The following is a 72,089-nucleotide window of genomic DNA, read 5'->3' as shown; positions in this document are numbered from 1 at the left end:
AGACTACAGCAAAGCCATTGCAATTCCACTTCGATTCGTAGAGTAACCACTATTTTTAGAGTATTACCAGTCCTAGTATGTTCGCTAGAACTAAGAAATTAGCTCAGTTAGCATCATTCCAGCAAACAGAGCACTTATAATACAAGCCGTCAACCAATTCCTGTTTTCATTAACCGTATTCCAGTCAACCAGCTTTTCCACCCACCTACTTCATTGGTAGCTATAATTTCTTCGAAAAAATACGGCTTAATGTATTTGTAATTATATCTATTTGTATTACTTCCATTGTCTTTTCAAACAAGGTTAGAGACCACTGTTTACACCTTGTGCAGCAGCAGTCATTTACTTGGAAACATTTCGGCTGAGTGCCACTTGTCTTTCACAGCTTTATACTCATCAGTTGTAATTAACAAGTTGTAAACAGACATGTATTTTCCTTTGCGAAAACACGCGCTAAAGTGGTCAAAGAGTACTTTTCCTCAACGTCAAAAAGCCAGCAGACGTCCTCGTGGTTTTACAATAATTGTAATCCTTACAACGTAAGTTGTTTGATGGTAACTATGCGAGTGGGAAAACACTGTTATTTTGTTCTTTTGAGAAAATACAGCATTTATAACTTATTTGCTAGTTAAAATAGGTAGCGTAAATAAATTGGTAGCAATTGTTAAGCACGATACCACTGAGTCTAAAAACTTTAAAGATCGAAATCAATGCATTTATAGCTATTTCTTATGCATTTTTTAACAAACTGGCCCACCAGATTTGCTTGCTCTTCCCGCTACTTTCTGAACTGGGTATTTAACAGAAAACGCAACACTCATGGTCCTTGCCCAACGAGCGGGATTAGCTCCTTCAACGTAGAACTGCTTAATATATATAACTTACTAGGAAGCGGACCAGATGCATGTGCTTTGTGCTATATGTGTTGCTATAAATACACGCATCAGTCACTGGAAAAGAATGCGCTTTCTAACCGATAGTCTCTTATGTCGTGGTAATTACGAACTAAGGGATGCATTTTTATACTTTGGACGGGCATCATTTTTTACTGAAAAGGGCATAACCAACCAGTCAAAGCAGCCTTATATCGCTTTATTTTCCCCTTATTCCCCACTATCTGTTAAGTTACAGTTAGCTAAAGATGAAACGTTCTCCTTCACTGCCCAGAACGCAAAGGCTATGTCGCTCTGCAAGTTCTTTAGAATACTGGAATTACCGCTTCTGTTTTAGCTAATATCCCTTTGCCCGGTTTCGATAAGAAAAACGCTGATTTCTTTTCTAACTGTTGAACGCTTTCTCGCGTTATCGCCCTTTAGATGAATACATGCAGCTATGTCAGGCATGTCCAACGACCAGCTTAAACTTGTAAACGAAGTCTGATTTGCATGCATAGCCTACGAGAATTGTAGTGTACCTTTCAACTTAAAACAAAGTTTTTTCTTACCTTTAATACAACACAGAAGTGCAAAATAGCACTTTGACCTAATCATTTTGTCAACTTGAAGTTTATGCTGAAACTGCAATTCCTGCTAAGCAACATACAGAACTAAATATGCTTACACTCAACCGGAACTCTATTTCGAATAACAAGTAGATATGAGGTAATCAGGCTGCAGAGAGCTTGGAATGAAATTTCTTTTATCTGAAGCTAAAGAATCTGCCAAAACACTATGCCACGATCTGCGACCGGAGTATTGCTTTTTCTTTAAAATAAATTATGGTTTTTGTATTAAATATGAACATTTCTGCATCGACGACATTGGAGCCTTGATTTTGTCTAGAGGGAGTTGTGGAATGAGCTTAGTCAGTGTACTTCACCTCGTATGCAAGAGCAAGTTTACATGGAAAAATTTATCGTGCAACCTTGTTTTCACAGCTACACATGCTTTTGTATCTTACCGGTTGTAAGCAGGCACACGTGGAAAATGGAAATCTGCTTTAGCGAAGACATTAGGCAGCAGCTTTCCTTTTCCTGTTAAACCAACTTTAGATGTATTAGGCTCTAGCACCACTCCTTAGGCAGTTCAAATTACGTCACGGAAACGTTGATTAATTGCGTCTGTGGACCAATAGTAAGCGACGAAGCCAAATAAATGAACTGGGTAAGAAAGGATAATAAGGGTAACTAAAGGTGGATTTACACTGACGTGTAATTTTTTACGTGCGTCTACGTGCGTGACAAAATTTAGAGACAATGTATGAACGACTTGCGAAAACGTGTGCGCAAGTCGTTAATACATTGTCTCTAAATTTTTTCACGCATGTAAGCGCACGTAAAATTTACGCGTCAGTGGAAATCCACCATAAGGGTAGCGATCACTCCTATGCACGTAAAAATATAAGCCATTGTCTACAAACAGAATTAAGAGTGACTTTTACGAACGGCCGAGCAAGAATTTGATTTCCTGGCAGAAATTGGAAAATCGATTTTTCTTCGTTTTTTGCTCATTATTAGCTGTAAGGTAGATAAGAAACCTGATGTAGTTTGTTTCCCCTAGAGGTCTTCTAATTTTAAGAAAACAAAGAAAATCGATTTCGGTGGTCGAAGTCACAAATTTCCTAACTTTTAAACCCGAAATAAGCTATTATGAACACTACTCGCGTTCGCTTACAAAACCGCGCAGAGAAATTTGGTCACTTCCTATCAACATAAAAGCTCTTTTTCTTTCGCTAGAATATAATTTCAGGGCTTTAGCGCAACTCTTCCAACTGAAAAAAATGAACTGACGAGGAATGCTTTTTACGATAACAAAAATTTGAATGAAATAGTAATTTTCAACGGCAGTATTTAGCATGTGGTATAACATTAATTTTTTTCAATTCTTGCTCAAACGTGCATACAGATATTCTTATTAAACATACCTGAGAATTGGCTCGGGTTATTGGAAAGATTCTCACTTAGAGGGCATCAAACTTCGGCAAATTTTCGCAGCATGACCGTAAACTGTGTATCGACTGTGTAAATACTTCTAATTGCCAAACGCCACGATAATGAATGTTTTAACCCTAAATGCTCGTCTTTCCTTCTTCTTGCCGAATGTTCCATTGCGAAATTCCCTTTTCAACGGAAGAGTGAGATAAAAAAGCCAACCGAGGTCCATTTTGATCGCAAAACCTCTTCGCCATTTTGCCACAAGATCCCACAAGATTACATTTTTGACTTACGTGACATAATACACGTGACATGAAACACGATATTGTGACGTAAGTGAGTCTGCGCAGTAAGAGCTCTGGGGTCGAGAATGTCACTGTTCCTCTTCTTGTGGGATCTTGTGGCATGGCTAGGTTTGCAGCGGGACCTCGGTTGGCTTTTTATCTCACTCTTCCGTTGAAAAGGAATTTCTGCTGGAGCATTCGGCGGAAGAAGGGGAAAGACGAGCGATTATCCCGTTCGTTATCGTGAGCATACATCGCTTTACGCAATCATACGCAGTTTACGGTCATGCTGCGAAAATTTGTCGAAAGTTTGAGGCCCTCTAGTGAGAATCTTTCAATTCCTGAAGCCGATTCTCAGGTATGTTTAATAAGAATATCTGTATGCACGTTTGAGCAAGGATTGAAAAAAATTAATGTTATACCACATGCTAAAAAATACTGCCGTTGAAAATTACTATTTCATTCAAATTTTTGTTATCGTAAAAAGCATTCCTCATCAGTTCATTTTTCAGTTGGAGGTGCCTTAACGGTAATTTTTTCAATTCTTGCTCAAACGTGCATACAGATATTCTTATTAAACATACCTGAGAATTGGCTCGGGTTATTGGAAAGATTCTCACTTAGAGGGCATCAAACTTCGGCAAATTTTCGCAGCATGACCGTAAACTGTGTATCGACTGTGTAAATACTTCTAATTGCCAAACGCCACGATAATGAATGTTTTAACCCTAAATGCTCGTCTTTCCTTCTTCTTGCCGAATGTTCCATTGCGAAATTCCCTTTTCAACGGAAGAGTGAGATAAAAAAGCCAACCGAGGTCCATTTTGATCGCAAAACCTCTTCGCCATTTTGCCACAAGATCCCACAAGATTACATTTTTGACTTACGTGACATAATACACGTGACATGAAACACGATATTGTGACGTAAGTGAGTCTGCGCAGTAAGAGCTCTGGGGTCGAGAATGTCACGGAGTTAAAATAACGCAAAACAATTCTCCAGCACCGCCAACGCAGTTTGAGGAAGCAAATTGATCGTTCTGGAGTTCTGTACACACTTTCGTCAAGAGAAAAGAACCACGATGAAGGAAAATTGCTAAGGATGAAGATGCAAAAGGAATTTCGCGCTTAACAGTTGCTTTGTCGTATTTTGGAGCCAAGAAATGTGTAGCTCTCAGTTAGGCTATTTTGATCGATATCACAACATTTTGTGGGACTACGATGCATTGGTAAATATGCTGCCTTCAACAACCCGAGCCAATCCTCAGGTATGTCTTAGATAAACATTTACATGTGTGTTTAAACGACAATTGAGAAAATTTGGAGTTATACCACATATTAAATAATTCCGTTGAAAACTGCCGTTTAATTCGACTTTCTAGTATCGTGAAAAGTATTCCCCACCTTTTTAATTATTTCAGTTCGAAGAAATTTGCTTAAGCCCTGAAATTATATTTTAGCGAATTGAAAAGAGTGTCTCTGTTGATAGAAAGCATCCAAAGTTCTCAATGTGGCTTTGTTTGTTAACGCGACGAGAGTTAACGATAGCGAATTTCGGGTTGAAAATTGTGTCACTTTTGAGGCTCCGATCACGAAAACTGACTTTGGGTTTTTTCTCGAAATTAGAAGACTTCTGGGGGGAACAAAATACATCAGGTTTCTTATCTACCTAAAAGCTATTAATGAGCAAAAAAATGAAGGAATTTGATTTTTCAATTTTCTGCCAGTGCAAGCGCGGTTTTTATTTAAAGTCCTTCTTAACATTTTTTAAAGGCATACGGAAAAATATTTTGTCTTTTAGATCAAAATATTTTACCATGCTGCTTATTCGTTACTTTTTCAGTTTCAGTGTTACAATTTTGGCCTTGACTGATTCGAAGTGTAATATAAATTAATATAATTAATTACGAGCAACTAATTTTCTAAAAACGAGATGTGAACTTTTATCTTAGCTTATTCAAATTCCGTGAATTAAGAAACAACAAACAATGAAGCCAATTGTAAAGTAGGATCTTGCCCGGAGCTTAGTAAAGTCATTTAATCATGATTTCACTACTTAACCCAAAACAAACCAGTAGTTGACTACGATTATGGATTAGAATCCATATGGGTTACTACGAAATCATATCACCCATTTCCAGTTAAAATTAGCCAAAGCGTTTTTTTATTCTTGTCGCTTGGCCGGGTAGCTTGCAATTTGTGTGTGAGTATTTCAAGATACAAGATATCTAGGGTGCCGTCTTTCTGGGCAAATAGTAATAAGCTGGACGAGATGTGAGTTTTCTGATGTTTTGATATGGAATGGGTTAAAAATGTAGCAGTATTCAACTGGCGAAGGCAACTTGTTGTTCCATGACTATTTTTTGTCTCCATTTTCAGTCACCAAAGCAAGTACCTCTGAGCCACTTGTTATTTCCTTGAGCGACATTCTAGTTTAAACTGGTTTCGTTTTTTGTTTAATTAGTTTTTCAGTAGTTTCACTAGAAACCTTTGTGGCTTCCTTTGGTGTTGATATATGGAATCCCAGGAATGTGGGTTCCCACTCCACTGATGAGAAATCTCGTGATCAGTGGGTAAAAAGGAAAGTAGTGTTTGCGAGGGTGGGAATGTGTATGGATATAAATAAAATAGACAAAAGATTAATGTTAAGGTTAGTGGTAAAATTAAGGGGCCGGGGCGACCTCTGCAACACAGCACACTCCAGCCCAAATATGGTTAAAGACAAGAACAAAAAAAAAAAAAAAAAAATATAAATAACTGCAAGGAGCAGTGATGAGAGTGATGTTGCGTGTGGAAAAACACTGGGCGGTTTTCTTTCAATTGCACGCTTGAGAAGGTAGGCAGGAAAATGAGCAAATGCTGGGCCGATACACAACGCATACACCACGCTGGAAGTTTATCTTATTCAGAGTTGTCCCATGACATCTGCCATTTAACGGTATTTTGGCATCATAGTTTTCACTGCCTGAGGATCTATTACAGTTGTTTTTCCACTGAAAGAAATTCATTGAATGTTACTACATATGGAATGGCTTCAAATGTGATGATATTAAACCTATGGTTTCGAACAGCGACGTGACTGATTACTTACTTGAGAAACTTTAACAGGTTCCAATAAAGAATAGTGAAAGTTGAAAGGAATCGCTGTCTCCAATGGGTTTTTTCCAAAACAAATTCTGTATACTAATGGGCCATGTCCTGATTGGGTAGAAGATATCTCCGTTAAGAAGGTGGAAGAGGTCAAGTCGCTCTCTAGATATTTGTTGTATGGTGAGGGGGCGGATCTGGGTATTGTAGTACTGTAATGTAGATTCTTCTGTTTCCATGCTGGGTAAACGAAAAGTTGTATCTATTAACATAAGATTATATGTATATCAGGCTACAGAAATGGGTGAAGGTGAGCTTAGGTTGTGGTGGAGGGGGAAGTAAAATGAAAGGAAACATCTATTTATAATTTTTCGTTCTTTAATGTCTATTAACTTTTTCTTTGCAAGGTCTTGCATCACACTAAAATTCGCGCATGTAAGCAGCCGAAAAATCTTATTTCGCTGAATTGGCCAACTGGCCCTGAAGAAGACTAGCTCTGCTAGTTGAAATATTGGCCAATAAATCTTGCCCTCCTGCCGTTGTACCAGCCTTGCAATCAATTTGATTGAAATCGCCGCTATAACCTCAGCTGAACCTCTACCTTAACAATAAACACAGTTTTTTACCAATAAGATGCTTAAGCGAGCGTTCAACGCTTTTGAATGGTATTGCACTTTAGACGAACGGTAATGATATCAAATATACACCTGTAAATCAATTCCCAACGTTCAACGAAAGTATTACTACGTGGAAGGCAACGAAACATGCCTAACATAGCCCGTTTTTTTGTAATCAATCTTTTCTGTCTCGTATTTCTGTCTGAAACAAAAGAGAAACAAAGTTAGTAACTTTTGAATCGAACCCATGGGCCATGGGTTCGATTCCCGTCGGGGACTCAGAATTTTTCTTTGTCCCATGCTCGAGTCATGTTGAACACTTCATTTTCAAAGTTAGTGTTTAGTTTTTAACCTCTGTATGCAGCTTCTGGAATTTTCTGAACATCCGAGAGAAACTAGCGACATAAAACTGCACCTTCAACAGTTGAAGGAGTTATTATACTTACACAGTTAAGGAATTTAAGACTTCGCACCCACAACTGGCGTTGTGAACCAATAAATAATGCGATTAAATGATCTGAGACGTCTAAGAGACGTGGGAGACGTAGTTAAAGCTCCACGTCACATAAAATTCCTAAAGAACTGTTCAATATTATAATCTCCATTTCAGACCGCACTGAGTTGAAGCTGTTAAAAGCATCACTGTTTTTCGTGGGTTTTTTCAAACATGTCAGCCAATGAAAGAACCACTGAACAACAATTTGCACGTGTAAATCACGTGACTGTTCTAACATCTTCATCCACCTATACACTTATGTCCAGGATTGAACGCAATTGCAAAATTAACTAAATTTAGTGATTTTAGTAATTTTAGTAATTTTAGTTAAATTCGCTGTTTCGTTGAGGACCCACCTTGAACTGTCTTGACATGTCATTTTGAAGTTTTTACTAAATTTAGTGATTTTCGTTGTTTTAGCTAAATTCGCTGTTTCGTCGAGAACCCCTTTGATATGTTAATTACAACACATCGGCTAAGCCGGGATGTGGATTTTTCGCAATTTTCGCAATTTTACTAAATGCGTTCAATCCTGGACATATCTCCACCTATAAGACTTAACTATAACCCGGATGTTCAAATCCTTATGGGGGATAATCCTAGATTAAGAGAGGGTCCATATGAAATCCATGCAATATTAAAATTTGAGTCTACATCGACCCTCTCAGATTTCCTTTATATTTTTCATGGGGCTACATATTGAGATAATAATGCTGTAGGTAGAATATTATCGCAAAATTCTTTAACGTGTGGAAGATATCGTGGTCAACGTGCCCATGGTCGGTTTTGAGCCAAAAAATACCTAAATTTTGACCCATCTTTCGACCAAAATATCTCTGCAAGAATTGAAGCTTTCCATATAAAAATACCACTGTAATTAGTATCACCTAGTACAATTTAAATGATATCATCAAGATTTTTCATCGCTCTCACGTTTAGTAGTAAACCTATTTTAAAAATAAGGTATTTCGGGCAATGCGTGACACTAGAGATTTTAGGGTAAAATTACGTTTGAATATCGCCGATGCGGCGTTATTCTGATGGTTCCATTACCCATTATTTTGTAAAACATTTACTAAATAATAAATTAAAGTCAAAAAAAGTATGTTAAGTTCAATCGGCACGTATGATTTTAGCGTACAAAAATGTGGTACATGTGAGCAAAACAAAAACAAAGTTCTGAAAGTTTTAGAACGAGTTTCATAACATGATGGATAGGTCGGCTGAGGACGTGAGAAATACCGCTTACATAAATCCAATAAACCTTTTAGCATCTAAAGTTGTTCGTGATGTTAATTATCCGGCTATTTAGTGCCCATAAATACAGACTTACAGCGTGAGAAAAGGTAAACAAGCCACTTGACATGTTCATCATCGATCGAATTCAAGCGTATCTTCACGTGCAGATTGGAAAGAGAAAACGTCGCTCACTCCTGTCTACCTGGTAGTTATAATGTTCACAAACAATTCTGCAAGGATTTAGTCTCCACTTTTCTCGTAAGCGATGGCCTCAGTGCTTCACATTTTCATAAGCCTGGTAAGTTACTTTTCACCCGGGCGCCATGTTGTTTTGGACTAGTACCCAGTCTCTCAAGACTTGCCTCAGTGCTCGATCGAAACGCTGGAATGGACCATTGTTTTACTCGAAGCGTAGTATAGTACAGTACAGACGATTTCTTTCCGTGGCGCTCTCTGTCCAAACAATTTTTCCAGCTGCATCTTTCTGCAGACAATGTTTTTTGATGTCTTCAAACAATTTATGTGGGCATTTTGCTATTGCAAACAATTTTTTTTTCAGGATTTTTGATCCCACTTGGCCACTCCTCCAAAAAAATAATGTTGCTTCCCTAACTGAATGTATGATTTATAGTGTGGATGTCAAAACCATTAATGCCAATTGAAAGGTCTTTCAAAGGCCAATGTGATATATGAAAAAGTTAAAGTAGCTTATATTAATTATTCACAATATTACTTTCAAATTAATGAAAACACTAATGAAGTACTAATAAACCTTAAGTGAGGTTCTCTGCGACAAATCGCTTCGTGTGTACTACTTCAAAAAGTCCCTGCAACAAGGCGTTTGTTCGGTGCACCTGCAGCGAATTTGGAAGAGGGAGAATGTAAACTAGTTTTTGAATTCAATACATGAAGCTCTCTCATTGGTTAGTTTATATTTTGTCGCAGAAGTGCACACACGCTGCGACAAGGCTGCTTTCACTCATTTTGTCACTGCGATCAGTCGCACGAATTTAAACTGGTTTGAGTTCGTGCCTGGTGCAGCTTTGCCCTCGTGGATCATGCCTTTCGTACGCTGTCGACATGTCGTCATGCTGACGCGTATATTTGCATTCTGCTCGCTTGCTGCAAGTAGTTTCTTTTTCGTTGCTCTAGCCTTCACTATATCCTTCTTTCTTTCATCCGTGCTCTCCACTGGCTTCGGGCAGTGCGACTTAGGGCTTTCCACAAGTTGCTCGAGATTTCACAAAAAGTTGCCCGTAATATCTCAAAAAGTTGCTCCAAAAATCCAAAAACGTTGCTTCATATAATAAAGGTTGATCGAAAGTTGCTCCAAAAAATCCAAAACGCTACTTCTAACCAAAAGAATTTTTTCTAAATATATGCTAATTTCCCTTTGAGAGTAAGATCTTCAAAGCAGTTTTAAGCAATTTTACAGCAAAAGTATCTAAATAACATATTAAAGGGAATATTATTTTGTTAAGTAACAAGGATTCCTTTAACTGGGAAAAATCGTGAAGATATTGATGACGTCATGTTTGCTGACGAGTTTTGTAATGTTTTATACAGAATGAGCCGAATGTTGAAACGTCTTCAGATGTCCCTCGAAAATCTTCGGCAAACGTCGTAAGTCTTCGGAAACGTTCGTTTTGCCTTAGAACAGCACTCGTATAATCTTCGGAAATCTTCGGTCTGGCAACTGCTCAAAATGCAACAAGTTGTTCGAGAGGAAAAAAGTTGCTCCAAGGGGGGAAAAAGTTGCTCGAAACATGAAAAAATGCCAAAAAGTTGCCGAGCAACTTGTGGAAAGCCCTAGTGTGACTTAAAGGGCCTCGATGTGGAGCCGTTTTCTATAGCAACCGTCCAAGCACTTACCTCTCAGTCGGGTTTCCGCTTTCGCCTCGGGGCCACTCCGCTGGTGCCTCATTCCTTTTCATTCCCAGCCAAACCCCGCCTTCAATTCGTTGCGTAGCTTAACAGACATTAACGGCAGAGGTCTCGATCCCTGGCGCAGAACAGAAGGACCGTAGACTCTGGGAGCGAGAACGGATCATTCCATCTCAAGTCTCCGGTGCATGCGCACAATTAAACCGGAATCATAAATAGCCCAGAGGGCAGAGGACGGCCCAGTTCGGTCAAGGCTGACGGAAAATGCGCAAGTTCTTGGAACGAAATTTAATATGTAAACTCGTTTATCAACCGCTGGTTTAGGGGAACGAAGACCCTGGGAACAAGGATCCAGAACAATTTCAACAAATTTGGAATCACCTGTATCTCTGATAGTGCTCCTACTGATTTCCTAATTTAAAGCTAGAATGACGGACCGACGTATCGACGGAATTAAATATTTGTATAAGTGTAGATCAGCGTGCCTTTTTACAACTCATGATTCGTCTTTGCCTTGACCAGGTTGTTGAAAGTTCGTTTTCAATGACACTCATAATCATACTCTTTTGTTCTATTTTATTTTTCCCGTAGGCAATCCTTAGAATAAATGTAAATGAGTGAAATACTGTAAATGATTTAATAAACGCCCCACTCTTAAATAAACGCCCCCCCCCTGAGGTGTAAAATTTGTATTAGAGGCCTCTACTAATAAACGTCCCGTGTCTAATAGACACCCCCTGCCTCCATCACCCCCCCCCTCCTCAATAAAAAAAAGAAAAAATATATTCGCCTCAAAATTCAAGTAAACGTTTCATGAAGTAAAAAACACGCAATTTTCTTTAGTTAGTTAATTGATTCACTCGGACATCGAAGGGACCAAAGGAGCTAGCTAGCCAACATGGTTAACCCCGATGTGATGACGATGAAGACATCGATATCGAACAATCTGTGAACGACATCTTTAGGCTTTGCATTAGAAAAGATTAGAGTAGTCTCCTACTCACAAAATCTGTTTCCTATCTTTATCCGGGAGCAAACTACGCGTCATATTTACATACTTTTTTGTCTATTTGTTTCGTTACAGTTAGAGTGAAATCATGGGCTCCTGGTGAAATGAATGCCCCTTTTCTACTAAACGCCTCATATTTATTTAAAACTCCCGCATGTACCCCTTAAATTAAAAAGCCCTGGCGTTTATAAGATTATTTACGGTAAAGTCGGTATTAAAGGCTAATTTTTCGATTTCAGATTTTCAAAATTAAAAAAGGTGGAAAATTAAAGCCATGGCGATTTGTGGCGTATTGGATCATTTATAAATGAGTCAATACATATTCCATGGCCCCTGAATGTCAGGTCCTTCTTGAAAGCACATAAACGAAGCCATGACGATCGCAATGTGATCTGAGTCAGAGTGAAATTTGAGACATGAAATTTGAGATAAAATTCACAAGTCGGTCTGTCACGCAACCAACTATTGTCGGTGTTCTTCGAAGAACGACAGCACCAAAAACCACTTGTGCCGCAGATTCTTACTGGATGAAAACGATGACTACATAATTTCTTTGCAGTGGAAACATGTTTTTTATACGTGAACAAAACACGCGACCGAATTCTAAAACAAGTCGGTTTTCATGATCGGTGGATATTATATTCGATGCCTCGCCGCCAACTTGTTTTGATAACATCTGTTCTTAAATTACTATGGTGCTGGCAAATACGGCAAAACGCAGCTTACACACCAAGAGGGCGATGCCAAAAACCCTTGAAGGAAATGACTTTTATGCAATGATGCTTGCTTGTGGGGATATCTTTCAAATTGGTGCAGTACGACCAGCAGGTCGGTATGACCTTTGTGTTCGTTTGAATTTGTTTAATTTGCTTATTACCAGCCAACGACTTCCAGTAGTTAAAACTACTAACGATTTAAAAGCATTTTTATGCAAAAAGCTTCATAACGATGTTTTACTTCTTATAGCAACATTCTATTTAGTTTATATTTTACAAACTCTGAACTTATCACGATTTCCGTGTTGAGCTCATTTGCATATTGTCATGAAGTTAAGACCATTTATTGATGCGAACCTGTAATTCCTCTTAAACTTAACAGAGATTTTATTTGATAAATAGGGACACCATTTCCTTGGCAATCTATTGATACTTTCAAATTCGATTGAAGAAACGCCGCATGTCTACAAACAACGACTTTTGAAACCCCACTTTTTTGATACGAATTGAATAAGGAGATTTGGAATATTGCTTTCAGCCAAACGCAGCAAATGACACAAGTTTACTGAACGTTTTTCTATTGTTCGGGACTTGATTTGTCTTATGTAAAAGTTTCGTATCATTTCTTGTTATATTTAGCATGTAGCAGGGGATCAAACATGGTGAATATTTTTAGGTCAAATTTAAGTACTTTCCACTGTCTGACAGTTTGATTGACATTTCTCCAAAACAATAAACAATTGAACCAAAATATTGCACATGGTTAATGTACTAGTGAAGTTACACAAGTGTGCCAAATTTGAGGGAAATCGGTGAGATGCGCTGTAGACTCGCCTGCATGGTTCTTGTGCGGACTCACTCTTAAAAGCAAACTAAGCTTCTTACTACAAATCCGTCTTCCAGGCCCAGCTATCATCAAGAAAACTTTATTTGTGTCAAATGGCGTAATTTGTAACAGCCAGTCTGTGTCACAGTGTTTCCTTTGCATTCTACAGATTTCTAGTAGCCCTAGCGGAACAATGGCTAACTTCAATAAACTGCTTAAGATACTACGAACGAGAAAATTTAATTATGAAAGTATAAGGGACCGGTCATTATTTATCAGGGGGGGAGGGCCACTAAATCTTCAAAAAAGTCGGTTATAAAATTGTGACCCTCCCTCAAGTTGGAGCCAAAATATTGTGACCCTCCCCTTTGAATGTACACATACAAAAACAATTTCTTGATGTTGTAAAAATTATTAGTTTGCAGTTCATTTCATTTTTGTGGTTGGCTTTTGTTTGTTCTAAATCGGTGTTAAGGGTGAACTTTGGAATGACCGTAGCGGCGTTCCTTCTACGGTAGCCTTGTATTCTCCCCCAAGAAATTTTGCGGAATATTCGATTCCTCTCGATCTGTTTTCCGCGATTCTGAGCAACAATGTGGCCCTTACAGAACGCCATTTGGATCACTGTTGTTCAGTGAACTATAAAAAGAAGTTAACGAAATAAATTATGAAACTAAAAAGTAGTGATATATTATGGTTTCGGACAATCACTGATAAGGTGTGCTTTAACGTCCTGGCTTCAATTGAAATCATTTCATGCTGGAAATAATTTTATCAGTGTAGAGTGCATCTGATTGCATGAGTCTCAGTCGTGAGGCCCAAGAAGTCATGACACAAGCATTAGTTTAAGGGGGTCCGGGGGCATGCTCCCCCGGGAAAATTTTTTTATTTTACGTCCTCTTAAATCGCAAGAAATTTACTCAAAACTGTCAAAAATAAAAAAAAGTTTAAATTTATACCAGTGAAAAACACCTGTTAACAAAGGTATAAACTATTAAGCATTCAATACCTATTGCAACTTACAAGTTAAATAGGCACTATTGAAAAAATGTTTGACTGTTCCCAAGGGCAAAAGACAATATGTAGTTAAGGCAAAGAAGTTAAGCAAAGTGTAAATACAGTCTTTGAAAAGATGAAAGCTCATTACTGGTCATACTTAAATATTGAATAGAATTTTTAGTCAACACCATTGTTCTGACATCACGAGATTGGAGAAAGGGCGAACATCAGTTTCAAAATTAAGAACTTGATATAAAAATCATTTAAGACACTTTGTAGAGTTCTACGTTTAAAAAAAAGTCATGGCCCTCCCCTCAATACAGTTTGCAAAGTAATGGCCCTCCCCAAACTGGCGCTCAAAAAGAAGTGACCCTCCCCCCAAATATAGTGGCCCTCCCCCCCCAATAAATAATGACAGGTCCCTAAAACGCTCTTCGACAGTTTCAAGACAGTTATGCCAGTTATAGTGCTAGTCTAGCCTAGCAGCATAACTTAACTTAACTACAATATTTTTTTATTAGACTTCCAATTAGTGGTGAATTCAGCGATGGATGTTACCAAACAAGACGTATTCATGCCACAAGAAACACAAGACAATCCTTTCGACATTACCTTGATGGTCGAGGACGCCACAGAATTTAAGGCTCACAGAAAAGTTCTTTCAGAGGCAAGTCCTTTCTTTGAAAAGTTGCTTACTACTGACATGATGGAGTCTAAGAAAGGAGTGATTCGATTGGAAATGCTCACCGAGGCTGGTTTACGAGCTGTGTTGGAGTTTATTTACACCGGTAACGTTCAAATATTGGATGAAGAACATGCTCGGGGCCTGATCGAGATGGCCGACTATTTGTTTATTCTGCCATTAAAAACACTGGCTCAGAGAGTTCTAGCACAGACGTTGAATACTTCAAACTGCATTTCAACGTACAATTTTGCAGAAAGATATCAATGCGAAGAGCTTGTTTTCGATGCCAAAAAAATTATCCATATAAATTTCACCAACGTAGCGAAAGCAGAAGAGTTTTTGAACATGTCGAGTGAGGAAGTTAACCAGTGGATTTCAAGTGAAGAAATTGTTGTTAGCGCAGAGGAAGATGTGTTTAAGATCATTCTATCTTGGATTAATCACAACAAAAGCGAGCGAAAGAAGTATTTCGCCGATTTATTTCGTCAGGTTCGGCTGATTTATGTGTCGCCTGACTATCTACACAATGATATCGTGACAAATGATCTTGTGAACGATAATGCATGTTGTCTGGAACTTGTCAAGGCCGCTATGAAGGCAATTGACACCACAAAATCTGAAATTGTGTCGTTTCCGCCTCCCAGGAAGTTACTTGAGACTCCTGTTATAGTAGTAGGTATACAGAGAGAGAGGACGAGAAATTCCTGTGTTACGCTCCCCGTACAAATGGGTGGTATATGTGGCGTGACACTTCACCGTGGGTGGACCAAATAGTATCTTGTCGCGGTACGTTGTATACTTTCTTTGCAAGCCCGACTCGGGAGCGCGACTATAAACTATTACGCTATGATTCATTCTTCGATCGATGGACGGACGTACCGTACGAAGGAAAAAGAGATTTACAGCAAATTTTTGTAACTGATAACAATGAAGATGGAATTTATGCTCTGGAATCAGAAAGTGAAATATCTTGCCCTGATTGTGTCTCTTTGCATTCTTGCAATGAGCCTGAGCGAGAATCAGAATTGTTTCCTTGTGGGAAACAACATCTTTTTTATATCACAAAGTACAAACCCGAATCGAACTCCTGGAAAGACATAACATCATTTGATTTCGGTCTGAGAAAAAGAATTTGCATTGTCGCAAAAGACAACTTTGTTTATTTCATTGGTGGCTACATTCAAGAAACGGACAGAAAGTTCCTGACCAATGTTGACAGGTACGATTTCAGCAAAAGAAAATGGGACAAACTGGCTAATCTTCAAGAAGCAAGAGCAAGAGCTTCCGGAACCGCCAGGCAAGGGAAAATATTCATTACTGGTGGATTGTCGACAGCCAATACTTCTCCTCCTTTTACAGGAAGATTTGTCAACTCTTGTGAAGTATACAACGAAACAACAAATGAATGGCAATTTATAGCAAGAGCAAAGAGGCATTTTGGCAGCATAACGTGTGTTGATGACAAAGTTTATGTAGTGGACAACTTGTGCTACAGTTCGAAATGGGGATACAGAGGAGGAATATTCATTGAATGCTACGACCCTGACAAGGATGAATGGAATTTCGTTACTAAAATGCTTGATCTATCTGCTCGATATAAGGAGATGAAAACATTAAATGTAAGATCATGTTCAATGCGACTTTTTATAGGAACTAAACTTCAGTGGACAATTATCCCGTTACCATGGACACCACATTTCTGGAGTCAGCGTGAGCTAGTGGATAGGGCGCTGGACTTGTAATCTGGAGGCCCTGCATTCAAGTCCACCTCCCTGCCACTGGATGGACTTGTGTTCGGTAGCTTCGAATTTAACTTCTCTATGCTTAGTAATTAATAGCCTGCCAGTTAGGGTTTTTAACAAGTTTTCTGTTTATTTATTGAAGGACCACGATGTAAACTACTGGGACACCAGGAATTATGTTTACCCTTCAAAGTTTAATTGTTTTTATTGCGTTTGACGGAAAATGACTCGCAACTAAGTCACATGACTTGAATCTGATTTGTGGGTGAAAAAAAAAATTGGAATTTAATCTGCACAATGACAAGCAATTTCAAAAGAGTTTGGTTAGCAAGCAACAGATAAATGAACGGACACTTAAGAAATCAAAAAAGCTCGGGAACGGATCAAAACTATGTACATAAACTCTTAATAAGATTATGATATGTCAACTCTGGTTACTTTTTCTCTTTTATTACCAGAGCCCGCTTTTATAAAGTTGAGCACCAAGAATGCAGGCTCTAGCCAAGTCCGATTTGAAAGTCTATGATTCACGGACCTCTAGTCATTGTGCATAGTTTCGAATTATTTCAATCAAATTGGCTGACAAAAATGAGCACTCTGTGTATGCTCAAAAAGACTTGGCCAGAGTCTGCATTCTTGGTGCTGACCAAAAGTTAAGCGGGTTCTTCAGTCCAGATTAATTGAGTCTTTCTTAGTGTTTAAACAAACGGCGCGCAATGCATGCAAAAGCAACGCCATCTGACAAGTGTATTGATATTTTATAGGAAATTTGTAAAAGTAAGCAAATAAAAGTATCCGACAACTTGCCTGTTTTCAATGTTTGTTATCCAACTGAGTGGTACAATGATTACTTAACGTGATGATTGGTAATTACCAGATAGATAACATTCCTTTAGCACCCCGCGCTAGTTCGTAATAGCTGCGTAGCTATAATTATTTCTCAGATTGTTCAACTCGCCAGGAAAATTGGCAACAGTAACAATGTATGGATAGTTTTGTAAAAGAATAGCAGGAAACGGGAGGAGGGGATTGGCGGATAAAAACGATCCACTTACAGTTTACGGACTCTTTCTTGGCGTTTTTGTCAATGTCGCAAGCGAGTCGTTTGATAACACCGAACCACCATGTAGTCTGGAGAGGTTCGCAATTTCCAGTGTTTGTTGTAGGCTAAACAATCTGCGATCTCCAATGCAAGCGAATAAATAGTATCCTTTGATCCCAACGCAGGAACTGCCTGCCTGGATGTATCACTGAGCTCTTTGTGCCCCCTCTTCTTTAGCGCTCTTTGCCTTCGGCTTCCTCAGTTTTTTTTCCTCAGTTTAGGGGCGTGTCTCTCAATCAGCTGCTTCGCTTGGCCTGGTACAAGCTTGCTGTCTTCTATCGTAGTTGGAACCAGGTTGCTATCGAGTGATATGCATTTAAAATTCAGTCCATCTTCAGGTTGACTTATAACAAAAGACTTGAAATTGTTGCATTGTTTGCCATTATGTATGCGCCAAAATCAAGTAAACAGATCCACCCTTTAGTTGCCAAATAGCTACACTTTGACGACTATCTGCAGACTTGTGAATTTTAATTGCTGTCACTTCTCTGAATGAAAACCAATGAACTCCAACTTCTAAAATTAACAACCAATTATAACTGCTTCCAAATTATCAGTACTAAACTCTAGTGACCTTGAACGGGCTTATAACTTCCTGGTTGCGGCTTTGTGTTGCCTTCAGTGGTCTAACTTGAGAAAAATCGATAGTGGAGGCAAGATATTGACTGCTTCAATGCAATTGCTTTATGCTAGCCATGTGTTTAGTTATGAAGTAATTCAAACAATGACTTCTTGAAGTCAAAATTCCACTGATGAAACACGATTTACTTTTTGTTACCCCGGCACAAAATAACACAGGTCGTGAGGTGATCGACTGTTTCCTTTAAAGGATTGGGAGTGGGTTGAACTCAAGGTAGTTTACCTTTGAGGAAAGCGAATATTACACGCATGAGATAACTTCGGTAACTTTTATTTACCGCATCAGATGCAGGTATCATTAAAAATATAAAATAAATGCGCTTCTACATTACCTTTTGTATAAATTGCTTGATCAGACAACTACCGTTCGCGCAAGTGTTGTTTAGTTGAAACATTGAAAATTACGAGTAGGATCTCGACTGTTCTCGGATTAAATTTTTTTAAAAAAACTACTGCGATTTGAAACAGAGATCAATCCCACTTCAAATGTTGTGGGTATAACTAAGGCTTATAAGCAAGCATGCTCTCTACATTAACTGTGCTGAGCGGATAACTAAGGAGGACATGAACCGAGTGCACATTCACTACGACGATGGATGCACATTTATGTGATCAGTGGCTAAAATAATTACACATCTGTGGCTAGATTAATTACACATCAGTCGTTTGAGTATTTCAAGGGAGCTGAGTTATCTGGTAATTTTCTTAGCAAAATAGCTGCGACTCTTATATACGAGCTGAGCTTGCAAGCTATCTTTGACATTAAAATGCTCTGGCTAATCGTCATACTAAAGAATGCGGTAAATAAAAAAATGTCTAAACACTGACAAGTTTCATTTTGTAAAACAATGTTTCCACTTCCTGCTTCGAGCTTTTTAATAACGTGTATCGAAACGAATTTGTTAAGGAAGTTCGTAACTATTTTGCTTCCTTTAAACGATGAAATCAGTTCGTTTCGAAAGGCTCCGAGATTTATAGATTCGTTTAAATGATAAGACGAATATCAATGAAAATTATCTTACATGATACTTTTACACAATATCTGTACTTCAATGGTGATGCACATTTACATGGAAACTAATATATGCAATAAATGTAGTGTCAAGAACACTATCAGAAAATTACAATTCTCTCGATTAAAGCTACTGACTATGCGTAAATCAAACAAATGAATTGTCATGTCCAGACTAGTTTTTAATCTGAAAGTCTCCCGTCAGCTTCACCCAGGAATCAAGTATTGGCGAAAAGGTGAGTCTCCATACAACAGAAGGCACCAACCTTGGAATGGTTGTACAGACACCTCTTCACTGTCGTCAGTGTGGACTGTGAAACCCAGCATACCAGCTACAACTGCGGCAGTGTCCTCTACTCCCGATGGGTGTTTGAGGTTGATTGGAACACTAACCAGGCCACTCGTCATTCTCTCGATATCCATGGCACCTTTTGAACCCTCCAGAAACTCGGTGATCCATCCTCTGTAACGGTACTCACCAGGGACAAAGTAGATGCCTGACGCGTACACATTCACGTAGCTCATGATATGGCTCCACCATTCGCTAACTGCGCTACCCTGGTAAGTAGCCAATAAGTTGCTAAACACGTTTTCCACGACATCCCACCACTCTGACGGCAAATCAAGATCGCTCTCTATGGGTTCAAGCAGTGTTCGAAGCACCTTCAGTTTGGAATTTAGTTTCTTCCAGTCGTCTTCAGTGCCAAGCATCTCCACTGCAGGTATCCCACATCCGCACTTTATGCCAAAGCGGAAATACTCTTGAACTGAATTCATCAAAGTAATCTGCGAAACGATCTTTTGCACTGCAGTTGTGGTACCAAAGTCGGCCGTCATTCCATCCACGAATTCGGGTACTTTGATGTTGTCTTTGACTCCTGTCGATATTTGATCAAAGAACCAGCTGTAGTCGACGGTGTAGATGTTGTCATCGGGCACCTCCACCTCAATGGTTTTCTTTCCCTCATGATCAACAAACATCTTGCGAACGGACTCTTTCTTTGCGTTTTTGTCGATGGCGCAAGCGACTCGTTTGATAACACAGAACCACCAGTCGTCTGGAGAGGTTCGCAGTTTCCAGTGGTTGTTGTAGGCTGTCAGAACAGCGGCGAATAATCCGCAATCTCCAAGCGAATAAATGGTATCCATGGACCCCAACGCAGCAACTATTTGTTTGGATGTTTCAGGTTTTTGAGCCCTCTCTACTTTGGCGCTCCTTGCTTTCGCCTCTCTCAGTTTATCGATTGAAAACTTGGTGAGAGGGGCGTATCTCTCAATCAACTGGTTTGCTTGGCCTGGTACAAGCTTTCTGTCCTCGATCTTAGTTGGAACCAGGCTGCTATCGAGTGATATGCATTTGACATTCAATCCACCTTCAGGTTGACTACTTATGGCAGACGACTTGAAATTGCTGTTTGCCATCCTGTATGCGCCAAAATCAAGGACAGAAATCAACTCTTTAGTGGGTAACACACTTTGACGACTCTGTATAGATGTGTGAATATTAATTGAACTCCCTTGTTTGAATGAAAACCAATTAACTTCAACTACTAAAATTATCAACCAATCTCATCTGTTTTCGAACTATTAGAACTGAACTCTTATGACCTTGGACAGGGCTTAAAACTTCATGTTTACATTTTTATGCAGCTTCCACTGCAGACAGTGTTTTGACGTGTCCAGAATTGAGTTATAAAACAAGATAATTCCTACTTCAAGTGAATTGCTTTACGTTACTCCAACAATGTTCTAAAATCTTGTTCTTTGACATAAAAAAAAAATAAAAAAATAGGGTCGGACAAAACAAGGAACATGAAATCAGCTCACTAAAATTTAAGGCAGCCAGTTTAGACCATAATATGTTTATTGAAGCATAACTGTGAGCCGTCATTTTGTTATGCAAGTTATCGAGAGGTAGCTAAATCAGCTAACTTGCAAAGGAAAAAAGGAGGATGAATAGATACATTACGATGCAGTCATGCAGACACTGCTCGCAAGCTAGCTCAAGCTCTATCTTCTGGTTATTTAAATGAGACCAAAAGGTTCGCTTTGCCAATACCCTTAGGGCTTTTGCATTGAAACGTTGTCCTTTAAGATGTGAACTGAATTGAATGTCGACAGAGCGAATGTAACCACTTGGGAAATGTTTCTTTAGACACCAACTGGATATCCACACGAAACGAAAATCCTAGCCAGGTGAACAGTATCAGTTCGGAGCAATTGTAAACTGAAAGCATATACGAAGTCAAAACAAAGCTTCCCTGAAGAACAGACTAAAATTGAGTTATGTCAAGCGGACCAAGACGAAAAATAACAGGACTGCTGCATTACGAGTTGCATTAAGACAGGAAGAAGATTTCACCAATTTGGGCCTATCTGACCGAATTTCAATGGGATACATGCAATGATTAGCTTGGTGAACTTCGAGAACGGGGCATGGGCACGTATATGTTGGCGGAACACCGAATGGATGTCGTCATTTCGAACTGTTCACTGACAGAACAGCAGAGGTCTAATGGTAACCTAAGGAAAAATATGCTACCGCACGAGCTGCCCGAACGTCCTGGCAAAATTTAAGCCCCAATCAACTTGTTCGAGCTGAGGGTGAACATTATCGTTGTCTTCAACCACAAAAGATGTTTTTTAAATAAGAAAAGAAGTCGAAAACTATGTTCACAAATTAAAGCATTCCTGAAACATTTGCATTTTCAACGAAGTCTGTTCCAAGCGCTCATCAATCCAAGAACGCAAAACGAAAACGCAAAAATAAACACTTGGTTGTGGACACAAAACGGGAAAGAAGCATTCTGATGAGTAGATCAAAGACTATGTTCTATATATTTCCAACTACAAAAGATCACCTCAAGTCAAATGTCGCGAATTCAATGTTACTTGAAGCCAGAAAAAGTTTGAAGATAAATGGATTGGACCACCCAAAAGTATTACTTATTCTCCACAAGGAGCTAAGAAGTGAAACGGAGATTGATAAGCAGTCTCTTCGGTATCTTGAAAATAATATAAAATGCGTGAAAATATATTTCTATGATATACTTACTGTCGTCTTGTTTTAGTGAATTTGTTTTAACAGGTGTTCTTTGAACTTAGTTCTTCTCCCTTGAATCAAGCGGAAGCTCCAGGATTTTTCCGATGGATGAAATGAACACTCATTGATAGTACCGACATTATACCAGTTGACTTTGTGACAATGAAAACAAAACGATTTCCCAGAAGTTAGTGCTTTGTTTGTTTAAAATAGTAAAACTCGGTTTTCGTGTATGCCACCTGACTAAAAAGTGGAATTTATACTCAAGTTTCCAAATATTTCCAGAACAGTGCTGTTATGATAGTTATCTGGATAAATGAGACACGTACCATATTTAAATCTGCCGTTGATGCTAATAACATTGTTCCGTTGCAAAACATTATGCAGGACAAGATTATAACTGTTTTGTCAAGGAGGTTCCTTCTGTTAGTCTTCCCCGAGTAATTTTTACTGAAAGTAAAATGGTCAAAAGAACGAAAATTAATTTAAATATATTCGAAATATTGTTGTTTTGTTTTAACGGTTTATCTTTCAAGGCATGTTTTCGCTGTTTCTTGAAAATTAATTTTTTCTTAACTAAACTTCATTCACGATTAACTTGGTCAATCGTAGTAAGCCCTGTTCGTGAACTGTAGGATACAGCTCTGTTGGTAAGGTAATTGAATGCACAAAATAGCGAGCCTAGACAGGCTGGAATGGTGAAATTTGCATAAGAGATGTGAACACCCATTGTGAGGGACAGGAACATAACGAATGACCGCCGGCTTTGTAGGACATAAGTCAATCATAGAAAAAGAAAGCACCCCCCTAGGTAATGAAAATGAAACCTATTCTGATGTAAAGTTGTTCATTTTTATTTTGTCTTTCTTATAAAAGCGTAAAACAAGGTGATAATTTAATTCTGTGCCTGAAAGCGATGTTAAAATCCTAAATCAGGCGCCTTGTTTCAGATCGTAACAATCATTGCCGGGATCAAATATATCACAATACCCTTATTATATCCTTACCTGTGGGTGCTTTTGTAACATTTTAAAAACCATCTGGAGGTAGAAAAAGCAATTACGTAAAGATTAACTTCTTAATCGTTAAAAGTGTAAAAAAATATTCTTTCTGAAAAGAAGATCATTTCGGTTAAACCATATTTCGCCCGCAAAAAAAGATAGACCTGCCGTGAATAGAAATCCAAGGTAAGAACCTCGAATGATGGGAATAATCAAGTTTCTAGGTGTCGTGATCAGGCTTTAAACAAAATTAAAAAAGTTTGAAAACATGCATCTAGTATTCTCTCTTCCGTTTTAGTATATTTTGTGTGGTACTCCCTTCTGTGCCACTAGTTGACGAAGTTCAGACAGTCTTTTGATTACAAGAAAAATTGATTCGGCTGTAAGTCATTTAACTAAGCTCATCAACAGAGATTTGAAAACACATGTCATGGTCTCAGGCTGAAAACCCACGTCGGCAGATGGCTTTCAAAACTCCTGATAATACGTCAATGAGAGTATACGAACAGTGAACTTGTTTCGTTCTTCGTCAAGAATTATGAAAACAAAATTGCAACTGTAAAATCGCAAAGTCGGCTGTAAACTAAACTCCTCGTTCCCTATTTATCTTAACTGGGATAAGTCCTTAAAACTTACTTCCAAAACGATACCTCTTCGAGGTATCACCTAGGCGATTTTGTAGAATGTGCTAGTGTTAATTTACAGGAACATGGAGATATGCCATGACTGTTACTGGAAGGCGAGCGTGGCCTAGTGATAAAAGCGCTGAAATAGAAATCCGGAACGGTCCATGCAGGTTCAAATCTTACTTCCCCTGCCACGAGGTTTTGTGTTCAGTGGTACCGAACACCTGATATTGCAGTTCTTAGTGGTTTGACACACAAACGAGGCGAAAGGGGTAGTTCCGTATTCTGTTTACTGATGTGTTGACCATTTTGCTTCTTTTGCATAGCTTCTTAAAAATGAATATATTATCGCAGGCTCAACTGGAATAACAACTATTCAATACTTCCACGCTTTGTAAATAGGCAACTGGCCAGCCACCATCCCGTTTGCGACTTGAAACAAGATTCTGTTCTATTTACAATATTTGTTTGTTTATTTGTAGTATCCTCAATTAGCTCCAGTGCTAAATACTCGGAGACTCAAATAAAGTGATTTATTTTTTATCTTTTTATTTATTTTATCAGTGGAACGAACGATAAGCATTTCACAAATTCTTGGGGAGTAACGCACCCGTTGAAAGTCAAAGTTTTATGCACTTTGTTGTGGACGTCTGCACTATAAGTTTAAGTTTAAGGTTAAATAATTAACTAATAGCGCCGTTGAAAGTCTAAATGTAAGAAAAATATCAACAATAATAGGTAATGGTGATATTCTTTGAAAAGCTCAGCAGAGCTTGCTGAGATCTCCTACTTGACTATCCCGATGAAGGGCAGCGAGGAAGAAGAATTTGTCAAAATTGCCCATAATTTTGAACACCGGTCTCTATCTACATGCAGGAATGACGGTTCTAAAGTAAACGGGAAGCACTTTTCTCAGTTATGGAGAATACATACATCTTCACCAAGGGGTTGCTTTTCTTACTGCACTTGATGATTTGGAATGACGGGAACTGTACTCTCGCTACACAAGGTTAGCATATTTTTTGTTTTTGTCTTCTTTTATTTATACTCAACAATTAATAAGTTTTGTTCGTCCTGCAGTCTTGATGTTCACGAAACATTTTACGAAGTCAAACATTGCAAAAAAATATAAGGAATAAAAAAATGAGTAAAAACCGGCATTCTTTTTGAATGCATTCAATTTGCTCATAAGCCGATCGATTATTCAGTTTTTCTCAAGAAATGCCTCAAGAAAAATGTCTCTGAAAGAGATTCAGAGCTTCTAAAGTTTAAAATTTTCCGGTGGGCCTGCCCTGATAACATGATCTTGCCTCGCCTATGGCAAAGGTCTGGTTACGGCCCTGTGATGTGTGGATAAATTCAGGGTTCTACTGGATTTACAATTACTTAATTCTATGGGATTTAGAAACATAATTAGTGCCGTCGACATTATTGTCATTTGACTGTTGTTTATGTAAGTAGGGGGGCATTTTAAAAGACTGTTTAGTTACGATGTCTGACCCATAAGACGCAAGTAAGCAGCCAATTTTGGTGATTACAAGCATTAGTTCTTTGTTACTCACAATTGAAAGTGCAGCGTTATTTCGATTTAAATTGTGCTTTATATTTATACAGTGTCACCGAGAGTAAATCATCTGTAAACCACTGTTAGGTTATGTTGGTATCCTCAATAAAGATTACTCTCGTCAGAGCTAGTTTTAAAATTTTGTTTTTGTTTAAACAGAGTGCGGTTTGATGGTAAACAACTCATTGAAGAGCCCTGGATATCCTACCAACTATCCAAATAATATGGACTGTATTTACCGGGTTCCTATTCCACATGGCATGGCAATGAATATTTCTTTTAACTTTTTTGACGTGGAGACCCATTCGTCATGTGGGTAAGTAACGAAATGACTACTCCAAACACCTTGACTCGCTACAAGCACACCTCAGGCTACCCTACGAAGTTTTCAAAATTATCCGAAGAATGCGTTTACCCGATCTCAACATCGGGTGAAGAAGTGGCACCCTGGAAAATTCATCGATAACAAACAAATAAACAAATGACAAACAAACAAACAAACAACAACAACAGCAAAAGCAAACCAAACTAAACCAAACCAAGTGAAGTCAAACAAGCCGTGTCGCATCATACCAAACTAAACCACGCCACACCACGCCACGCCACTTCACGCCACGCTACGCCACGCCACGCCACATCATACCAAACTAAACCACGCCACACCACGCAACGCCACGCCACGTCACGCCACGCCACGCCACGCCACGCCACGCCACGCCACGCCACGCCACGCCACGCCACGCCACGCCACGCCACGCCACGCCACGCCACGCCACGCCACGCCACGCCACGCCACGCCACGCCACGCCACGCCACGCCACGCCACATCATACCAAACTAAACCACGCCACGTCACGCCACGCCACGCCACATCACGCCACGCTACGCTACGCCATGCCGACACTTCCTGTTTCAACGCGGAACTCACTTGCATGTGCTTTATCAGCAGTAATGACTTGTTCCTACAACTTATTACGGTGAATTTCATCTTATTTATTTGTTTGTGCCACAAATGTATCACCGTATGGAAGGCCAAAATATACGCTACATATCACGTGATTCTTGGCAGGTGGGACTATTTGAGCATTTCCAGTGCGTACAACCATACATTTGCTGTGTACTGTGGCCAGAGGACTGGGCGGACAGTTCTTATAACTGGAGAATACGCAGTGATAGCATTCCACTCCGATTCCGTTTTTGCGAAAACAGGATTTTTGCTATTTTTCACTGCTGTTCCAGTCGGTAAGTAAATTACCTGTATGTACCTACCTGTGTGTTATAAGCCAAACGCAAGGGCCTTACCGGGAGAATATCTGCCTAACCCTTGACAGAACGGGTTAACAACAACAACCATTTTATTACGCATCGAGGTCTGTACAGGAAAGTCCGAAGGCCCAAATTCTCCTAGTACGGTCCAAACTGATGTATACGAATTTGTAATTGAAAAAGAAAGCTGCAGAAACTTTTCCCGGTCTGATACCTTCAAATATTGGACTGGCACTGAAGCTCTCTGATTGGTTGATTTTAGCGGCAGAGCAGAGCCCCGTACGCATAGAAAATTAACAGACCCATGCTTTTGGTTTTTCATGGTCATCATGGCTAGCGGAGCGCCTCGCGGGCGCGTCCGTCCGTACGTACATACATACATATCGTGTCGCGCAACATCCGGGATCTTAGAAGGTCTTGACAACTCGCGCAGTACTGGCGCGAAATAATTTTGCAGTGTGAAGTGTCTCGGCAAGGAGATTTTCAAAACTACTTCGCGCAGACTACGTATTTTTGAATCCTTTTCTGAAAGTTAGAACTTGAGACAAACATATTTATTTTGGCTCGTTGTTATGCCGATGACTACAAACGAGAGCAGGGTAAACTTAACTTCGAGGAAATAGGGTTGAAGCGATCTACGACGGGAAAGAGTTCGCGAGAGATCAGGAGAACCCGGAAAATGAACAGGCGAGCAAGCTTAAGTTACAGCAAGAGAGGTGCCGATAGCACAGGCAAAGAAATAGCAGAGAACAAGGGAACGGATACAAAACGAGCAGTGTACTGGTGAAGGTGAGTACAAAACCTCAGTGTTTTCATCATTACAGTACGTATTTTCTTACTTTATACGCAAAGTAAGCTTATTTACGGCAAATTTTACTTGCTTTCGCCACTTAACTAAGCATTTGCTTGTGACATGACAAATGTTGAAAAATACCATTCGTTAAAATTCCGTTTTACTGTTCAACGAGGAGAACTTGATAGCTGATGTCAACAAATAATTATTAGGCCTTCGAGGAACGAATTCACAAAGAATATTGATCAACACATTTCAAAGAAAATTTAGCTTACGATTTTTAAATGCTTGTGATGTGATTGTTTTGTTATTTTGCATTTGATTGTGACATGGCTAATGTTATAATGTTATAATTCAGTTTTACTGTTCAAATAGGAAAATTTGATTACTGATGTCAACAAAGTAAGCTTATACATTGTGTATTTTCGGCAAATTTTACTTGCTTTCGCCACTTAAGCTTAACTCAGCATTTGCTTGTGTCATGACTAATGTTGAAAAATACCATTCGTTAAAATTCCGTTTTACTGTTCAAAGAGAAGAATTTGATTACTGATGTCAACAAATAATTATTAGGCCTTCGACGAACGAATTCACAAAGAATATTGATCAACACATTTCAAAGGAAATTAAGCTTACGATTTTTGAATGCTTGTGATGTAATTATTTTGTTTTACAGTGCTGGAAGGCTAGAGCAGCTGCTGGAATTTGTCTGCTGACTTGTCAGTTTGCACGAAGCACCTGGAATTTCATTAACTCCGAGTGAAAAAGATCGATTCAGTGCATGCAGTTTATTGATATTCGTGATTGAGGTAAAATTTCTGTTCATTTCTAATCAGAGTAAATAAACACCGGCTTCATTGCTTAGCCCTTTCATTTTCAAATATATTAAAGAGTGACTTGTCATGTAGTTCTGTTCACTATTGAGTGTTCATGTGGATGACATATCTGAGTCCTGAATGATTAACTTATAAGTTCAACAATTTTGAGGTTTGAGAAACCCCCAACCCTTTGGTTCTGTTTTGCTGGTTTCATTCAGAATGTCAACAGTAAATAATATATTTGTACATGTCATGAAACTTCCTAATCTTGTTGTGGAACTTGGAAAATGCACACAAGTAAGGTTAACCTGGAATTTTTTTGAGTAAAGTCATGCCATTTTAGACACTGTATGCAGCTGTGTATGCAAACTTTAATACGTTGACTATTATTATTGTAGTGTTGAATGTGTATCTTTGAAAATCCTAGTATTACTGTTAGGAGAAAAGCTTTTAGGATGTGGCAATATTTTTCCAATGCATGCACATGTATATATAGGGCTCAGTAGGGGGAGGTGGGTGGGGTGTTTTAAGGCCAAACCTTTTAACTAAGAGGGGGTGTAAGGGTTTGCAATGATGCTTTGAGTTTATTAAAATATTTAGTTAACTTCGCAGTTATCAGTGTGATACATCTCTGTTAAATATCTAATGGATCCTTTCGCATCCAGTGGTTTTCCTTTAGTTAAATAAGCTTGAGTTAAGTGTTTAATTTGTTTTATAAATTATTGACATTGATGACAATTAATTAATTTTAATTTAAACTGTGGCACTTGACTTTTTTCAGGGTTAACATGAGTTGCAGAGTTTGCAGAGCCACTGACACAAAAACAGAATGTGGACAAGAACTTAAAAAAAATCCAACTCGATGTTTGGGTGTCGTCATGATGCTATTTTCAAGAGACTAGTAAATTACATGTAAAATAAAATCAAGAGAGCTGCATGTCCCAGACTTGTGTCATGTAAAATTATTTCTTCACTATTTATCACCGAGCTTAAAATCTACCATCTTTATTATTATGTACTGCAAACTTGATGAATTCGACATTGCAGATCCTAGCAGTATGCAGGATGCGTGTCACTTATCAACCTATAGTAAAATGCCCCAGCTCACAGCGAGTCTCACGTAGCTCAGTTGGTTAGAGCGCCCAACCGGTATCTGGGCGACCATGGGTTCGATTCCCGTCGCGGACTCAGATTTTTTCTCTTTCCCACGCTCGTGTCATGTAGAATAAATTTCTTCACTAAGAAAAAAAATATATTTTAAATGTAAACATATTTACAGTGTACTTCAGAAAACGACTTCTTGATTGAGCTGTCGCTTTCAAATCTTGTTAGATATTTCAAGGGCATTATGAAGTGATCTTTTCAAGAATATGCAGCCAAAACAGTAACAGCAGAAATGAGTGGTAGTTTAAAATTGATATTTTAAATGCTTTGACTGGTAAGAAACCACATGTGACCAAGCTAAAATCTGTTTGGCTGGTTATCATGACCTGCAAGCTGTGTCCAAATATTTTGAGCCCTCAACTACACAGGACTAACATGTAGTTGTCTAATTATATCATAAGATCTTTGGTTGACCTTGAGGGAGATAGTGGAGTTAAAGAGCAATGTAATAATTTTTAATTGGATTGGTAATACTGAAACTGATGGTACTGTAATTCTAAAGTATAGAAGTTTAAATCGTGATTGTGAGCAATATGCAGTACCAATTTCATTCTTATGTACTGTATGCTGTGTACAGTTAAATAATGTTAATAAGAACAGTTACAGCTATAATTTTAATTTTCTAAAGCTAGATTGTGTTCTATAAATATTCTAAAGGTACCATGCAGCAACCAAATTGTGACTCGTTTGCTTACTTTGTGAACTCAATGAAAAATGGGCAAGCAAGCAAACATGATTCTATGTTTCGAACGACACTAAGATTGAGACTCGCAAACAATATTCTAGCTTCCCAGAATTTTTTTTTTCTGTAAGCGAAGCGAAACCCCCTTAAGAGGAAGGAGAGTCAAAAAGACATGTAAAAGTGTAAAAGGTGCTATCATATTTTTTTCTTCTTTTTATTTTTTTTATTGTCTGGAACAGAGTACCCATTTTTCAATGTTTGTCTGGAACAGGGTCGCAAATTCAGCCTTTTTAGTCTCAGCGACACCCCCGTAGAAAATTTTGGGGATTACCCCCGCCCCTCACCCCCGGACACGGTAAAAAAGAATAAGGAACTATATTTATATTTATAAAAAATGATACATTTTTTTCTGCGTAATCAAATAATCAGATTGAGACTCAAACAATATTCTAGCTTCCAAGAATTTTTTTTCTGTTAGTGAAGTGAAACCCCTTAATAGCAAGGGGAGTCGAAAAGACATGTAAAAGTGAAAAAGGTGCTATCATCTTTTTTCTTCTTTTTTTTTTGGGGGGGGGGGGGTGGGGGTTCGAGATGGGGTCACCCTGTTCGGTGGAAAGACAGAATGTCACTTCTTTGCTTCCGGTTAGTTTCACTCCGGTTTGCTTGTAGTTAGGTTCACCCCTGTTTGCTCTAAGTTAGCTTTATTCATCTGGTTTGCTTGTGGTTAGCTCTTACTCTCAGTTGCTTGTGGTTAGCCTTTCACTTCAGTTTGGTTGGAGTTAGCTCGGTTTGGGCAATATGCTGTAAACTCTCAGCTATAACCTCTGCCATTTCCATTCAAAATTAAAATATAGGCAAATAGTGAAAATGAAAATAAATAAATTAATGAATGAAAATCAACCTTATTCTAAATGTAGATGTTTATTATTTCCTTTATACTTTAAAAGTTAAGACAAGTGATTTTCTTTCTTTTAAAGCTGGTAAAGCAAGAACAAAAATGCCTAATTTACCACATGATATGTCTATCTACCCTGACATGCAGCCCCCCCCCCCCCCCCTCCTTTTTTCTACATTAACGATACATAACTGCCCGTTTTGCAGCATAAATTTCCATCCAGACTTCTGGATGATAATGCTGTCGGTGGAATTATGTTTTGATTGATTTGGTTTGTTCTATTTAGTTTGGTGTTGCTGTACACTGTACCCGGGAAGGGGGGGGGGGGGTATGTGCTGCTCAACAGGGTATGCTTTTTGGCTCTCTGACTCTGAAATAGAAACAGGGTATACAAATCACCCTTTTGACTCTGGAACAGGGTTGATTTTTCTCCCAGAATCCTGATTAAACACGTTAAGCTATGAAACTCCGCTCCTTTCATCACTTAATATCGAAGCCACAGACGAAGTCAATTGAGCTTTTTGTGATATATGCTAGTGTTTTTATTCTAACTTCATATATTTCCATTGTGGATATTGTCTGGAACGGGGTACCCATTTTGCAATGTTTGTCTGAAACAGGGTCGCAAATTCAGCCTTTTTAGTCTCAGCGACATCCCCGTAGTAAATTTTAGGGAGTACCCCCCCCCCTACCAGACACGGTAAAAAGAATAAAACACAATATTTTTTATTTATAAAAATAAATAAATAAAACGAATAAACAATTCTTAGCCGTAAAATGCTACAATGGCTCAGACTCAGCGGCACGTCCCCTGTAGTAAATTTTGGGGAGTCCCCCTCCCCCCTCCCCCTCGGACATGGTAAAAAAGAATAACCTGGAACAATATTAATATTTATAAAAAAAGAAACTAAAAATTCTTAACCGTTAAATTGTACAATGGTCAGAATTCAAAGTTAAAATGCAAAATGATTAACTGGGGAGCGCCGCTTTTAGGCTTGCCTAAATCTATATATTAGTAAGGGGCCTTTTTACAGCGGGTTAATTGGGGAAAATGAAAAATGCAGCGTTTAGCTCTCTGTGACTAAAATCAAGTCTTTCAGTGGAACGACGAATGGAACCATCCGCCGGAAATGCATTTAACTAAATTAAAATCATATCATAAAAATTAGATATGTTTAAGGAAATTAAACATCCATTAGGGAGAGCGCAATTATAATATAAAGGTAAAAGGAAGGTAAGGAATAGATATAGTTTAGCGGTTAGAAGACTGGAAAACACGACAGCCTAAAATCAAGTAACGAATCGGTAATGATGATGTAAAATAAAAGATTAATGTAAAGTCCTGTACAGTTGTCCGAGTATAATTGTAGTCGCAGATAACAAAGATATATCTTTCTATCAATAGGACGCAGTTTACTGTCGAACAACTCACTTAAAAGTCCTGGATATCCAAACACCTACCCAAACAATTTGGATCTTTTTCATTCTGTTCCTATCCCACCTGACATGGTGATGAACATTTACTTTGAAAATTTTGACGTGCAGGATGGAGGCCAATTTTGCAGGTATACGTACTACAAAGCATCTCTCTTTATAGTAGTTTAGTAGCCCATCACGTGTTTTATTAGATATCCGCAAATCTGATTGGTTCCTCTTCTTTTCTTTTTCCTTTCGTCTTCCTTTCCTCTTCCTTTCTTCCCTTCCTTTTTGTGATATGACGAATGCAATTCGAGATAGAGAGAAAAAAAAAGGCACAGTTATTACTTTTTTGCAGATTGGACTATTTAAGTGTTTGGAATGAAAATTACCAGATATTTGGTAAATACTGTGGTCAGGAAACTGGACGGACAGTTACTGTAACTGGAGAATACGCTGTAATCAAATTCCACTCTGACGACAGCGGGCAAACTCGAGGATTCCTGTTATCGTTCAGTGCTTCTTTACCCGGTAAGTTTAGTATGAGCATAGTCTGATACTAAAAGATGAAGACAAATGGCGGCTCCTATTCTTCTTTGTCACGAAACCGCTTAACCCCTAGAGATAAAAACAGAAAATTCATTATCCAACCAACGGTCTCCCATCCGTGAGCTGCTGCAAATTGGGCTCACGCTCCTCTCTGCTAAATAAGATCCAACTTTCTCGAACCTAAACGTATAGGCATGGCTTCAGTTATTTCCGGACGCAAGCAAAGTTAATTAACGACGTATTCGAGCTACCTCATTGATGTCAAATATGGCTTAACAATCTCTAAGGCCTATTCTATGACCATTACTTCGTTAATGCAAAAAAAAAAAACAAAACAAAAAACATTTGAAACGTTTTCACAAAATTTAGTTTCTTTAAATTTTAAAACGATATTTCTATAAAATCGCGAAATAGAAGTCTCGCGGCGAAATTTGTCCCTTCCAATGTCGCAAAATTAAGTTCCCTCGGAAATAAGTAACAATCACGTAATGATATGTGTGCCCTTAAGGAGCAAATATGTTCCTAATTAAGCCTATGAAAGCTATTATATCTGAAACTTGCAATTGCTATTCCCAATAGTTCCACCCAAAGTTATAATACCAGCGGCTGTTGTGCGGACCGTACCAGGCTACAAACTTACGTTACCAGTTACAGGAAGTTCTCCCATATACACAGCAATAATAAGAAACTGTACAGTATTGGTGAATACAACAAACACTGCAAGCATCTTAGTAGACCATGAAGGAAACTACACCTGTGTTGCCAGCAGCAGTTATGGATCTGACTTAAAGAAGTTCTCAGTAATTTTTAATGGTGAGTCTCGCCTAAAATTTTTTCAACAAAAAGCGACTTACGATGTGCAATGAACGAGGCACCTTGACTAAATGTTACATAACTGTAATTTTCTGTTCTCTTTAAAAAGGCAAGGAATGTATTATTCTATATTTATTAAACCGATTATTTTATTGAAAAGAAGACGGAAGAATTGTTGAGATGAGGAACGTAGCTACATGACACTGGCATACACTTTGCCCTAAACTTGTTTAACTTTTTTAGTTATACGGAATCATTAACTCTGTTGTCAAATTTGTTGAACTTTGATGCCCAATTATTTACGTTGTACGAATAATTGTATGTTGAGCCACTCTTAAGGGATTTTAATTTGTAGTTTCGCTGACTTTTAGACTGTGGACCTCAATGCTCCCATAGATGGAACAAATATTTTGGAAATACTCTTACCTGCAAGAACGCGTCTTCAGCAAAAGACATTTTGAATTGCTTTCCAATGATGACTGACGAGATGTAAGATTGGGGAGCCTTCTTTTTTGCTTTTTCTTTTTTGTTTATTATTTATTTATTTTCTTCTTTGTTTCGTTTATTTCCTTACTTGGGTGCTTTTTTTACGTTTTAATAAAAATGAGGTTCTTTGGAATTACAGCAAAATAACAAACATACTAGGTTTTAAGGACTTAGGTGATTAAGAGTTTAGTTAAGGTGGCCCGCGGGTATTTATGAGGCTGACAGTTCCCTTTTTTAGGCGCGTTTTAAGACGGGAAAACGTAAAGCGATTGCTTAGATTTTTAAGAATCTGAACGAATCATGCTAAAATTATATAAAATGATAAGTTTTATAGCGATCAAACGTGATTTGTTTAAGTTATGAGCGATTTTCGGAAGCCTTCGTTTTTAATAAAATGCGATTATTTTTAAAATGCCACGGTGAATTTTTTTGTAATTACCCCAAAACGCTGCCCAACAGTTGAAGTTTACTCACAACAACTTACAGGAAAATCCACTCCGTAGATTTCCTTAACGAGCGACATCTTTATTTTGCGTTTAAAAACTGTTGTGTTATGCGTCTGACTTGACCGTCGCATAAATGTGATACTTATAATAACCCAGTACCAGCCAGTTTTGAGGCTGAAGTCACCTTAATCTTGTGTGTAAAAGTTAAAAAGATCGTGTATATACATCAAATGTTAGCAGTCAATAAAGATGGATGGTTTTCATCCGAATTTTTGAAAATATCAAACAAATGACGTTATTTTAAATTGCGAAAAATTTGTCGATTTGTTTTGCTTTTTTTTTAAAGCTGCAGCTAGAACAGGATATTGCAAAGGTTTGTGCCGAGTTTCAGCGTGTTCCTTTCATACGGTTTGAAGAATTTCGGTCGCAAAGTCAGGTACATTTGCTTTCCAAGTTCTGGTCGCTCGATAGAAAACTGATGTAAAACTGATATTTGTCCTTGCTGATTAACGTATTCCCAAAGAAATCCTAATATTTTGTCGGTATATTGTCTATTTAGTATACAGGAATGAGAAGATTTCCATTGCTACTGTAGCAACCTTGAAAATGCACTGAATTTCATTTCCTGCAATGAACTTTAAATTTGCACTGGTTTATTAAAAATTGGGCTGCTCTCAGAGAATCCGATTCAAATTTCTTTTTCAGTCAAATAATTACATCATGAACATAAAGCATGTGTAATATTTCTCGTTTTGTTATCATGTTTTTTTCGTTTTGACATCTCGTTTTAAAGTACATTTCTTACAGGTACTTGTCTGAAAACGGCATAACATTTCTTCAGGACGGAGTGTTTGCTCACTTAAAAACATTAAAATACCTGTAGGTACTCTCCAAGTATTCAGTCACTTCTTTTCGCGTCTTCCTTTTGGCTATTTCCGTGACTGGAGAAAATTGTGATAATTAACACTTGGAACAAGAGCTTCCGGGGAAAATTAGAAACACAAAACACCTTTTTTCTATCAATGCGCCCTTGCCCTGATGTACCCTACTGCACAAACTTAACCAAGTCATTTGTTGTTGCTTTTCATAATGAATACTTTAAAGATCAGTCCAGGTTTTTATGGCGATTAAACGATTACGATATTTTCGTTAACTTTAATTCCATTTGAGTCCATTTTTCCCTGATAACGCGAAAAGTTAACTTGCAAAATACGTCTCTGTCATTTTTGCGAAGTTAATTACCTAAAAACATTAGTGAGAATAAGGTATGAAAGAATGTCCTGGTCATATTGTTCGTACAAGATTAATGAAGAGACAAAAAAAATGTAATGGAACTTCTATGGCTTGTAGCGTCCTAGCTTGTTCATTTTTAAAAATTGCTCATTTTTTAGTTCTCATTCTAGTTATTATCACCATTTTTAGCTATTGTCACTTGCGAAGTATATTATCATTTTGCAATATAATGAAGTCATTAATTCAAAATCATCTTCTTAGATCCGCCATCTTGAAATTCAACATAATGTGATAATGCTTTTATTGTAAAGAAATGAGAAACTTATTATTAAAATCAAAATTGTTAATTGTAATCTCCAGATTACTAGGTCGAATAGCTTACTGATATATGGCATCCATGGAAAATTCCAATTAAAGTGATCAAATATTGACAATTGAAAATGTTCTTCCAGTATTTAACCCTATTCAGACCGGGGTGGGGGGGGGGGGGAGCTTTTGAGGCCCGCACTGACTTTGAACGCTCACAACTTTTTCAAGATTAAACAAAACGCTGCCAAACTTTGTGATTTTATCTAAACTTTATCTGGAAATAATTTGGTAGGATAGGATGTTGTGACAGGACCATGTTGACAGGCATGTTTTCCCACATTTGAGATTTTCGTGTTTCTATTGACGAAAATTAACTTTGCAATTATTTTTACCTTCTTTATTGTTTTTAAGCACAGTTTTATTCATTTCGATTACTTTACAGTAATTTTGGGTGGTTTTCTGACGTTTTTGAAAAATTTTGAAATCCAAGACGGCGGATCCAAGATGAAATGTCACGTGATTAATTGTCACGTGATGTGACGTCATCATCTCACTTGACATATACCATAAGATAGATGTTTGGGCATACTATACATCCTATAAGTTTCATTTTTATTGCTTAAATATTCTGGAAGTTACATAGGGGAGCCTTCTGAAGCCCCCCCCCCCCCCGGTCCCAGAAGGTCCAAAAAGCCCGGTCAGAATAGGGTTAAGGGGAAATAACGATAGTTTATTGTTAAAAAACTGAATGAGGTTAAAACCAGGGTAACACTTCCCTCCAAGCGAAATAAGGTTACGTGATCGATGATACTTTTCACAGGGATTTGTCTAACAACGCTATTACAAATTTAACGGATGAAGTGTTTAACGGCCTGAGAAATCTAGAGACACTGTAAGTAAGAATGAGCGTTCTAACAACAATGGAGGGGATTAATGTATTAAGTTGATTCAAAGTGTTTCAACCTTTTCTGCGCAACAAAAATCTTAAGGTGCCTCCTTACTGTTATTTGCTATTGAAAAAGACAATGATTTGCATTCAAATTGTAACTCTACTGCGTTTCTAACTAACGGAATGTTTGCCGACCTGATAGGGCTAAGCAACTGTAAGTAAAAACAACCAATTGCCAAGCATAACTGTAAGATGATAATTGTATTGTACTGTTTTTACTTTATGCTTTATACATTCCACTGTTTTTACTTTATAAAATATTGAAAGTAAATTTACAAGAGATTGTTTCTCTTTGCCTTGGAAAGTGAAAGTGGAAACCAGTCCTGTAATGTGTTCTATAAAACCAAACATTATGTCTAGACATAATGTTGTTTATGTCGAGGCATGTTCATTTGATAACCCGTTGGGAGGTTCCGTACCAGGTACAAAGTTGAACCAATAAGATTTAAGGGCGGAGTTAGCTATGTAAAAGCAGAAACAATCGCTTAATTCGTCCTTTTATTCCTCGCCATTGAAGTGTCGAGAGCTCAAGAAAATATTCACTGTTTATATTTGTGCCATAACGTTCTTTTCAGCGATTTGTCTTCAAACGCAATTTCATTTCTCCCTGGCAAAGTGTTTTCCGATTTGACAAATCTACAAGCACTGTAAGTAACAACAAGTAAACTATATGTACAACTTTCGACTAACCTTGATGCTATGATTATAAAAAAGCCAAGGAATATAAATTTGAGGAAAAAAGTGAGAAAGTAAACGATTATTAATTTATCAAAGTATTATTTAACTTTTTGACGAACTGTTTGTATTTTTTTGCAGGTTGTTGTTTAAAAACAATATTTCATTACTACCTGCCGGAGTGTTTACCAACCTGAGAAATATAAAACTATTGTAAGAAAAAGAAACGTATCTAACTTACAGTCACCATTTACTCAATCCCTCTTAACCTCTTAAAAAAAAACTAAAAAACATTTCTGATGCAATATTTAGCCCTGTGAAATTTTTGACGTTACGGTAAAGTTTATCCTCAATGGTCTATAGTTTATTTAATAATAACAAAACATTGTTGGTACGATTGGGTTGAATGTATAATAAATTAATAATAAATAATTTTAATGAATTTATTAATGTTATAGATGTATTAAGTTTTCGGGTTTCTTTCCCTTGATTCCTTGCCATCTCATCTCGTTATATATTTTCTATGTGTTTCATCATTGTGATTATCTTTGTAGTTGTGTGTAGTTATTTATTTGAATACATCAAAGGCATACAAACGAGGAAGGAGGAACGACGGTGTGAATCAGTAATGCATAAAAAATAAACGTTAATTACTCACTCTGCGAAAAAATTAGTTTACTGTTTCATTGATCATCTGTTGTTTTCATAGGCATTTAGCTTTTAACGCTATTACGTATCTCCCTGATGGAGTGTTTGCGAACTTGACAGAAATGGGAACACTGTAAGTTAGAAGACACATACAATTCCAAGAAAAACAACAACAGTATGGCGGCCATGACTTATTTATACAGCTTTACAGACGCATTAGGCAATTATGAAAAGAACGGTTGCTAAGGGCATAGTGAATAGCTTGACAAAGTCATTGTCTAGTTCGCTTGTCTTGGTCTTGACCGTGCACAAAACACAATAGCTATTTGCATTTTGTTTGTTCTTTTGAAGTTTACCGGACATCACAACAACAAACCGTGATAACGGTGTCCAGTCTGGCAAAAGTAGGGCTTGCGAATTATACCAATTAAAAATAACTCCAATGATTCTAAAATGATTTACCATTTTTTGGTTGTTCAATGTCAACCGTGGCCAATTTTTCGCTTGGTATTCCACGCCGCCAAAACATTCTCAGTGATGTGAAACATCAGGTGAGAAATCAGTGGCGTGAAACATCAAACGCAAACACCGCCACTATTCGTATTTCACACGCATGCAGTCATTGATATTTAAATCTTTCTGCGAGAACAAAACTTTGGGTGACGTCTTTCTTAGCAACGGCTTGATTGATATAGACTCGCACCGTTTCCAGGCACTGCTATGTCTCCAAAGAAAAGTGCCGACTTTCTTCCCCCCCCCCTGGTTTACAAGCGTGAAAAGTTTTTACTGCTGATGAAAATTTAGAGTGAAACTTGGTCATATCTTGTAAATTCAGCGAAAGAAAAAAAAAATAGTTGTTTCACAAAATTTTCAGGAAGTTCTCGCATCAAATGTAAAATAATTCAGTGTTTCCTGAGTGACCATTTATCAGACACGGAGCGAGCCTGTTTATCGAGGCTGAATTATAGAGCACATTTCAATGGCTAATTGCCTAGGGAGACATTTTAGCGCGCTGGTTTTCAAGCAAAAGAATGAATTTTTACAATCTTTGAGCTAGATGAATGCCTGTTAATTATAAGCTTGAACTTGTTATGGGCGTATAACTTATCAATTGTCATTGAACTCTACTGTTGCGAGAGCGTCACAGCATCCGCCAAAAATAATAGTATACTTAATTGACCACGCGAGTGGGGCGCTTCAGGGACTATGCAGAAAAACACTATATTAACATAAGATGGTTAAAAATCCCAACTGGCAAAAGGGAAACCAAGTGGATATTTACAAACGTTGGGGCTGTCGAGAACAACAACAGCTAGTGTTCAGAACGGGTTTTGAACCCGCGACCTCCTGATTTCAAATGCAGCGCTCGAACCATTTAGCAACGCTGCCGCCAATATTTGATACTAAAATGTCTGCTTATTGGCTCGCTTCGCATGTTAGTTTTCTATAGCAAATCGTAAGGCATGCAGGAATGGATCATTATAAATTTTGCGGCTATGTGAATTATGACGGGGGAATACAGGGCATAGATTAGACTAACTTCTTTTTTGTCATGAATCAGCATAGCAACAAGGTCTAAAAAAATTCCAAAACAATTACTAAAATAAGCCAAAACTATGCCGTGAAGCAGCAGTTTTTCGTAATAAATTATTATGAAGTTGCCAATGTTTAAAGAAGTTGACGAAAAGTTGCTCTTGATCTAATAAAAGAGTTGGTCGAGAACGTCCCACAAATGCCCATGGCTCATTCTTCTGCACTATTGCCGAGGTGTTATTTTCTAAAATGTTGCTTTTCTGTAGCATATTTTGCGAGTAAATCAGAAAGGTTTTCAGACTTGGAATCGAAACCCTTGCAGTTAACATTCGCCATTTTGCCTTTGGATTTGTTTGCTAGTCACAACATAATGAAATCAAGGATCAAATATACGAATTACCAAATATTGTTGTTTCCTGTATCACATTTTAATAAAGGATTTAAACTGAAATATGGCTACTGTTGGTAGTCATAAAAAGCTGAAGCCAAACTCATGTCAGATAACTTAAAACTCATTAACAACTTCTCACAGATTTTTGATTTCAAACGCCATTACAACTCTTCCTAACGGAGTTTTTGCCAATCTGAGAAATCTGAGATTACTGTAAGTGATGAAAGGAAATCTAACTTACTTCAAGATAATATAGCATTATAGCTCGAGAAATGCATTTAAAAGGAGAAATCAAACGATGGCATAGCTCTATCTTGAATATAGAAACTGACTGTAGTGACTTAATCTACAAAAGAGCCATTTAACTCTCTAATGGTGCTTTTTATAGGCATTTGTCTGCAAACGCTATCACTTTTCTACCTGAAGGAGTGTTTTCGAACCTCACAAATTTGAACGCGCTGTAAGTAAAGAGTGTCCTGTGCTAATAATTGAAAGCTTAACTAAGCTGATTATCATAAGTATCAGGGGGCTATTTGACTTTTTTGTGGCGTGATAGTGAAAACCAGCCAGTAATTAAAGCCACAAACAGACAAGCACGATTTGACAGTGGTTTGTTCCATGAAAACTAAATCCCAGTCTCTGTTTTCCTCATTATTAGGTGATACATTTTCATAGTAATTTGAATTTATTTTCGCAGATATTTGTCCGCAAACGGTATTAAATCTTTACCTGACGAAGTATTTAAAGACCTTGTTTATCTACAACTACTGTGAGTGGAAAGAACCATACCTATGATATTGAAAGTAAAATGTATTTTATTGTTTAAACAAAGTGTTTTTCGTTCTGTTGCAATACAATATTTAAAAGAAAAACAAATGGAATGTAGTTATCAAGAAAGAAAATGGGCCAAGTTTTAATTTATTCTACGAACGCTTTATTTTACTCTTTCATCTGTTTGATGATATTTTTTTCAGCGACTTGTCTTCAAACGACATTTCATTTCTATCTGACAGAGTGTTTGCACGCCTGACAAATTTGGAAGACCTGTAAGTAAAGACGAAAAACGAGTGTTCCTGGTGACACAAACCGTAAAGCAAACAGAGTTTACTAGTGGCACTCAAAATTTGCTGTAAAGGCGAGGTTTACATAGCTAACAATCCCCTTCTGTCACACGGGTTTACAGTAGGCGCAACACATTGACAAATCAAATCTGGATTGTTCCCCTAACAGCGCGCGCCCTCATTGGCTGTTTCCCGCCAAAAGTCTCTGAGCAGTCACATGACATCTAACAATAGAACTGTTTCCCGCCAAAGGTCTCTGAGTTAGCAAAATTGCAAAATCGATGAAGTCAGAGGGTGTAACAGAGCACTACTGCCCGCGAATGTTGACAAACGACCGCCGTTTTTTTAAGTCTTCGTTGTGCTATATAACAAATTACTCAATGACCGGTCCCTCGGGAAACCAGTTAATTCTATTTCCATCGAATCTCAAAGTTTCTCCTTTATGCCTGACTGAAGTCTACGAGAAAATTTGAGAAGAGATTTACGTCTTTCTAGAAAATTCCAGCGAAACGATTCAAATCTTTCAAAACAATAAAAACGGAGTGCTAAAATAGTACATTAAATGTCACGAATTAACAAGTAAATATAATTAGAAAGAAATTCATTTTAATACCGTCTCAATCCGCATTGGCCATTAACACTTTTTGGTTTGTTGGTGATACATTATTGAATTCTGGCGTGGGCTCGCAAGTAACGCGTGTCGCAAGAACACAACCTCTTTTTTTAAGTACTGTCCGCCCCAGTCCTTTTCTTCAAACGGCCTTATTGCTGTATTTTACCGTTCGAAGTCAACATGACGTGTTTTTTTTTTTTCAAGCAGCTTGATTTATCTACAATACTGTATGTTATTGGTTTACTATGGAAACTATCGATTAATACTTTTCACAGGTATCTGTATAACAACGCCATCTCAAATTTGACTAATGGAGTGTTAGCGAACCTAAAAAATCTGAGAGAACTGTGAGTCAAATAAGGATACCGAGAATAGAGATAGGGCACATGCGTTTTATTGTATTTTATCCAAGCAAGAAATAGAATGGTTACAAGAGTGACAAGTCCTGACTTAAAACATTAAGCTAATGTAGTTAACAGATGAGATTGGTTGATCGTTTGGCCGATCTTAACATTAAGTCAACTATTTAAACCGTATAACCTTACCACCTTAGGGCCAGGTGATACTTTTCACAGGTGTTTGTTTTTCAATGCTGTGGCTGGTTTTCACTGGCACGCCGAGAAAACGTAAAATCAAAACCATTAAATAAGTCAAAAATTTCAAATTTTATAGAAGATTAATACATAATGTTTGTGTCCGAGTCTCAGGTATCCGTGGTATTCTGAACTTGAGATATACATCAAAATGTTCCACACGAATTTATAGAGCTCAGTTTTAAACAATATAGTTGTGTCCCGCGGAGGGGCACAAATGTGGCGGCCTGAAATGAATTAAAACATCTGGAATTTTCCTTTGATATTAAAGCAATCACTCAACCCTAATGAACTAGTTAACAACTGTTCAGAACTAAAGGGTAATAAGTATCGATGAATATTTTTGACAGGTATTTGTCTTCCAACGCCATCGCATTTTTATCTGGTGAAGTGTTTGCTAGCCTGAGAAATCTGGTATATCTGTAAGTAAATATGAGCCACAAATGCCTGTAGGGAATGTTGCATTCGAGAAGTGCAGTGTAGTGTGTTTTATTAATTTTATCGCATACAAGATAAGTAAAGGTGTCATGAACAATGAAATGAAAAACTCTATCATAAAAATTGTTAATTACCAGAATTTCCTCATTTCAGTCCTAAGGTTAGTCGAGTGGGCTAAATCGCGAGCGCGCAAGAGGTGATTTTCGCGCACGCTCGTGTGCTCGCCCACTCGAGTATCCCTGTTTTTGCAATAACTGAGTGAATTCTCGCGCGCTGATTGGCTGATGTTTATCATCAATAAGAGTAAAGACACATAAATTTGAATTTATGCAAAGCATCGGCATGATAAGTGTGCAGTCAAACTGTCAGTTTTTTAGCCAATGAAATCATATCCTATTAAATGTGGCCGGGAGCAAACGAGAAGGCGAGAAAAGTTATTGACAATAGTTGCGCCCTGATTACGTCAGTTTGAATAAAATTTAGAAATTTTAAAGTTTACTTGTGTTTGCTCTTCATTTGCATTTTATGCGTCTGTCCTCTTATTGATGATAAATTGCGCATTAACGTTGTCAAAGTTCGTTGTGGATCCACCCGCCACCAGCTCTTGAATCCACAACACTTCGACAATGTTATGACCCAATTTATCATCAAAAAGAGGTCAGACGTATAAAAAACTGACATCAATATTAATTTTTTAAATGCGCCCAGTGAAAAATAGGTATTACTTTTCACAGGGTCTTGTCTTTCAATGCTATCAAATACCCACCTGATGGAGTGTTTGCGAACTTGACAAAACTAAGAGCGCTGTAAGTAAAAAGACGCATACTAAACATTCTGTAAGATCATTCAATACCTTTTTTTTAAGGGCCAGATAGTTGAAAGACCTTTCTTGTTCTTCACATTACGATTATTTTATCGTCGAAAAGTAATCGTATTGGGTAATATCTTTTCACAGAGTATTGCCTTACAACGCTATCACATTTCTACCTGACGGAATGTTCTTGAACAAAGAAAACATGTACAGAGTGTAAGTTAAAAGAAATATCTGTATCCGGACGGAGTTTATCCTGAAAGCAACGTTTTAAAATCAAAAACCAAATACCTTATGACCCAATGACTCAAGCTACTTGGAATAAAGTTCACAATTACTTCGAAAAGGAGTAGAGCCCGTGACCTTAAAATCCGCTAGACCTTGGTTCTGCCACATAGTCAGATGAGACTAATAGGAAGTAGTGTTTCAAAGTTTAATTTGCAAAAGTTTTAGATTACTTTTTGAAATTGTGAAGTAATCTTTTCACAGAGTCTTGTCCTACAACTCTCTCACCTCTTTACCTGACAAGGCGTTTGCCAATCTGAGAAATGTGGAAAACCTGTTAGTAAAAAAAGGGAAAACTAACATTTATGTTAAGGTGGCTCTTTATAGTGTCAGCAATATACACACGTATATTTGGATGAAGAACTAAAGACGTGCTCTTTGTTTTACTATAGGGCTTTTGTTCCAAGCATCATGCTTGGAACAAAAGCCGTATAAGCCCTATAAAGATAACCGATAATCATTTTCCGTATTCGTCACCGGTTAGCAGCCATTTCTTTGAGCTGCCTCAAGCGAAAAACCTTCAAACTTGGCCGTTCTGTAAAAACTATACCAAAAAAATATATTAAAAAAGAACATTCTATTTGGTAGTTTTGTCGAAATAATAAAAATTATTATCCACAATAGTTAAAAAAAGAAATCCTTAGATCGATTTTTTTTAAAAAACGTAATATCGAACTAAAGCATCGGAAGAAATGGTAAAGAAACGATGAGAAACCACCATAGGTGTATTTGAGTAGTCCGTTGAAGACAAGGAAGACGAATAACATTCGAGAAACAACAAAAAAGAAACATAAACAGCAGCAACAAAAAAGATTGCATAGCTGTGTTAAAAAAGGCATTCTAGCTAATAATTAAGTGTTATAAAATGTTACAGTCAAATGCAAAATCCATGAGATGTTCCTCTTGAGACAACAATATATTCGAGCTATTCCCCTCCCCAATGCAAAAGTTGAGTTCATATTGGCAAAAGAGTACTACTGACTACGGGCATAGGAGGTGATAAGATATATTTGCAAGAGCTTCCAAGTTGGGTAAAGGAGGGCTGCCTCAAGTCTCCAAGCCTTTATTGCTTGTATCTAATGGTGTAGTTTACCACTTTAACTTACAGGTATTTATCTTCCAACGCTATTACAAATTTAACTGATGGTGTGTTTGCTAACCTTAAAAACCTGGGAATACTGTGAGTTAATTCAACTGGTTTTGGTGGTAATTATTTATTCTATTGTATTCATTAAATGAAAAAATAGAGCTACAAACGGTTTTGTAAGATATGAGTCAATTTTGTTGTTTAATATACAAACATATTAATTCGTTTAACCTATGATAGGAACTTATTTCACAGGGATTTGTCTTTCAATGCAATCACATTTTTACCTGCTGGCGTGTTTGCTTATCAGGAAAGACTAGATTTCCTGTAAGTGATATTGAAGGGCTGCAGAGCGGAGTTCCATAACCATAGAAATAATGCAATCGAGCATAGAAAGAGGAGAACCATGCATTTTACTTTTCATGGTCATCAAGCCTAGCGGTATGGCTCATTGTCGCGTACGTAAATATGTTCGTCGCGCAACATGGTGGCCATACTTCAGTTATAGATATACTGGAAAACAAAAGGCTAACGCTGATATTGGACATCCATGTTATGGTCAATTGACAGCTTTCATAGCAAGGTGACGATGTCACACATGATGTTTTCTCATCAATTTGTTCTTCGCTTGGTTTTTCAACCCTATAATAATACCAAAAGTGAGGCAAGAAATTTTGGTGCACTGTAAAGGCACAAAACTGATGCTAATGGCAGAAGAAAAAGGGGGAAAAATGTCGTTGACCAATTTTATGTAAATTAGGGGACCTTTTCAAATTTTCACCTGTCTGTCGCAAAGCGGGCTCGAACGCACTCCGCTAATCTATGATTATTACAAGTTGTTTACTATTAGATTAAACTGCGATAATTGCCATGTCTCAGGGTGAAATGCAAACTTTATTCCCGGAGAAATAAAAAAAAAAACTTTTAGCATAAATTAACTTGGTAGTCAATAAACGAAAAACCCTTAGACGCGTGACCTAAGACTTAATTATTTCACTTGTTAAGTAATAAGTGCTTTTTTTCTTTTTACAGAGATTTGTCTTCGAACCGAATTGTACTTTTACCAGATGGTGTGTTTTCTAACCTGAAAATGATAAAATATCTGTAAGTGTGATACAGTAAAATCCCCCCTATGAGAACCTAGATTTTTCCAACTTAGCCTAAAAAGGTTCAAATGGTATTGAGTGGGATTTTAGGCTACTTATGTTTTTAAATAGGCTCTTAATTTGATAGGGGCACTAGCGATCAGCACAGATAACAACTACAGGGCATATGTGATATGGAATATATTACTATATTAAGTGATTATCAAGAATACAGTTTAGATGACACCCATACAGTACATTTATCTTTTCAAAGTACTAGCATGCATGTCTGGACTAATTTTTTTTCTGTTTTTTTTTTTTTTTTCATCTGTGCCTTCATTTTTGTAATGTGCCTTGGCTTAATAAGTTTGTATGTTAAAATGGAAATTTTAGCTAAACAGGTCCTTAAATTTTGGTTCTTGTACGTTGGTTTTTACTGTGGTCTCCTTTATTCAATCGGTTTTATCCAAATATGGAATTTAAAAAAAATCAAATCAAAACAAAATAAAGATGATAAGGCACGTTGTTTAACAACCGTTATAAGTTAAGACATAATAAAAAGGAGTCAAAGAGAATAACAAATAAAGCCTAAAATGCTTGACAATGTCTGCCATAGTTGTACTGCAACAAAAAAAGTTGTCGAAGAGAGATTTGTGAGCAAATGATGAGAATTTTAACATCTATATGTCGGCCAAATTTGTTTTTCCAGCTTACGGTAGATTAAACCCGCGGTTTCAATCTGACGATAATAGTCCTGCATTGACAGAAAACAATTTGAAAGAATTAAAAAGAAATGGGATTACAAGAGTGTTATCTTAAAAAACCAATACCATTCCATTTTAAGTAACCATTTTAAGAAAATCTTTTTTTGCTTAGATTTCTCAACGCCAACCTATTAGAGATTATTCCATTTCAAGCATTCTATAACATGTATATGATAAATATAATGTGAGTACATATATAGCAATTGGATTATTATGTAATTGCTTTTGTCTAAATATTATATTTAGAAATTAGAATACTCTTATTGTTTTTGTAGAATTCTCATTAAAGTACGTCCAATTGAACTGTTTCCAACTTTTTTGCATGTAAAGAAAAACTGATCTTCGCATATTCCAAACTCTTGAGATGGATGGCGAGTTTTGCCGTCCAGCAACATTTTACCATACAAATCTTCTAAATTTTTCAAACGTGTACGCTACTATAAAAAACGCTTAAACATCAGGTTTTAGGTGAAATTTACTTTTGGTTGTAATCAAGGCACTTCTTTGAGCACGGGCAGCTCAAACCCTTGTATCGAGTGGTCGGTAGATAACGGGTGTTGCGTAAGATTGCGTAAGACTGCTGGTCGACGTTGAGAAACCAGTTTATAAGGCTTTCTATGGAAATTGTTATCACTAGGTCGATTTTGCCGAGTGTCAGCTTAACATTCAGTAAATACACGAAATAAACGTACTTTTGCCATGAAAAGCGGTTAAATCATTTAGCGGTTAGGTTTTGGTAATGCGAGCGTGCAGTTAAAGGATTGATTTGAGTGCGTACATTCAGCCAGTTTCTGGTTAGGAAGGAACACCCTTCAGTTTTCAAAAATCTGAAGGTAAATCGCGACGTACCTGTCGCGCTGTCGACTGGGAAAGGAAAAAAGTGTTGTGTTTAAAACATACGTGACGTGATGGGAATTGCGAACTATGAAACAACACAAAGGCACGTGGACTTGTTCTATTCACATGCATCTATGGGTTGGGTGGTGGGGTGAGATCATACACATGGACGGATAGCGGCTGCCAGAAGGCGCCTGATATGCTGATGTCCGGTCTCATCACATAGTTCTAATTGTCAAGCGCATTGAGCTTTGCAAATGCGCTATACAAGAACCAATACCATTACCATTACTAATTTGCCTGCTTACCACCGTCATTCCGCGATGGATAGCAAAAACGACTGCATAAACAATGTCTTGTGTATCTTTACAGGGCATATGCTCACAAGGCCTTACGAAAATCTAGTTTCAACGCGTGTTTTGCCTTGTACAGAGTGGATTTGCTGCAGGTTGACATTGTAATTCGCTTTTCCGATTACTGCGGATTCCGGGATGGAGATGAAAATTTAATGAGACAGAGCAGGCTCAGCCGCGGCTCGTTTCCCTCGCCACTCGTGCGTGTAACACAAGAAACTTGTTCGCAGGCTACTGAGATCGAGTGGCGATACATTGTCCTAAAATTGGTGTTATTTCCTTTCTCAAGTAAAGGTAGCTAATTCGCCTTCTCCCATAATTGTCAAGCTTTGGAAAATCTCACTCAATACCGATTTTCACGTCAAATCCAGTACTACTATCTTCTAACTACTTTTTTACTCTCTAACTTTCTCACTACTTTTCTACTTTCTCCTCAAAAACCAACACTACCAAGTTCCTATTTGAGCAGTCTGAAATCCTAGAGCCACAGGTTTGTCAGTCGACTGTTACATGCAACCTCCGTAAAACAAAGTGGATGTATTTATTTTATTTTTTGAAATGGACAAGAGAGTTTTCAAACTGGGATTAGAGCCTTCGTTTTCTATAAGCGATAATCAACTCGAATGCGCCTTGTTGATTATTCGCTCATAAAAAAACTTGGGCTCTTGGTCTAATTGTTAATTAAAAACAATGTTTTATACCGTTTCGTTCCCAGAATGCTCTCGGATAATCCTATAAAAGTAATCGAACCGGAGGCATTTAGACTTAACAGTCTGGACTTATCAATGTAAGTTATTATTGACCTATTGTTGGCGACTGTGATAAACCACCTTAACTTTGCTTGTCCTTACGCATTCACCCAGGGGTGAAATCAAAATGCCTCTAGCCTGTTCCAGGCGTTTCATTAGTTGGGAGCAGCGCGAAGGACGGTGAGTGGAAAAAATGGCGAGGGGACTATGGCGAGGAAGCGCACACCCTATTTTTTTACTCCCCGTTTTTCTCGCAGCTTCCCAACTAACTGAACGCCTGAAACAGGCCGTTCAAACACCGGAAATAAGACAATTGTGAAGCACAGCTTGTGCTTATGCTACTTTATTACTAGTAAAGACGCATTAACTTGTAGAAAGTTTTCATTTTCTTACAGGGTGCAAGTAGGACACAATCGTTACAAATGAAAATGCACGGTGCAAAACTAAGCAGTGACCGAAAAGTGTCCGTAAAGCGAAGTTAACTTTGTTTAAAAGAGTTTCACTTGGTCACAGAAAAGTGTCCGTTGTCGTATATTAACGGGTGTCCGTATTAAGCGGGTTAATGTAAGAGAAAATATATGAGCTTTTTGTCGGAACAAACAAAACTGTCCGTAATAAGGGAGTGTCCGTATTACGTGGATGCCCGCAAAGCGGGGTTCCACTGTATGTTCATCGTAAGCACACCTGAGAGTTGGCTTCGGTAGTACCTCGAGTCTTCGCTCCATTCTACGGAAACTTGGCGAAACGAGCGACTCTCGAGAGTTCCGTTATTTTATCCAAATCGCCATTCCACTTGTTATTTAAGCACATTTAAAGCGGTTTTACTTAACCCGTGAAATACTGAGGCAGTTGGATAATAAACGCTACTAATTCGTATTAGTTCATATTATTCCGCTATAGTAAGTAATTCGTTTGTTTTTTATTCTTTGTCTTTTTGTGTACCACGCAGTAATACTAGTAATTAGTAAGCACTATAACACACTAACAAACATTTTTTCCCTTAGCTAGATTATAGTACTGGCCCTGAAGAAGACTAGCTCTGAAATATTGGCCAATAAATTTTGCCCTACTGCCGTTGTTCCAGCCTTGCTATCAATCTGGTTTTATTAACACATAGAGTGACGTTTGGTACGACCATTTCTTAAACAAGAGGTCCGGCAACATACAAGCCAAGTGATTATATTCTTCGTCGTGTAGTCCCCCACGGTATCCAAACTGTTTCTTGTTCCTGTTTTTTGTTTCACGGGCGGAGTAGTATTACTGAATCATTTAGACATATTGAGAACTCTTGCTTTTTTCTGGGTGTTAATCGCTTTTGTCTTTTTATATTTTATTTTCTTGTTTCAGATATTTACTAAGGACGAAACTGAAGGCATTCACATTTGGCTCTTTTAGTACAACCTCATGGTGGCCTGTTCGAGATTTTCAACTGTAGCGTATCATTAACATGAATAATGAATCAAAATATTGAATTAAAAATGAAAATGGATCAGTGTCATTTTTTTCTCGCATAGTCTGTTGTAAAAGTTGATAATGCTTTACCTTTTATTGCAGGGTTTTTTGGAATAGAGTGCCAGGGACAATGAAATATTCCTTTAGACGGGAGACATGCACAATATATCTGTCTGTATTGCACATTTTTTTTACTTGTGTCGTAAGTAATTAATCGGGCGCGGCCATGAGAAGGGCATTGACAGGCCTACACAGACTCCCCTATTGTGGTTTTACGTTAGCGACGCACCAGCCTTTAAAGTTTTGCTCTGACGAGTATGTCTTTGAGTGATTTACCTCTTTTGTATGATATAATCGGAGGCGTTTTGTAAATCGTTTTCAGCAGTGGCTGATTTTGGATGAGACTCCAATGTTGCATCAGTATTTGTTTTATTTGTTTTATGCGGCGATTCCAAATGGATGCTACTAAAAGTGGTAACGGGGAACCGGGAACCAGGAACGACCGGGAACCGGGAACCGGAGTCTGGGAGCGAGTGTACAGCGGTAATCCGTAAAAGAATTCAAAATGGCGGACGAAAACACGGAAAAGGGTCTGGGAACTAGTGTTCGAACTCGATCGTCGGAGCAAACAGCATATGATTTCAAGTCGACTTTTCGTGTGTTTTATGAAGGTGCTGTTTAGGCGGAATTTTGAGACGAGTTGCAAGGTAGGTGAATGATCATTAATATTTTCTTATATTCAAAGATTTTTCCTGGAGTTGTAATTATTTTCCCCGATTGTTACATCCATAAACGTGTTCAAAATTTTGGTAGACATTTTTAGAAGTTCGATGATCATGACACGGCAGTACTATGCGTAACAAACCAACTGTTCCACGAACAACCAAAATTTCTTTATAGATGGTCGGTTCTTTTCTTTTCTTTTCTTGGGCTAAGTTCTGTTCATGTGATACATCTTGGCGCACTGTGTATAATTTGTGCCGAGAAATGCCGAAGGCGAAAATGATCGAATCTGGATCTCTGAAGAAGACCGCAGAAGGCGATCGAAAATTTAGAGTATCCTTTTACATTTTTAGATCTGTTTAAACCATTTTTATATTTTAAGCTATGACCACAGATCGCTCCAGCAGTTTTATTTACAAGGAAATCAGGAACACCTACGACGTAGATTCGTTATTTCTCGAGAGGCGATTAGAACAGAATTCGCTAAGACAAGTTCACTACAAATCGCACCTCCGTTATTTACATCTATACAAGGAAGAAAACTTTCTACCACAGTTTCTTCTCTCAAGACCACCTACCGACAATCCCAAAGCCTGGGAAGTTGCACGAAAGACCGGTTGGAAATACCTACGTATCCTTATTGGCGAAAGTCATCACAAACTTCAATTCCTCGGTGAAGATTGGCAAAGAATCAAACAAGACATCGAGTCCACCATCGAGACCTCCCACTACGAGGCATTGCATCAAGCCATCGAACAACGCTGTGAACGCGTCAGAGTAGAAATTGAACGGAGGCATGAGCGAAAGCTTAAGAAACTGCCAGCTTCCACGGATGAAGAAGAGCTAAAAAGGAAATGGGTAGTAAATATTTCTAGCAGAAGATTGCAGAGCAACGAAACATCACTTTTGAGGGAAGGGTTAAATTATGCCATCACACCACGCACCGTACCCACGAAAGAAATACTCGCTTCTGTTGAAGCCGCAATATACCACTTCCCTCGAGAAAAACAAGACGCCACTAGAGCGGAGCTTTACGGAGTTCTGAAGCAGGCTAAACCACCAAAACAACAAAACCTCACAAGCGAAGAACAGAGAGCACTTAAAGACCTAAAGAGTGACGAAAACACCGTGATCATCAGAGCGGACAAAGGGAACTGTACAGTTGTCATGAACAAAACTGACTATAATAACCAGGTCCAGGAGATGTTGCAAGATCAGAACGTCTATATGCCAATCACCGACAAAAGGCGCAATCCGACTTCGAAAACGGAGCTTGAGCTACAGAGAAAATTCTCGGACCTCAAGAAACTCGGGAACCTCAGTGAAACAGAGTACTGGAAACTGCGCCCCTCTGATTCCACACCAGCGTCGTTTTACGGTTTGCCTAAGATCCACAAAGTGGAACTTAAACAAATGGACGATCATTTCACTCTCTCGGAAAACACAGAAACGCGAATACCACTGAGGCCCATAAACAGCTGTATTGGCGCGCCGACCTACGAACTATCAAAGTATCTGGCCTCCCTTCTGAAGCACCTCGTGAATGAAACCGAATATTCTGCCAAGGACGCTAAACAGTTTACAGAGTTTGTAAGTGACCAGGAAGTGGCTGATGACGAGCTGATCGTATCGTTTGACGTGGTTTCACTATTCACCTCCATACCAATCGACATGGCTATAGATATCGTTCAGCGAAAACTCGAGGGATCTGACGATTGGAGAAGTCACACACAGCTAACTAAAGGCCAGGTCCTGGATCTACTCTCCTTTTTGCTGCACAACAGTTATTTTGTATTCGAGGGAACCCAATACCACCAGGTATCGGGATGTGCCATGGGATCGCCAGTCAGTGCGGTGATCGCAGAGCTTGTAATGCAAGAAGTTGAAGAGAAAGCGTTAGAAACTTCGCCCGTTCAACCAAAGTGGTGGCGCCGCTATGTCGATGATTCGAATGCGTGCATTAAGAGGGACGGTGTTGAAGCTTTTCACAGCCACTTAAACTCGATAAACGCCAACATTCAGTTTACAGTGGAAATGCCTACAACAACTATGGGCAAGAACAGCATAGCCTTCCTGGACACCAACAACACCGTTAATGAGGATGGTAGGATCGAGGTGGGTGTATACCGCAAGACCACACATACGAGCAAGTATTTAGACTTCCATTCACACAGCCCAGCGCAAAGCAAGAGAGCTGTCGTTAAGACTCTAATGGACCGAGCTAAGTGCATTCCATCAACAACCGCGCAAAGACAAAACAAGAAACAACGCGTTATTAATGACTTAAAAGCTAACGGCTATCCCGAGAGCTTCATCAAGTCAGCTGGCGAATCAAACAAAACAAACACGCAACCAAGAACCCAGGAGAATCCGAAGGCATACACGTCCATCCCGTATGTAAAAGGAGTGTCGGAGCGCTTTCGACGGATTTTGAACCGCGAAAACATCAAGACAGCGTTTAAACCAGTACGAACGTTAGGAAATATCTTCAAAAAGCCCAAGGACCGACCGAATAAAGAGCGGTTGAAAGGAATTGTATACAAAGTGACTTGCAGGACATGCGCATTTGCATCCGTTGGGGAAAGCAAAAGAAGCTGGAAATCGCGAGGAGCCGAACACAAGCCCGGAACAAACGGAAATATCAACTCCGCGATTAAACAACATGCAGAAATCGGCCACGACATACATCCAAGTTACGCCGAAATTCTTGAAACAGGTGTAAGCAGCAAGCACAAAAGACTGTTTCTGGAGTCTTTACATTCTTTCCTCGACAAAAACACTATAAACGAAAGAGCGCCCTTCCCAAGGGTTTACGCATCGCTAGTTGCTCCCCAGGGGGGCAACGAACAATAACGTCAATGCAACTTATTAGAATTCTGCGAACCTTGCAAAATCCATCATTCTCTGAAGAAGACCGCAGAAGGCGACCGAAAATTTAGAGTATCGTTTTACATTTTTAGATCTGTTTAAACCATTTTTATATTTTAACAATAAAGATAATAGAGAACTTCTGTCATTCACACTGACAAGGTTGTAAACCTCATGTCAGCAGGACATGCAACTGTGTATAAGAAATTCTTTAGACAGTTTGGCAATGGGAGAATTTGTGTTTTTTTATTTATACTATGGAAAGTGCAATTGTGAACCACATTGAATCTTAAGGAATGCTTAACACAAAGTTCAAGCACAATTCCTCACTTGGAAATCACCAATTTGCTTGTTGAAATACTTTTACAATGTCAATGTTTACCTTGTGGCCAGTAATGGTAAAGACAAAACTTCAAATGAGGCCATGCAATAATTTCTGAAAATTTCCAACACCCCTCCCAGCTCAGGCTTGATGGGCCACTGGGCTCAAACACAGACTTAACCAACAGCTGTGATGCTGTAACCCCTATTGCAATCACGATAAACAATGATCATGTACTTCTCACAACAGACTTCTCACGACAGATAGTATATTGGACATTGCATGCCAATTTGTTCCATTTATGAAACGAAAATAACTATTTGGTGATGGCTGTTCACCAGTTTATTGTATGCTGCTATATTTCAGCACACTGATCATAGCCGAATTTCATTTTTGCAGGTCTGGCAGTTGGCTAAAGGACAACAAATAGATACAAGTGTTTATCTACTGTAAAATGAAAATAAATTTGAAATTCTTTTTTTCTCATTCTGTCTGCTGATCATTTTGTGTTTTGTACAAGTGACTGGGGATGTTCTTTCCAGCCCACACCTTTTGACAGCCTCGTTCAAAGCTCAGTGTGTTGCATTACAGTATATTTCTGTGTCATAATTTGTTTTGGCGAGTCTGTAAATGAATTCAAAACACTATGTGTATTGTAAAAATAACCAGTAGGACAACACAACACATCATTGGTTGGCAGTTTGTTATTTATGGCGCGCATCAAGTTTTATTTCTTTCACTGTGATATGAATTTCGAATGAATGCATGCAGTTGGGGAAAGACATATACAGAAAATCAATATTCACAACATTGCAAAGTTATCTTTATTTCAATGTCCATCCAAACACTCAGTGGATGTTGCAAAAGGTAAATCACTACAATTATACACCCCTGGAGAACCATACTTTATAATTTGCAGTACAGCTGTAATAGCACATGTTAAATTTAAATTTTTCTTTTTATGCAATTCCATGTGTACGACGAAAAAGTGATTTTCAGGGACAATGATGTACACTGTATTATACCGAATAGCATTTTGGAAATGCTACAAATATTCAGTGTGGCCTACAAAAATTGTTTGGTCCAAAAGCAAAACAAAACTCACCATTCATATTACTAGCTAACAACCTACAAATGCCAGAAAAAACTGTTTTTAATTCAAGAGATAGATGTACTTGGGAACTTCGTTAACGAGAGTTGGACAATGCATAAATATGACTCAACAATTTACGAACGTGTGATCGATCGGATAACAAACCAAGCCAATATATATCTGCTAATGTTACGCAACGCATAGGTTCCATCCTGTCAAATGAAACCAAACCCGCAACTGCAGTGAAAAATACAGCATATTATGACTTACCCTACTATTCGACTGCATTTCAATAAAACAATTTGATTTTCGAAATGTGCTATTTCGATCGAAGCTCTTGATCAGCGTGCAAGCTCCTTGCTCCCACAGCCTTCCTTTGCGTTGTGTTGTGTGTAAATGCAGATTCGAATACTAGCCTTGCTTGAAAGATTCCTTCTAGAAAGAAACAAACATTCGTATTCTTCTAATACACGTCCACAAGTTCGCATTACAACTCGAAAACCATCGCTCTGTCTGTGTCCACCATTTTGAAATTGATTTGTTTTCATACACGATCGGTGAACCAAAAAGCGGCTTCCCATTTGTTGAAAGGACAGCTGGCCCTGTCCTAAGATATTGGGATAATCTGGACTGGTAACACTAAGCATTTACCTTCATCAGTAAGCTACATTTTACTCCGTATCTTTGTTATCGTCCGCCATTTTGAATTCTTATACGGATTACCGCTGTACACTCGTCCCCAGACTCCGGTTCCCGGTTCCCGGTCGTTCCTGGTTCCCGGTTCCTGGTTCCCGGTTCTCCTTTACCACTTTTAGTAGCATCCATTCCAAATCGCGCGTGTAAACTAGCGGCGAGTTCATGGCGATTTCGTGGCGATTTGTCGTCACAAAATCGCCGCTATTTCGAACTTGCTCGAATTTAGACGCGATGTACGCGATCTACTTTAGACGCGATCTACTTTGACGTAGCCCCAAAAGGTGTTTTATCGCAAACATGGCGGACGTTCCTTGTATCACACCTTCAAAAAAGAGAGAAAGCTCCAAAGAAAGCAAGGAAACTGATTTTAGTTAAACAAGCTCTTTATCATGTATTTCTGCATTTGAAGGGATTTATTTGCTTACGAATAAAGAATGTTTTTGGATTTTCCTGCAGGTTTCTTTCACCAACTTAATCTTGTTTTGAAATTCAATAATTATTAAACAAAGATAACATATAGTACCCAATGGCAAAAGCTGAGAGGTATCAAATGTTTTAAAATTACATCAATAGACAAAAGAACTCAAAAGAAATCGCCATAAAATCGCCATAAATTCGCTGCTAGCTTACACGCGCGATTTGGAATCGCCGAGTAAATCGCCGCAAAAATCACTTGTGTAAACGAGCCTTTACAAGACGATTGACGACGAAGGCAGCAATTTTTAAAACGTTAAACATGAATAATTAATTACTTAACTACTGCATTTTAAATGCCGGTGGTTATTCTTGCGATGAACGGGCATCCCATCCAGGAAGGAGTAGAAATAGTCTAAACCAGGATAAGCTCCAGGTGCATTTGGCCCCGACACAAACTTTAGCTTTTATTTTTTTAGGAATCCGACCGATAGACCTGCAGAAGCTGTCAGAGTTAGTAAGACTATGGGAATAGAATGGCGTGAATTTTACATTTCCGCTCTATTGGCCACGGGATTTCTTCAAGTGCCTAGCAGTCATCCGAGTTTTGACGAATTTCTACCATGTCCTCATGGAACATTTTCAAACTCTACCTCAAAAGGAAAACAAGGATGCATAGAATGCCCTCCAGGTACAGGCTTCCTTCCTAGCAAGATATTTCCTGATGTGTTTGAGTTAAAGAAGCCCACGCCCATCATTCCACGGAGTTACTCCCTTATTTCTCTATCCTCCGCAGAGGCTCCTTTAGTGGGGGAAGGCGAAAAATCACGGGGGAGGGAGACGAAAATTCGAAAATGAAAAATAGGGAGAGCGCGGGGGACGACGGGAAGGGCGAAGCCGCGGAGGCCTCCCTTCCCAGCGTCCCCCGCGTGCTTTTGTTTCGATTCTCTCCAGGCTCTGCGCACTTACTTTTCATCTCTCCCCATTTTCCAGCCCGAACGGAACACGAAAGAGGCCTCTGCGGAGGAGAGAGCCCTTATTTAACATGCATGGATATGTTAAAAGACAAAAGGTTTGGTGTTCCAGCCAATTTGGTCTAAAATACGGTAGCGATTTTGACGATTTTGGTCTGAAACAGGATCATGTTTTGAACACTTTGGTTCAAACATTTCGTTGCCGATACTGATTCCTATCCTATATTACCCCTGGACGTACAAAAGATCACTTTGATCGTTTGTAATTAATAAATGATTGCAACTTAAAAAATATCAATTTTTCAATTTTGTTTTTAGGAGGTTTTTACTCGGACACCCTAGGTTACGTGAGCCTAAACTGCAAGCTGTGTCCAAATGGTTCTTATGTTCCACCCGATCACGCTCCAGGGAAAACAGTTTTGGATTGCAAGGCTTGTCCTCAAGGTAGAGAAAAATAAATGTACCTACTCCATTTAATTGTGGTTATATTAGAAAAAGTTTGCTCAGACGAAGGGTTTACACACTAAAAACGAGAGCTTTTCGAATTGGTTTCAGCTTTTAACCTTCGCGTTAATAATCGAGTATGTGTTTCACACTTTTCAAACATAACTTCGTACCCGTGTGTACTGAAAATAAGTGAATATCCAAATGGAATCTTGAATTTTTTTCCTTACAACAGCCATTCCAAAAACAAGCCAACAATTTTATGATTAAAATAAATATTGGTCTCGAAGGCACTTAAGTAAATCAGAAAAATCAGCAAGCAATAGATTGCTTCTTCTTCATAGCCAAGCGGCTTCAAATGTAAATTAGCTGATGACGTCCTTTGTCACTGACACGATATAAAGAGTTAAAGTACACCGGTAAAATTTGGATAAGGCAGCTTGATTCCATTTGTTATTTAACCACTTTGAAGTGTTAGTTTGTTAATTTGACTTCGGACGCTTTGCAGGCGATGCTCTCAAGCAAAAACGCACATGCGATAAAAGAAAGCAATTTCTCGATTGTATACCGCGCAATGCATACCGGTCGACTTACGAGTCTTTAAACAAATCGGACTCCCGCAATTTTGGTAATCACACGTATGATCAATGACCGAATTAATTGGACTCTTCCCAGTCATATTAACGTCACTAACCACGCTGACATTATTCTGAATCTTTAATAGGAACAGAAACTGACTACGTTGCAGGATACCGTGCTTGTCAATGTTTGAAAGAATTTTATCGTACTCATATGTTCGCCGAATGTCGCAAATGTGGGCAAGGTGGACTGTTATGCCAAGATGATTATGCTTCTTTGAAACCTGGTCATTGGTGGCAATGGCGTAACGAGACATACATACAGAGGTACAGATATTTTATTAAAAACCTCTTGGCATCTTCACCAGCTTTAGATGATTTCTCCATAAAATACCCTCACCCGATTCCAACACCATATAGATGCCCTGTGGAAGAGTCTTGTAATGGTGGCTTGGATTCTGCTTGCACAAATGGGTACGAGGGTCCAGTCTGCGGGGTTTGCAGTTTAAGGTATTATAAGCAATTGCAAGTCTGCATTCAGTGTCCATCAAACGAATGGATTGCGGGACAACTTACGGTTGTTGCCGCCATTTTACTGGTAATTTTTGCTGGTTTGGTATGGAAGAGCAAACGAAGAACTAAGAAGGAACGAGATAGTCATCTAATAGACACATTTTTCTCCAAAGTGAAGATCGTAATTGGTTTTTATCAAGTGACGTACGGCTTACTGGAAGTGTTTTCATATATAAAATGGCCAGGCCCCTTGACGATAATCGCCAAGTATTCAGGTATACTCCAGATGAATTTACTTCAGATGGCACCAATTCACTGCCTTTTTCCAGGATTGCATATGGACGCTTTTGGAGACTTGTGTCTAATTATGGCAACAAATATCATTGCCATCGGCGGCTCTGGAATCGTTTACGGTTTATATAAATTAATGATCTTAAGGCGTCGAAGCCTGGAGATCGAACAAAAGTCCAAAAAGTTATCACAAGCAAAAGAGCTTGTATACAGGAATTTGTTTTTCTTTCTGTATGTAACATATCTAAGCACGTGTTCCAAGACAGTAAGTGTGCTGCCATTGGCCTGCCGGAAACTGTGTAAAGATGAAAAGGACAAATTGTGCAATGAGTACCTTAAAGCAGACTACAGTGTGCAGTGTCATAGAGAAAAGTACAACCAATTCCTTACCGTGGCATACATTTCCGGTGTTTACATCCTTGTGTTACCAGCCGCCTCATTCATCGCTCTTTGGAGACAACGAATATTTGAAACCACTTCAGACGTAACAACAGGTCCTCGCACAGAAATGATCGCTGGATTACGCTTTTTGTTTGAAAACTATAAATCCTGCTCGTGGTATTGGGAACTTGTTGAAATGTCACGTAAAGTTATCCTCACGTCTGGTCTCATTCTCGTGGGACAAGAGAGTAGGTCTTACATTGGCTTGGCATGGGTAGTCGCTGGTATGTATGGGATGCTTTTCTCCTGGATCAAACCCATACAGAGTACCTTCGAAAACAGATTAATGTCGACTTCACTTGCAGTCACTGTGGTCAACTTGGGAATCGGAGCTGTGAGTAGAATTCCGGCGGAGAATTTACCAGATTCTACTGATCAATTCACAGACGCTTTAGTGTTGAAGATATTGGTACTTGGAGCAAATACTTCGGTGGTTGGCCTTCTTGTTGGTAAGACATTCATGTTTCATTTAATTATCAAGTTGGACCATTATTTTGAAATAGTTTTTAGTCGAAGGCTCATCGGAATTTTTTGAAAATTATGCATCCTCGACCCTAGATTTTTAATCATAAATGTTTTAGTTTTTATACTTAGCTATAATTATTTAAGAGGATCACAAGTTCAATGGTTTGTAACTATTTAGTATCGCCCTCATTATAATTAATTCATTACTTCATTAATCAATTTATGTATCATTAATTAATACATCGACCCTTGATTTTTTATTGTAAATGTTTCAGCCTTGATACCTAGCTATTTTTAAGAGAGCCGCAAGTTCATTGGTTTTAGCTATTCGAGATCTCTCTCATTGTGATAAATTAATACATAGTCTGGTATTTAATGGAGAATGGAGGAGGGAAGACGGAGGGAAGCTTGATTCATTTTATAAACCTGCCACTTCCGTGGCCAGATTTATCCAACGCAGTTGTGTGAATAAATGCTTTGCTTTCTTCGGTTATTTGCGACCTAACACGTAATTTACCATAGAGCTCACGTTTAACAATTGACTGGTCTTATTGAACGATGCCGTGACGTAAAAGTACTTAAGCTATGAAAAATTGCTTCTTCTGTTAAGCATCTGCAAAATTTAAAGTTATAAATAAAACCAGAAAAAGCTCGTTGTGTAGTTTGTGATACTGCTTGGCTGCCAAGAAAATGTTCCAACACGGAAACAGTTTTATGCTTTACAAAATTTGCAAAAATATATTTTGTAAACTTCTGGTTCAAATGCTTATTGTTCTTTTTGCATAAGAAAAATAAATGTTATTTTTTGTCACTTCCAGTTCAATACATGGTATTGCTATATGACTACTTCAAGGAATGGCGCAAAAATCCACAATGGTCCGTTTCCTGTTGCCTGGCTTTGCTTCTCCCTCTGAATGATTTGCAGGGAGAGATTCGTGGTATGGCTGGTACAAACGTCCTCCAAACCCAGCTACAAACAGGATTTTTTGAGGAGCCTTCCGTTGCTACTGTTGCAAAAGATAGTGGAGCTATGAGTGTCATTCTAACGCGTGGAGAGGGTAACGTCAGTGATCATAACGTGAACGAGTTACAGGGACGAGTCACCAAATACAGCAAAGGAAAATGTGATAAAGCGACACAGACAGAGAGATGTTTTGGAACTCCAGTCTACGCTATTGGGATACGTGAGTCAGTGGATGACACTCAGTGGGATTCTCTGTGAGTACAAAGAGCCCTTCCACAATTATAGTCTTCAAGCTTCTTCATGTAAAAACGTGTATGTCCGTATATGGTTGGCAGACAGCGTATGAATTGGCAGCTACTAACGACATCACGTCGTTACACATGTATCTTAAAAAAAAAAAATCCAAAGGGTTTTTTAATCAATCTTGGACAACTCAATCGTGTTTGCATCAGGTTTAGCATATTTTATTTCGTCTGTCTGTCTGTCTGTCTGAAGGCTTAAGCACAGCGCCCAAAATGTCTTTACAATAGTTTACCTTTTAGGTCAGAGAACTAGTGTGGGATTGCTAAACATTGGCAGTAGAAAACCGCAAACAGACGCCATGTTTAACTACAGGGAGCTACAGTGAGAATTTTATTCACGTTTGTAGAAAGAAAAAAGTTAGGTGCGTTTCTTTGGGAAAAATTAGATACTTTGCTCCAACAAAAAACTTGAAATGTCAGCGCAAATTTATTTTCCGTCGAATGTATTTTGTTTATTTCTTTTGTCAAAACTAATTGGATTATAAATTTGTATTTAAAAACCGAAGGGAATAGCAGAGCTTATTTCTCAATAAAAAGCAAACGAGAAAAGGATTTCATTTTTGTCTGTTTTAAACAACATTTTACTGAGGGAATATGGGAAAAACTGACAAAATGTACATGTAAGGTGTAATATAATACAAGGATGAGAAAATAAAAATGAAAGACTAGTCAAAGCTGCGACGCCTCCACGTACAAAGTTAAATGGTGTCCAAGAGCTAAGTCTTTTTTATATTACACCCTCAAGTTCCCAAAATTATGTTGCGTTTTTTTTTTCAGATTGTAGCATTTTGAAGATCAGCAACTTATGTTGAAACAAAAGTTGATCAGTAACAAAGGTGCACATGAGCAGAGTTTGGAATTCAGAATATATGAGTTTCAATATGTAGTCCTTCACTGTTTTTTGTTCAGTTACAGTGAACTTTATATTAAGTACTGAACTTAACTTTACTACAGTAACGAATAGAAGTTGTAGCGGTGGTCTAGAATAACTGAATCGTGTTTAAATTCAGGTAAACTGGTCAATTATTAGCTATGTTTTGTAAAATGTCTTTTTGGCGTGTTTGAAACAAATGACTAAATAAAGAACAAATATATCCAGCTTTAGGGCCGTAGGCAAACTTTTGACATAGACGAGGCAAACGTTACAAGCGCCGAAGGCGCGAGCCGCTTGGGGGGTTTGGTGCACGCTACCACAGAGAATTTTGAAACTTAGAAGCTCAGAAACCCTATTTTCATCAATTCACATGAGGAATTCTTTAAGGAAAATCAATCTCGTTCAACTGGGTATTATTTTCCCGACTACAAGTATTTTGTTTTTACTTTTAAATCTAGACGAGGCAAGTGCCTCCTCTTGCCTCTTGCTAGCTACGGCCCTGACCTTAGCACATATCTATACTCATTACTACCATCTATGTAATAAAATAGTTGTTAACTTGTTAGCAATCAATTCAGTCACACAGACTGCAAAGTGTTAAATTATTTAATAAACGATTCTTATTAAAGAATTAGCTTTAATAGCATTAGGCGAGATGGATAACGGTAGAGTTGTCTCCCTGCTTCTTGAATGCTATTTAAATTTCCCAAATGTTTCTATAGCCACTGGATGGTGCAGCCTCAGTCTATTTCCTATTTATTCTATGAAAAAAATATCATTTTGACAGATACAACTCTATTAATTAAAATCTTCGATGCAGATCAGGGTTAAGGTAATGCAAGGTTTTTGAATAACTTTAAATATTGTAGGCGTAAATGAACCAAATTATTGATCGACTCTTTTGTCGCACTTAATAATAAGTAAACAAAATCGTGAAGTCATGGGATGGAAATGGACAAAGCGAAAGTAAATGTACAGTTAAATCTCGATTTCTCAAACCCCTAAGGAGAGCGAAAATTGGGCCGAGAAATCGGAAGCTCTAGAAATGAGGGCTAAAATTGCAATGTTCTAGTGGGTGAAGGACGTCCTAGGGAAACGATGTTGGTTCGAGTTAATATCGAAAAATTAATTAATTAATTAATAATTTAATTAATTAATTATTTAAATTGAATATTAAATGAAATGAAATGAAATGAATTATTAAGGGTTCGAGAAATCAGAATTCCACTGTACTTCCCAATTTCCATTCAGCCTCCCCCTCGATACAACGCGGTCCAACCAAATCCTGCTTACGCGCGTGCCCCGTGAGCCTGCTCTTTAACCTTTAAAACACCACGTCCGTGGAAAATGTAGCACTAAAACCATCTTCTTAAAATCTAAACAAAACATGCAAAGCACCATTGTAAGCCGGCTATCTTTTCATTTGCCAGACGTCGAATGAGAAAACAGGTGTCTCCTGTTTCCTTCCTGTGTCTGAAACTTCCGACGGAGGAAGAAAGAAGAGAAAATCTTCACGCAGACTACTGAGGCCCTGCCAGGGGTAGGGGAGTGGGGAAGGTTCTCGTGTCGCTTGTCTGAATTTAAAAATGTTCCGTGTCGCTGTTACATCGCTCTTCTTGTCGCTGTAACTAAATTGACGGAAAATTGCTTGTCCTTGTCAGAATTTAAGTTTTTCCATAAGAGTTGTCGTTTGTAGGCCTTTTTCGATTATGCTAGCATTTTTTTCGGCATTTTTTGGGAAAACGAGCATTTTTTTTCGTTTTTTCTTAAAAAAGAATTGCTAGCATTTTCTGTCATTTTTCATGACTGTGATCCAGATTTCAACATTCAGAACTCAGAAGGATAAATAATCCTAAAGTTTCACAGTTTTGATTACTTAATTTGATTGTTTTCTGTCTGTTTCGACTGTTTGTGCGTTGTGGTACTTGTGTACTTGTGTTGTGTTACTTACGTGTGTGTTTTTTTATTTTATTTTTTTTTAAAAAATTTAATATTTTTTTTATTTCTTATTTTTATAAACAAACAACTATTAAGTATCACCTGTTGTTGATATGAGCATATAATGTAAGAGTTCGTACGTTTTGTTTGAAATAAAACAAAGCATTCTTTGGAATTCAAGTGGCATTTTTTTAAAGAAATCAGGCATTATTTTAGCATTTTTTTGGCTTTATGCGAGAATTTCTAGTAGCATTAAATGCCAGTTTTACTAGCATAATCGAGAAAGGCCTAGTCGTTTGTCGCGATTTTATTTCATGTGCTGTCGCTGCTTTTTGGGCCATGTCGCTTGTCGGAATTTACCCTGGCAGGGCCTCACTACTTGTTAAGTGTATTAAAGCACTTTGATTTATTAGTGTATTTACCCACTGTGAAATTTCGGTAACAAGGCCCCGGGTAAAACAGGCCCCCCGCGCAACAACATAAATGAAAGGGCAAGGTTAAAACTAAATATATTATAAATTTCTGCTCAAGTAACGAGTTAATCGATTGAATTTAAATTTATCAACTAAGCTGACTTTTCCGTAACGCTATTCTAAATGCCATGTAATTTTAAGTGCCTATTTAAGAGACTAGAGTTTTCATTTAGCCCCCCCCCCCCTCCCTGTTATAAGCCCACCCGAATACCCTTATCAACAAAAACAGACCAGCCCCTAAGGGTTACACATTACAATTTCTCGAAGACGCATATTAAAGTCCGTAATGCATGATATAATTGTTTTGAAGCACTCCTTGATCAAGATGATTTAATTTTTTCGTTTTTCTGAAAAAAAAAGTTTACAGTGTCTTCAGGCATTTGTGGACTTCCAAAACGGTGGAACCAGATTCGCCAGTCTCGAAGTGTTCCACTGATCTTGCGGGATTCAAAAACGGCGAATTCTACTCAATGATTTAAGACTCTTTGCCGAAATATCAAAAAAAGTAAATAAAGTATATGTGTCTTCGTCGAACATCGCGGCTTACGACAAGCTCAAACATAAATTGCATCGTTCTTAAACTTTCGGAATAAAAAAAGATGTGTAGTTGATTTTTGACTGAAACATCTAAAATAAATGAATTATATTTTTTAAGAATTGTGCAAATTTATGTCTCAAAATCAAACATCAAGTCAATATTTTAATTTAAAAAAAAGTTTAAATGATATGAAGTTTGTAATCAAACAAAGAGCAAACAAAATTATTCTTTTAATACAGTGGAAGCAAAATGTTTTGTAGTGTTATCCAATAGAGGAATTTTTATTCTTACAACAAAACGCTATTTTACATGCTGTAAACATAGTAACCCGACATAGCCACAAACATGCAAACATACCTTACAAAACTGAACAAAAATAGCCCATACACACATGCTGTGCATATATTTTAAAATATTTATGCTTTAATAATATTATGAGCAATTGCAATTGTGTTAAATGCAAAATGGTCTCTGCCAGTTTCTGATAGGCAAATTAATTAATGTTTTTACTTGCTATTATATTTGCTGCTGGTAATGAATATTTCTCCAACTTTTATTCATTACACTTGCTAAAATGACCGCCAACGTGAAATAGAAAACGTCAGAGCCACTTGCTATTCATAACAGAGTTCCGGTTGAGTTAGCATATCTGGCTCTGCTCGCTTCACAGCGGACTTGCATTTGCGGCATGAAGCCGCTTACGGACAGACAATAAAATCAATATCAGTACACACGATGTGATGTGGATAAAATGATCAAACGGAAGCCAGTGTGGGCATTGCTGGTTTGTATGAAAGGTAAGTGAGAGATTTGATTTAAGTTGAAAACGACACTACATTCATCCTTGGCTATGTCAGGCATGTTTCGTTGCGTTCCTCGTGGTAGCACTTTTGTCGAACCTGTTTGACATTCGTTTACAGGTGTATGTTTGATATGATTGATTTCATTACCATCCGACTAAAGTGCAATTCCTTCATTGGTGAAAAAAATGTGTTTATTATCAAGGCAGAAGTTCAGCTGAAGTTGAAGCGGCGATCTCATATATAAAATATCTAAAACCTTTGCGTGCTGTGCAGTGGAGGAGAACTTGCAGTCGAAAGTTGACTCATGAATTAACCGGTGGTATTGTTCGTATAAACCGCAACACAGCGACATCAGATTTTTCGGCTGCTTAAATGCGCGAATTTTAGTAGTGAAGTTAGACCTTGTAAAGGAAAAGCAAATATGATTTCGTACCGACTCCAGTTTGTAATGACCATAACACATCAAATTATATGATAATTCTAAGCATTCTTTTCTCGTGACCGTTGCGTCTATTATGAAAATCAACACATCACATTCGCATCTGGTTCTCTTCCTCGCACTTGTCTAGAAATATTTCATTAACAATTTTAACTGTTGAAAAATAATTCCTTTCTAAAAGCAAAGAGCAGTGACAGTGAAGTTGTTGGTAAGAAAACACTGTGTGGGCGGTTTTCGGTGCACGCTTGAGAAGATACCGGAAAAATGAGCAAATTCTGGGCCAGTTTGATACACATCATGGAAGTATATCTTTTTTAAATTCTAAGGTGATATCTTCTACTCGACTTTATTTCTGCTTTATAGATTTTACTGCCATTTTATTATAGTCTTTAATTTCATCTTTCGAGTATTATATACGTTTTCGGTGCATATAAGATGACAGTTCTTTATTAACTTATTTCCATAGAAAGCAATTCCTTGCAGGTTACTACATATGGAATGATTTTTAATGTGATGTGATAACGTATGGTTTCGAAACGTGTTGTAATTATCAGTTTGGTGAAGTTTGATAAGAGTTAATAAATTTATATTTCAACTACTCGCGTGTATAGTTTTTTTTTTTCCCCATTTTGGGGTAAAAACGCGTTCCCCTTTCCTTCTCTTCTCTTTTCTTTTTTTTCCATAAAAAATCACAGGAAGGCCCCCCCCTTCAACCCTCGATCGAAACGATCGGGGCGATTATTTGAGAATAAGGCTGTAGATACTTCTGCTGTACAATTTGATCCCTAAAATCAAACTGGCCTTTTCTGTGCCATTAACGTGACTCACAAGTTGATGGTATATGCACGTTTCGTTTGTTTCACATTAGACGATATCCTGCAATAATACGATACTATTTCATTTCTTGGATAAGACTTAATAAGGATATCCGGATAGGTTTCTTACCCATGCAATTTCAAACCCGTATGGTTTCTAACCCATATGTTTCAGTAACCCATGTGGTTTCTTACCTAGAAGGAAATCTTAGTCAACTACTTGTTTGTTTTGGGTTGAGTAGTGAAATTCTGATTAAAGGACTTTACAAAGCTCCCGGCAACATCCTACAATTGGCTTCATTCATCGAATTTAAAAGCCGTGAAAATTCACATCTCGTTTTTACTGAGAAAATAGTTTTTCGTGATAAATTATATTATATACACTTCGAATCAGTCAAGGGCAAAAATCGTAACACTGAAACTATACAAATAAGTGTAAAAACAATTGACAGTGATATTACTTAGGGCCCGATTATATTTCCCGGGCTGGAATTTTGTTGCTAAAGAACGTGAAGAATTTCAGCCCGGGCTGAACACTTTTAAAATTGAATAATTATCGTGGCCGCCATTTTCTTTCGTTGAAATCCACCACTGCGCATCCGCAAGCTCACTTTCAGCCCGGGCTGAAATTGAAAACGCCATTACATGAGGTTTTTCAGCCCGTTTGCCCGGGCTGAGATTTCCAGCCCGGTTTCAAAAACCGGGCTGGAAATTTCACACGGGCTGCAATTCGGCCCGGGATGAAACTTTCTTCATGTAATCGCAGACGTGTTTTTAAGAAGATTTGTTTTGGAAGCCGGGCTTAAATGTCAGCCTGGCAAACCGGGCTGAAATTCGCCATGTAATCAGGCCCTTACTGTTTAAAAGAACAGAGTGCATATTCTGGTTAAAAAAAAACAAATAATAGAGTAAGCAGCATTGCAATATATTTGATCTAAAAAGACAATTTTTTTCCGGGTTTCTTAACTGTTATTTTAGTTTGAAGCCAGTAGCTTGGATTTTTACGTGCAAGGGGCGATCGCTTAGTCACCCATTAATTTACTCCTTTATTTGCCTTCGTCGCTTACTATTGGTCCACAGACGATATAATTCAACGTTTCTGTGACGTCTTTTGAGGTGCCTAAGGGGTGGTGCCAGAGCCTTGTATCGACAGTTGGTTTAACAGGAAAGGAAAGGCTACTGCCTAATGTCTTCGCTAAAGCAGATTTCCATTTTCAACGTATGCCTGCTTGCAACCGGTAAGTTACAAAAGCAAATGTAGCTGTGAAAGCGAGGTTGCACGATAAATATTTCCATGTAAACTTGCTCTTTCATACAACGTGGAGTATATATATACCACTGACTAAGCGCGTTGCACAACTCCATGTACACAAACTCAACGCTTCAAATGATAATGTTAAAATTTAGTTCTAAAACCATAATTTATTTTAAAGAGCAAGTAATCGGTTGCCGGATCCTGGAATAGCATTTTGGTGGCAAACGACCAAGAAGACACAGGCGAGGTTATAAAATTATAAAGCACCATTATAAGGTTTTGCAAGCAGCATCAATTAAACTGCGGCGGTGCCTTTCAAATAACATTCATGCTTAAAGGAGCTACGTCACCGACAACACATGGTGAAAAAAAATGGCAAAGTTTTTCAAATTTCTCGTTCAAAATTTGTCTTAATGTTAACAGTCGAAACCATTCTTGGTTATTTTCGCATTTTTTATTACTACTTTGTTGTTTTTATATGTAAGAATGTAACTATTATTTTAAGGTGTCCTTCAATTTGAAAGGAATCAGAAAAATGACTTAATATACCGTGATACTGCTCCTTTAATGTCACAGTCAAAGCGTTGACCGGACTGATTACACGTACATTCAAGGCAAAGTTTTAGCTAGCAATCGATATGGCGTATTTTTGCCTTCACTCGAGGTCATAAAGTTCTGTCTGTTGATTTGCCATATATTATAGAGCCCAAAACAGCAATGTGGCTAGCTGTTAGTTAAGCAACGTATTATATGAGAGCTTGATCAATTACAATTCTACTGCAATAACTAACAGATTTAACCTGAATGGCAAAGACTTTGATTTAATATCAGTGTTTAGAAACAACAGACCAGTTTTGGATTTAATATAAGTCCTTATGCATTGTAGCTTTGGTCGGCTTGTCGAAAATTGTTGGTGCGACAGATAAGCTGATCAACTGTACGTCAAGAAGTCGTTTCTATGAGTGTGAGATTACCAGGCAATGATCATATGATATTTTCAGTGTATGTTTGAATCTGAAAACACTTGGGGAATATAGCATTGGGAATTACTGAAACATGTTTTAAATAAATTTGCGCTTTTGCATAAAATTAAAATGAATGTTATCAGATAACTCGGGTACAAATATAGTCGAGTATTCCCTTGCTAACGGGAACAGCAAAACTAGTCGCTCTAATAGGTTCTAAGTTTATGTTCTTTCATGTAAGAATGCATAGTTTGTTGATTAAATCATTCAGCAAAAAACCTCACTTAAACACTTCAAATGAGATGTGCTCACACAGCAAATAAACCATTTATTGTGTTGCGTGATGATGGCCTACTATGTCATGATACTATTCTCGGACAAGAACATTCGCCTTTAAAGCGGTGTCAGATTGAAAGTTTAGTTGAGCGAGACTGCAAAGAAAAAAAAGAAAGCCGAAAATTTCAAAAAGTCGTTGGGTTGAAATCCATGTTGCCGTTTTCTTTTTTCCATCCTGATGTTTTCGTAGTCAGTAACGGCAACTCGTTATGGATGACTTGCTTAGAACTTCCGGCCCGGGCTTCAACAAAAGCCTTATGATCTTTTGTCTTGTAAAGAATGTCGGCACTTAACGAGTCGTTATAAAATCATAAAGTGTGCTGCTCAGTAAAAATACGGGTTGATACTTTTCGCAATCAAAACAATTTATAGGTTGACATTGTTTGCCTATAATTTCAGGAACTACTGTTTTCCTATATTGGCTCAATGCAAGCTGTCAACAAACAATCTTCAATGACCATCGCTAAAGTGCTAAGTAAAGTTGGAAATGAGGCTCTTCGTTTGGAAATAAACTGTTTTAAATAGAATTCACCTGAACATTTTTTATTGCGGCGAAATAATGTTTCTCACTCATCCTTTCTCTTGTAGGCTCTATGTATTAGGGGACTGGAATAGGGATAGGGAAAATACAATCTGTTTGACAACAATTCTTTTTTTATTTGGTACTTTAATAGGAATGCAATATTACCAAATTCACGGCTGACACAATATCTAACCGATGCAGTTTACAGACTGGTGTAATAGTCTGTGTATTTGTCAAGAAAGCAAACTTCATTTGAAGCTATGTGCAGTCAGCACGTTTACTTCAGATCTACTTGTTATTCGAAATAGAGTATCGGTTGAGTGTAAGCATATTTAGTTCTGCATGCATGTTTCTCAGCAGACGTGCAGTTTCAGTAAAACTTCAAGCAAAAGGTTTCAATTAAATACGAAGATACGATGAGAAAATGATTGGGTCGAAGCGTCATTTTGAATTTTTATTCTGCATCAAAGGTAAGCGGAAGCTTTTGTTTTAAGTTGAATGGTACAATTATATTCTTGTAGGCTATGTAAGTCAGGCTTCGCTTGCCGCCGGGTTCCAGTTGGTCGTTGGACAAGTCCGACATAGTTGCATAAAGACATACGTAAAGAGCAATAACACAAAAAGGTGTTCAACAGTCACTCGTAGCATCTCATTGTGAAAAAAAGCTAGTTGTTTTCTTATCAAAGCCAAGCTAAAATCAGCTATAACAGATTTCAGTATGCAAAGAACTTGCAGAACGGTTTAGCCTTTGTGTGCTGGGCAGTGACGGAGAACGTGTCAATTATAGCTAACCGTAACTTCAAGTTAACAGATAGTGGGAAATAAGGGGGAAATAAAGCAATTAATCTATAAAGCTGCCTTGGCTAGATCATTACTCGGCGTACGGCTCGTTGGTTGCCCTTTTTAGTAGAAATGTTGCCATTCCAAAGTATAAAGATACATCCCTTATTTCGTAATCACCAAGACATAACAGATTATCGGTTAGAAAGCGCATTCTTTTTCAGTGACTGATGTGTGTATTTATAGTAACACATGTACATTGCACAAAGCACATGCATCAGGTCCGCTTCCCGCAAGTCGCCTTGCTGAGTTATATCTACATTAAACAGCTCTACTTTAAAGCTTATCCCGCTTGTTGGTACCGCTTCTGTTAAGTACTTATTTCAGAAAGTACCGGGAAGAGCGAGCAGATCTACTAGGCTAGTTTGGAACAAAATGTAGAAGAAATGCAAACAATTTCTTAAAGTTCTTAGACTCAGTCTCGTTTTGCTTAACTTTTGTTTCCTTAACATTACCGTTTTTAAACTTTCAAATTAGCGGCATGTATAATGTTTAAGTGTTGTTTTTCTCATAAGAATAAAATAGCTTAAGTTGTAAGGAATATAATTATTGTAAAAACACGAGGG

At 38.0% G+C, this 72,089-nt stretch overlaps 5 protein-coding genes across 5 annotated transcripts in view; 4 read left to right on the top strand and 1 right to left on the bottom strand.

Moving 5' to 3' along the window:
- Window positions 1-18,451: 18,451 nt before the first annotated feature.
- On the bottom strand, window positions 18,452-20,692 carry LOC144634608 (uncharacterized). Its single transcript, XM_078493624.1, has one exon. It carries the CDS (start codon window positions 20,628-20,630, stop codon window positions 19,416-19,418), a length of 1,215 nt encoding a protein of 404 aa, XP_078349750.1. The 5' UTR covers window positions 20,631-20,692; the 3' UTR covers window positions 18,452-19,415.
- A 2,711-nt stretch (window positions 20,693-23,403) lies between these two features.
- LOC144634612 (procollagen C-endopeptidase enhancer 1-like) lies at window positions 23,404-36,136 on the top strand. The gene is made up of 9 exons (XM_078493627.1): window positions 23,404-23,438; window positions 24,755-24,887; window positions 25,602-25,758; window positions 26,512-26,684; window positions 32,466-32,625; window positions 32,835-33,007; window positions 33,605-33,838; window positions 34,210-34,327; window positions 35,578-36,136. The coding sequence occupies exons 2-9, from the start codon at window positions 24,797-24,799 to the stop codon at window positions 35,651-35,653; spliced, it is 1,182 nt and encodes a 393-aa protein (XP_078349753.1). The 5' UTR covers window positions 23,404-23,438; window positions 24,755-24,796; the 3' UTR covers window positions 35,654-36,136.
- Window positions 36,137-37,060: 924 nt separating this feature from the next.
- LOC144635461 (uncharacterized) lies at window positions 37,061-46,504 on the top strand. Its single transcript, XM_078494565.1, has 14 exons — window positions 37,061-37,077; window positions 38,078-38,149; window positions 38,646-38,717; window positions 40,650-40,721; window positions 40,897-40,968; window positions 41,206-41,277; window positions 41,483-41,554; window positions 42,458-42,529; window positions 43,126-43,197; window positions 44,169-44,240; window positions 44,514-44,585; window positions 45,418-45,489; window positions 45,652-45,723; window positions 46,429-46,504. The coding sequence occupies exons 1-14, from the start codon at window positions 37,061-37,063 to the stop codon at window positions 46,502-46,504; spliced, it is 957 nt and encodes a 318-aa protein (XP_078350691.1).
- A 4,697-nt stretch (window positions 46,505-51,201) lies between these two features.
- Window positions 51,202-63,303, top strand: LOC144635460 (uncharacterized). Its single transcript, XM_078494564.1, has 7 exons — window positions 51,202-51,307; window positions 51,754-53,509; window positions 57,232-57,443; window positions 58,045-58,170; window positions 58,895-60,442; window positions 61,277-61,676; window positions 62,502-63,303. The coding sequence occupies exons 1-7, from the start codon at window positions 51,202-51,204 to the stop codon at window positions 62,506-62,508; spliced, it is 4,155 nt and encodes a 1,384-aa protein (XP_078350690.1). The 3' UTR covers window positions 62,509-63,303.
- A 2,752-nt stretch (window positions 63,304-66,055) lies between these two features.
- Window positions 66,056-72,089, top strand: part of LOC144634530 (MAM and LDL-receptor class A domain-containing protein 2-like) — a 75,483-nt gene continuing 69,449 nt past the window's right edge. Inside the window, exons 1-2 of the mRNA XM_078493505.1 lie at window positions 66,056-66,344; window positions 68,685-68,842. Coding sequence (XP_078349631.1) covers window positions 68,791-68,842 — 52 coding nt within the window. The 5' untranslated portion in view covers window positions 66,056-66,344; window positions 68,685-68,790. The remainder of the gene's footprint in view (window positions 66,345-68,684; window positions 68,843-72,089) is intronic.

Source organism: Oculina patagonica, chromosome 13 (genome assembly GCF_052425735.1).
Source record: "Oculina patagonica isolate OP01 chromosome 13, crgOcupat, whole genome shotgun sequence".
Classification (NCBI taxonomy): Eukaryota; Metazoa; Cnidaria; class Anthozoa; order Scleractinia; family Oculinidae; genus Oculina; species Oculina patagonica.
Note: the sequence above shows the minus strand (reverse complement) of the source record. Positions and strands in the feature narration are given on the sequence as shown.

Bases quoted from the DNA above. Each gene is read 5' to 3' on its own strand.
- LOC144634612 (XM_078493627.1), top strand. From the start codon at position 24,797: ATGGAGAATACATACATCTTCACCAAGGGGTTGCTTTTCTTACTGCAC. The intron at 33,839-34,209 runs GTGAGTCTCGCC...GCTGACTTTTAG, and splicing joins GTTCTCAGTAATTTTTAATG to ACTGTGGACCTCAATGCTCC. The intron at 34,328-35,577 runs GTAAGATTGGGG...CATTTCTTACAG, and splicing joins CCAATGATGACTGACGAGAT to GTACTTGTCTGAAAACGGCA.
- LOC144634608 (XM_078493624.1), bottom strand. From the start codon at position 20,630: ATGGCAAACAGCAATTTCAAGTCGTCTGCCATAAGTAGTCAACCTGAA.
- LOC144635460 (XM_078494564.1), top strand. From the start codon at position 51,202: ATGGCGGACGAAAACACGGAAAAGGGTCTGGGAACTAGTGTTCGAACT. The intron at 51,308-51,753 runs GTGCTGTTTAGG...CTATGACCACAG, and splicing joins TTTTCGTGTGTTTTATGAAG to ATCGCTCCAGCAGTTTTATT. The intron at 57,444-58,044 runs GTACAGGCTTCC...TTTTGTTTTTAG, and splicing joins ATGCATAGAATGCCCTCCAG to GAGGTTTTTACTCGGACACC.
- LOC144635461 (XM_078494565.1), top strand. The intron at 40,722-40,896 runs GTAAGTGATGAA...TGCTTTTTATAG, and splicing joins CTGAGAAATCTGAGATTACT to GCATTTGTCTGCAAACGCTA. The intron at 40,969-41,205 runs GTAAGTAAAGAG...TTATTTTCGCAG, and splicing joins CTCACAAATTTGAACGCGCT to ATATTTGTCCGCAAACGGTA.